At 38.5% G+C, this 72089-nt stretch overlaps 1 protein-coding gene across 2 annotated transcripts; it reads left to right on the top strand.

The window, feature by feature from the left end:
* The first annotated feature begins 19123 nt into the window (after window positions 1–19123).
* On the top strand, window positions 19124–65775 carry F9 (coagulation factor IX). 2 transcript variants are annotated; one of them, XM_066249689.1, is made up of 8 exons: window positions 19124–19244; window positions 33221–33384; window positions 33970–33994; window positions 39944–40057; window positions 48493–48618; window positions 51432–51637; window positions 63041–63155; window positions 63944–65775. In XM_066249689.1, the coding sequence occupies exons 1-8, from the start codon at window positions 19172–19174 to the stop codon at window positions 64489–64491; spliced, it is 1371 nt and encodes a 456-aa protein (XP_066105786.1). In that variant the 5' UTR covers window positions 19124–19171; the 3' UTR covers window positions 64492–65775. The 2 variants fall into 2 exon arrangements, with proteins under 2 accessions (XP_066105786.1, XP_066105787.1); XM_066249690.1 differs by lacking the exon at window positions 48493–48618.
* Window positions 65776–72089: the final 6314 nt, after the last annotated feature.

The raw sequence follows: 72089 nt of genomic DNA, 5'->3' as shown, positions 1-72089 counted from the left end.
TCTGACATCTCAACAGAAACACTTGAGGCCAGAGGGGAATGGCAAGAAATATTCAAAGTGATGCAGAACAAGAACCTACAACCAAGACTACTTTATCCAGCAACACTATCCTTTAAAATTGAAGGAGAAATAAAAAGTATCCCAGACAAAAAAACAACTCAAGGAATTCATTACAACCAAACCAATGCTGCAGGAAATGTTAAGGGGCCTGTTGAAAACAAATCAAAGTGGGAAAAGAATATAGCAAAAAAGGAATACAGCTTTAAAGAATAAAATGGCAATAAACAACTACATATCAATAATAACCATAAAAGTAAATGGATTAAATGATCCAATCAAAAGACTTAGGGTAGCTGCATGGATAAGAAAACAGGACCCATGCATATGCTGTCTACAAGAGACACACCTTAGAACAAAAGATACACATAGATTGAAGGAAAAAGGATGGAAAAAAACATTTCATGCAAATGAAAATAAAAAAAAAGCTGGGGTACCAATACTTATATCAGAGAAACTGGACTTTAAAACAAAGTATATAGTAAGAGATGAAGAAAGCCACTACATAATGATAAAGGGAGTAATCCAACAGGAAGATATAACTATTATAAATATCTATGCACCTAATATAGGAGCACCTAAATATATAAAGCAGACTTTGGTGGATTTAAAGGGCGAGATCAACAGCAATACTATAATAGTAGGGGATTTCAATACTTCACTAACATCACTAGATAGATCCTCAAGAAAGAAAATTAACAAAGAAACAGCAGACTTAAAGGACACACTAGATCAACTGGATTTAATAGATATCTTCAGAACCTTTCACCCTAAAGCAGCAGAATATACATTCTTTTCAAGTGCTCATGGTACATTCTCTAGGACAGACCACATGTTAGGGCACAAAAGTGCTCTCCACAAATTTAAGAAGGTTGAAATCATATCAAGCACTTTCTCCGATCACTACGGCATGAAACTAGAAATGAACCACAACAGAAAAGCTCAAAAATTCTCAAACACATGGAAACTAAATAGCAGGTTGTTAAATAATGAATGGATTAAAAATGAGATCAAGGAAGAAATAAAAAAATTCCTAGAAACGAATGACAATGAGCATACAACAACTCAAAATTTATGGGACAAAGCAAAAGCAGTACTGAGAGGGAAGTTCATAGCACTACAGGCACACTTTCAGAAGCTAGAAAAAGCTCAAATAAACAACTTAACCCTGCATCTAAAAGATCTAGAAAAAGAACAGCAAGTAAAGCCCAAATGTAGTAGAAGGAAGGAAATAATAAAGACAAGAGCAGAAATAAATGACATAGAGGCTAAAGAAACAATACAGAGGATCAATGAAACTAGGAGCTGGTTCTTTGAAAGGTAAACAAGATTGATGAACCTTTAACTAGACTCACCAAGAAAAAGAGACAGAGGACTCAAATAAATAAAATTAGACATGAAAGTGGAGAAATAACAACTGACACAACAGAAATACAAAATATTGTAAGAAAATACTATGAAGACCTGTATGCCAAAAAACTAGACAACCTAGATGAAATGGACAAGTTCCTTGAAACATACAATCTTCCAAAAATCAATCTGGAAGAATCAGAAAACCTAAACAGACTGATTACAACAAATGAGATCGAAACAGTTATCAAAAAACTCCCAACAAAGAAAAGTCCAGGGCCTGATGGCTTCACAATGGAATTCTACCAAATATTCAAAGAAGAACTAACTCCTATCCTTCTCAAACTATTTCAAAAAATTCAAGAGGAAGGAAGACTTCAAAGCTTCTTTTATGAGGCGAGCATAATTCTGATTCTAAAACCAGGCAAAGACAACACAAAGAAAAAAAATTATAGCCCATTATCTCTGATGAATATAGATGCTAAAATCCTCAACAAAATATTAGCAAACTAGATCCAACAATATATGGAACAAATCATACACCATGATCAAGTGGGATTTATTCTTGGGAGGCAAGGCTGGTACAATATTTGTAAATCAATCAATGTGATTCATCACATAAACAAAAAGGAGAAAAACCATATGATAATTTCAATAGATGCAGAAAAAGCACTTGATAAAATCCAGCACCCTTTCATGATCAAAACTCTCAGCAAAGTGGGAATACAGGGAACATACCTCAACATGATAAAAGCCATCTATGAGAAACCCACAGCCAACATCATAGTCAATCAGCAAAAATTAAAAGCAATACCCTTAAGATCAGGAATAAGACAGGGGTGCCCCCTTTCACCACTCTTATTTAACATAGTCCTGGAAGTCCTAGCCACAGCAATCAGACAAGAAGAAGAAATAAAAGGCATTCAAGTTGGAAAAGAATCAGTAAATCTATCATTATTTGGAGATGATATGATATTGTATATAGAAAACCCTAATCTACATCAAAAAACTACTGGACCTGATAAATGAATTCAGCAAAGTGGCAGGATATAAAATCAATACTCAGAAATCAGAGTCATTTTTATATGTTAACAATGAATGGTCAGAAAGAGAAATTAAGGGAACAGTCCCCTTCACAATTACAATCAAAAAAATAAAGTACCGGCCCTGGCCGGTTGTCTCAGTGGTAGAGCGTCGGCCTGGCGTGCGGGGGACTTGGGTTCGATTCCCGGCCAGGGCACATAGGAGAAGCGCCCATTTGCTTCTCCACCCCCACCCCCCTCCTTCCTCTCTGTCTCTCTCTTCCCCTCCCGCAGCCAAGGGTCCATTGGAGCAAAGATGGCCCGGGCGCTGGGGATGGCTCCTTGGCCTCTGCCCCAGGCGCTAGAGTGGCTCTGGTCATGGCAGAGCAACGCCAGAGAGGCAGAGCATCGCCCCCTGGTGGGCAGAGCGTCGCCCCCTGGTGGGCATAGCATTGCCCCCTGGTGAGCGTGCCGGGTGGATCCCGGTCGGGCGCATGCGGGAGTCTGTCTGACTGTCTCTCCCCATTTCCAGCTTCAGAAAAATACAAAAAAAATAAATAAATAAAGTATCTAGGAGTAAACTTAACCAAGGAGAATTAAGACTTGTACTCGGAAAATTACAAAGCATTGATAAAAGAAATGAAGGAAGATACAAACAAGTGGAAGCATATACCGTGTTCATGGTTAGGAAGAATAAACATCATTAAAATGTCTATATTACCCAAAGCAATCTATAATTTCAATGCAATACCAATTAAAATACCAATGACATACTTTAAAGATATAGAACACATATTCCAAATATTTATATGGAACCAAAAAAGAATATGAATAGCCTCAGCAATTTTTAAAAAAAATAAAGTGGGAGGTATCACACTTCCTGATATCAAGTTATACTGCAAGGCCATTGTACTCAAAACAGCATGGTACTGGCATAAGAACAGGCATATAGATCAATGGAACAGAACAGAGAACTAAGAAATAAACCACAGTTCTATGGACAACTGATATTTGACAAAGGAGGTAAGGAAATACAATGGAGTAAAGACAGCCTCTTTAACAAATGGTGTTGGGAAAATTGGACAGCTACCTGCAAAAAAATGAAACTAGATCACCAGCTTACACCACTCACAAAAATAAACTCAAAATGAATAAAAGACTTAAATGTAAGCCTTAAAACTATAGGCATATTAGAAGAAAACATAGGCAGTAAGCACTCTGACATCTCTCGGAGCAATATATTTGCTGATTTATCTCCACAGAGAAGTGAAATAAAAGACAGGACAAACAAATGGGACTATATCAAACTAAAAAGCTTTTGCACAGCTAAAGACAACACAAACAGAATAAAAAGACAAACTATACAATGGGAGAACATATTTGACAATATGTCTGATAAGGGGTCAATAACCAAAATTTATAAAGAACTTGTAAAACTTAATACCGGAAAGACAAACAATCCAATCCAAAAATGGGCAAAAGAAATAAATAGACTCTTCTCCAAAGAGGACATACAGATGGCCAATAGGCTTATGAAAAAATGCTCAACATCACTAATTATTAGAGAAATGCAAATTAAAACCACAATGAGAAATCACCTCACTCCAGTCAGAATGGCGCTCATCAACAAAACAACACAGAATAAGTGCTGGCAAAAATGTGGATAAAAGGGAACCCTCCTGCACTGCTGGTGGGAATGCAGACTGGTGCAGCCACTGTGGAAAACAGTATGGAGATTCCTCAAAAAATTAAAAATTGAACTGCCTTTTGACCCAGCTATCCCACTGTTAGGAATATACCCCAAGAACACCATAGAACGGCTCCAAAAGGAGAAATGCACCCCCATGTTTATGGCAGCATTGTTCACAATAGTGAAGATCTGGATACAGCCCAAGTGTCCGTCACAGGACGATTGGATAAAAAAGCTTTGGTACATATATACTATGGAGTACTACTCAGCCATAAGAAATGATGACATCGGATCATTTACAATAATAGGGATGGATCTTGATAACATTATACAGAGTGAAATAAGTAAATCAGAGAAAAACTAAGAACTATATGAATCCATACATAGATGGGACATAAAAATGAGACTCAGAGACATGAACAAGAATGTAATGACAACAGGGGTGGGGGGAGGGGGATGGAGTGAGGAAGGAGAGAAGGTTTGGGGGAGGGGAGGGGCACAAAGAAAACCAGATAGAAGGTGACAGAAGACAATTTGACTTTGGGGGAGGGGTATACAGCACAATCAAATGTCAAAATAATCTAGAGATGTTTTCTCTCAACATATGTACCCTGATTTATCAATGTCACTGCATTAAATTTAATAAATAAATTTTTTAAAAAAGCAGGAGTGAGGGAAAAAAAGTAAAAAAAAGAAACACATTCAAAATAAAAAATCAAAAACAAAACACAAAATAGTAAATATATAAAAATTAAAGGAAATAAAATTCAAAATTGAAAAAGAGAAAAAAATGAGGAAAAAAAGAAAAATACATTTCGGTTTTGAGAATTTCTGCCAGGTATCCCTGGATTACTATTTTTAGCTCTCTGAATTTCTTGGACTGTCCACTGAGATGTTGCTGTTGCTTTCACAATGATGAAGGTAGGGCTGTATTCATGTTGGTGGGTGAGGTGTGTTGTGGTTGCTTTTTGTCTTTGGTCTTTTGGCTTTTGCTTTATGGCTTCAGCTCTGTGACTTTACGGCTCTAACAATGGCAGTCTCAGGTGCTCCGTCCATATCTCAACTGACATGGGTACTGGACGTGGAGCACATCTCTTCTTCAAGGAAGAGAGTGGCTATGAGAGTTAGCTGTAGGATTTGTCTCTGCCACTTTCCATATCACAATGTGAGGAAGGCAGGATCTGAGAGACTGGAGCTGTACATTAGCTTTCTCTGTCTCTGCTGAGTGTGAGCTGCAGGAAGACTGTGGGAACTCTGGCCGTGTTCCTGCACTCTGGACACTTTTGTTTATCTCATCCTCTGCTCCTCTGTCCTCTCTATCCTTCTGGCAGAAGGAGACCCAGTCACTATGAGTTTACCTCTCTATACCCCTCAGATAAATCCAGAGAGCCCAAGATTCCCTCTTCCCCATAGTCCAGCAGAGGAAAAAGAAATAAAAACAGTCACACCAGGGGTATCTCTTCTCCTCTCCAAAACCCACTGCAATTGCATTTTATCTTCCACTCCTCTTTTCACCCTGTCACACCTTTAGTCCATTTGATGTGTGGATCCCTCAGGTGCACTTGCAAGCCTTGCTGGGGTTCTTTCACTGCATTATAGTTGTTCAGTTTGTTGAAATTTCAAAGAGAGAGATCAGGAGTATCTTTCAGGCCGCCATTACTCTGATCCAAGCTGTTTCAACATTCAATAATCAGTTAATGTAATCCACAGAATCAAAAAGCAAAAGAAAGAAAAAATCTGTGACTATATCAATTGAAACAGAAAAAAGCAGGATAAAATGCAGTACTTACTCATGATTAAAAAACAAATAAATCTGCCTGACCAGGCAGTGACGCATTGGATAGAGTATCAACCTGGGACACAGAGAACCCAGATTTGAAACCCTGAGGTTTCCGGCTTGAGCACAAGCTCATGTAGCTTGAGCACAGTCTCATCACCTTGAGCATGGGGTCGCTGGCTTGAGCCTGGGATCATACACATGACCCCATGGCCACTAGCTCAAGCCAAAAGGTCACTGGCTTGGGCAAGGGGTCACTTGCTCTGCTTTAGCCCCTTGATCAAGGCACATGAAAATGCAATCAGTGAGTAACTAAGTAGCCACAATTAAGAATTGATGCTTCTCATCTCACTTCATTCTTGTCTGTCTGTTCCAATCTGCCCCACTCTCTGACTCTCTCTGTGTCTCTGTCAAAAAAAAAAAAGGTTTTTAAATAAATAAATCTCAGCTACTTAGAAAAGGTGTATTACCTCAACTCAATAGAAAACATCTACAGCCTGACCAGGCAGTGGCGCAGTAGAGTGTCAGACTGGCATGTTGAGTACCTAGGTTTAAATCCCCAAGGTCACCAGTTTGAGCATGGGCTTATCCAGCTTGAGTGTGGGCTCACAAGCTTCAGTGGGAGATCACCGGCTTGAGCATGTGATCCTAGACATGACCCCCTGTGGTCACTGGCTTGAGCCCAAAATTCACTGGCTTAAATCCCAATGTCACTGCCTTTAGTCCAATGTTGCTGGCTTGAGCAACAGGTCACTCAGTCTGCTATAGCCCCCAGTCAAGGCACAATGAACAACTAAGATGTTGCAATAAAGAATTGATGCTTCTCATCTCTCTCCTTTCCAGCCTGTCTGTCCCTGTCTGCCTCTCTCTCTCTCTCTCTCTCTCTCAAAAGAATATATACAAAAATCTTACATCTAAAAACATTTTTATTATAGAAATATTTTTTGAATGCTTTCTGTACAAAGGTTAGAATCAAGAAAGGATTTTTATCTCAACATTGTAATCCAATCTACTATGAGATGTTATAGCAACTGAGCAACTGCATTAAGCAAATATATATATATATATATATGCATACAGATTGAAAATGAAGAAATAACACTATACCTATTTGTAGATAACATGAAATTGTAGTTTTTTCATAGAAAAATCTTAATCAATCTACAAAACAGAAAAAAATTTGAAGGCAGAAGGTGGGTGTGATTATAAAATAGTGGCACAGGGAAGATTGTTGTGGCATAAAATTGTTCTGTATATTGATCTTGGTGGTGGTTACATAAATTTACATGTGATAAAAATCACTTACACATGCATTATACCAATGCCCATTACCTGGTTTTGATATTATACTATATTAAGTAAGATACAAACATGGGGAGTAACTGGGTGAAAGGTATATGGAATCCCTCTGTACTGTTTTGCAGTTTCCTGAGACTCTATAATTACTTCAAAACATATTTAAAAAATAAAGTACCAATATTTTTCTCATTTTAATAAAAATATCAGACCACAGATGTAAGAATCTCATAAAACAAAAAACAAGAATACCTTGGTTCATTGTACTCAAATTGATAAAAATTAATGATCAGAAACAATGCATGCCAAGGGCAATAGGATGACATCTTTAATGTGCTGAAAGGGAAAAAAAAAAGACTATCAACCCACAATCGCATATGCAGCCAAACTACTTTTCAAAAATAAAGATAAATTGGAGACATTTTCAAAAAAACGAAAGCTGATAAAATTCATGATAAGAGACCTACACTATCAGGATTATTAAAGAAATTCTTCAAAGTGATGAAAAATTATAACATTAAAATTTGGTACTATAAAGACTGCTGTCTTAGGGACAACTGCAGATGAACTATTTCAGCAGTTCCTCCTTCTTCAAAGTCTTGTATGTCAACATAGAGCTCCATGTTTTATAGGACATACTCGAGCTCACTCCATGCTCCCTGGAGCTTTAGCACAAGGGAATGCCCTTGTTGATCAAGCTACCCAAAAGAAAATTATTTGGAGCAACTATGACAGATCAAACAATTCAGTCTCATACTATTCATCACCAGAACACTGCAGACCTGTCTAAACAGCCTCAACTTTCTTGGGAAACAGCAGGGCAGATTGGTAAATCCTGTCCAAGGTGTCCTATACTACAATCTGTCCCTTCATTTGGAGTTAACCCTCAAGGAATCCTACCAGGACAACTTTGGCAAATGGAGGTTACTCATATACCTTCATTTGCCAAACAGCCCTATGTCCACGTTACAGTGGATACTTATTCTGGATTTATATACATAGTAACCTCTGCCAGAACAGGAGAGGCTGCTAAGCAGGTTATAGCTCATTGTCTGTATGCATTATTCTATTATTGGATTTCCTAAACTGATTAAAACTGACAATGCTCCTGCATATGTAGCAAAAGCATTTATTGTATTTTGTCAAACCTTTCAAATTATGGGTATTTCTTACAATATTTAAAGTCAAGGTATTACTAAAGCATACCCAGCAAATATTTTAAGGTCAATTAAAAAAATTTAAAAGGGGGAGCCATATCCTGAAACTCCTGCGGGTCTACCATATCATGCTTTTTACTTTAAAAAATTTTAAATTTCTTTTGAATGCGGATGAACAGGAGACGCCAAATCTTCTTCTCCTGCAAACTTCTACCTTCTTTTATTTGATCCAGCTAATAACACTGTTTTGTCTTTTTCCAAATAGCTCCAGATATACATAAAAGGTTTATATAGGCGGATGGGGATCCTCAAACCCCTCAGCGAGATCTTCCGAGCATGGCCTTTAAGGTACCAAGAGGCAGAAAAAACCCAATAGAGATCAGGTGAACTACTAGCTTTTAGGACATGCCCTTAAAGGCTCCAACGCCCCAAAGAAGTCTCATAGGAATCCATCTGGGTCCTGATTCAATAGTGGAAAGGAAGGTCATTGAGCTAAAGCCTGCCAGGCTTACATGCCTTTGCTGTGAGGAAAAAAAGACACTGGAAGGTAGGCTTCCCCCTTGCTTCTCTAAGGGAGGGTTCAGTCTCTTCCAGCCCTGCTCCAGCCACCTATGACCTAACCTTGCCCAGAATGCTGGGGTTTGCCACTGAAGGCTGAAGGTGCCCAGGGCCGTCGGCCCCATCTACGATACTGTGGACGAGCCTAGGGTATTTATTCCAAGAAGCATGTAAACTGATCTCATTTGCACAAGGGCCAATTAACTATGTCTTGCCTGAATAGTCAGGTGTTTTATTCTTCCCTCGAAGATCTCTGTTGTGGGTGTTGATAGTCCTATTTTCTGCTGCTTAGTTTAATATATAGTGTTTCCTTTATTCCTCCTACCTCAATGCCCCACTCATATTTCAGGCTGGGACCTACTCCTAATTTAGAGCTCTCTTTCTCCCTTTTGCCAACTTCTATTGTGAATTTACCTTTGCCACCCAGCTTAGTGTACCCCAAGTTTCTCTTTACCATGCCACAGTTGCAGAGCTCCAGGGAAAAGCACCCTGGTCTCATCTCTCCAGGCAAAGAACAGAGGCTCCATCTCCACACATGCTGCAGATGGCTTTTCCAGTCTACCTGAATCATTACCAGCTAGAAGCAGCGGTCATTGGGACTTGGACGTGAGCTGCAAAGTATAGAATTGTGACAACAATTCCAGTGCCATGCAGACTTTTCCTGGATGTGGACTTTTTCTGGACTCCTGCTCCTTGTGATAGCTCCTAATGAACTGAACTGAGGTTGAGTTGCATTTGCAGGGATTTGGCATGGTGTTGGTGCCAACTTGGACTTGGTGAACATGTTAAGGACAGTATTTTTTTTATAGATTCTTGTTGTATTGGCCAAGATTTTGCTTAAAGGCTTCAATCACAGTATATTGAAGCCTTTAAACAAAGGCATATATATATATATATATATATATATATATATATATATATATATATATATATATATATATATGGAGAGAGAGAGAGAGAGAAGACTGGATAAAGAAGATGTGGCACATATACACTATGGAATACTACTCAGCTATAAGAAATGATGACATCGATTATCTACAACAAAATGGTGGGATCTTGATAACATTATACGGAGTGAAATAAGTAAATCAGAAAAAAAAAAAACAGGAACTGCATGATTCCATACATTGATGGGACATAAAAATGAGACTAAGAGACATGGACAAGAATGTGGTGGTTACCAGGTTGGGGGTTTAGGAGGGAAGGAGGGAGATGGGAAGGGGAAGGGGGAGGGGCACAATGAAAACTAGATAGAAGGTGACGGAGGACAATCTGATTTTGGGTGATGGGTATGCAACATAATTGAATGACAAGATAACCTGGATAGGTTTTCTTTGAATATATGTACCCTGATTTGTTGATGTCACCCCATTAAAATTAATAAAAATTTATGTATAAAAAAATTTGGTTCTACACAAATGAATAAAGAATATCATAATGGCAAATTTTGGGCTAATTATACTTTTTTTTTTTTTTTTTATAATTTTATTTTTTTAATGGGGTGACATCAATAAATCAGGATACATATATTCAAAGATAACAAGTCCAGGTTATCTTGTCGTTCAATTATGTTGCATACCCACCACCCAAAGTCAGATTGTCCTCTGTCACCTTCTATCTTGTTTTCTTTGTGCCCCTCCCACCCCCTATCCCTCTCCCATTCCCCCCTCCCCCCCGTAACCACTACACTCTTATCAATGTCTCTTAGTTTCACTATTATGTCCCACCTACGTATGGAATAATACAGTTCCTGTTTTTTTTCTGATTTACTTATTTCACTTCGTATCATGTTATCAAGATCCCACCATTTTGCTGTAAATGTTCCGATGTCATCATTTCTTATGGCTGAGTAGTATTCCATAGTGTATATGTGCCACATCTTCTTTATCCAGTCATCTATTGATGGGCTTTTTGGTTGTTTCCATGTCCTGGCCACTGTGAACAATGCTGCAATAAACATGGGGCTGCATGTGTCTTTACGTATCAATGTTTCTGAGTTTTGGGGATATATACCCAGTAGAGGGATTGCTGGGTCATAAGGTAGTTCTATTTTCAGTTTTTTGAGGAACCACCATACTTTCTTCCATAATGGTTGTACTACTTTACATTCCCACCAACAGTGGATGAGGGTTCCTTTTTCTCCACAGCCTCTCCAACATTTGCTATTACCTGACTTGCTAATAACAGCTAATCGAACAGGTGTGAGGTGGTATCTCATTGCCGTTTTGATTTGCATTTCTCTAATAGCTAAAGAAGATGAGCATCTTTTCATATATCTGTTGGCCATTTGTATTTCTTCCTGGGAGAAGTGTCTATTCATATCCTCTTCCCATTTTTTTATTGGATTGTTTGTTTGTTTGTTGTTGAGTTTTATGAGTTCTTTGTATATTTTGGATATTAGGCCCTTATCTGAGCTGTTGTTTGAAAATATCATTTCCCATTTAGTTGGCTTTCTGTTTATTTTGTTATCAGTTTCCCTTGCTGAGCAAAAATTTCTTAGTCTGATGTAGTCCCATTCATTAATTTTTGCCTTCACTTCTCTTGCCATTGGAGTCAAATTCATAAAATGCTCTTTAAAACCCAGGTCCATGAGTTGAGTACCTATGTCTTCTTCTATGTACTTAATTGTTTCAGGTCTTATGTTTAGATCTTTGATCCATTTTGAGTTAATTTTTGTACAGGGGGAGAGACTGTAGTCCAGTTTCATTCTTTTGCATGTGGCTTTCCAGTTTTCCCAGCACCATTTATTGAAGAGGCTTTCTTTTCTCCATTGTGTGTTCTTGGCCCCTTTATCAAAAATTATTTGACTATATATATGTGGTTTTATTTCTGGACTTTCTATTCTGTTCCATTGGTCTGAGTGTCTATTTTTCTGCCAATACCATGCTGTTTTGATTGTCGTGGCCCTATAATAGAGTTTGAAGTCAGGTATTGTTATGCCCCCAGCTTCATTCTTTTTCTTTAGGATTGCTTTGGCTATTCGGGGTTTTTTATAGTTCCATATAAATCTGATGATTTTTTGCTCTATTTCTTTAAAAAATGTCATTGGAATTTTGATGGGAATTGCATTAAATTTGTATATTGCTTTGGGTAATATAGCCATCTTGATTATATTTATTCTTCCTAGCCAAGAACAAGGTATATTCTTCCATCTCATTATATCTTTTTCGATTTCCCTTAACAATGGTTTATAGTTTTCATTATATAAGTCCTTTACATTCTTTGTTATGTTTATTCCTAAGTATTTTATTTTTTTTGTTGCAATCGTGAAGGGGATTATTCTTTTGAGTTCCTTCTCAGTTGTTTCATTGTTGGCATATAGAAAGGCTATTGACTTCTGTATGTTAATTTTGTATCCTGCGACCTTACTGTATTGGCTTATTGTTTCTAGTAGTCTTTTTGTGGATTCTTTGGGGTTTTCGATGTATAGGATCATATCATCTGCAAAAAGTGATACCTTTACTTCTTCTTTTCCGATATGGATGCCTTTTATTTCTTTGTCTTGTCTGATTGCTCTGGCTAGAACCTCTAGTACCACATTAAATAGGAGTGGAGAGAGTGGACAACCCTGTCTTGTTCCTGATTTAAGGGGGAAAGCCTTCAGTTTAGTGCCATTTAATATGATGTTAGCTGATGGTTTATCATATATGGCCTTTATCATGTTGAGATATTTTCCTTCTATACCCATTTTGTTGAGAGTCTTAAACATAAAATTGTGTTGTATTTTATCGAAAGCCTTTTCTGCATCTATTGATAAGATCATGTGGTTTTTGTTCTTTGTTTTGTTGATATGGTGTATTACATTAACCGTTTTACGTATGTTGAACCATCCTTGAGATTCTGGGATGAATCCCACTTGATCATGATGTATTATTTTTTTAATATGTTGTTGTATTCGATTTGCTAGTATTTTGTTTAGTATTTTAGCATCTGTATTCATTAGAGATATTGGTCTGTAGTTTTCTTTTTTTGTGCCATCCTTGCCTGGTTTTGGTATGAGGGTTATGTTGGCCTCATAAAATGTGTTTGGAAGTATTGCTTCTTCTTCAATTTTTTGGAAGACTTTGAGTAGAATAGGAACCAAGTCTTCTTTGAATGTTTGATAAAATTCGCTGGTATAGCCGTCAGGGCCTGGACTTTTATTTTTGGGGAGGTTTTTAATGGTTTTTTCTATTTCTTCTCTACTGATAGGTCTGTTTAGGCTTTCTGCTTCTTCTTGACTCAGTCTAGGAAGGTTGTATTGTTCTAGGAATTTATCCATTTCTTCTAGGTTGTTGAATTTAGTGGCATAAAGTTTTTCATAGTATTCTACAATAATTCTTTGTATATCTACGGTGTCCGTGGTGATTTCTCCTCTTTCATTTTGTATTTTGTTTCTATGAGTTCTTTCTCTTTTTTCCTTGGTAAGTCTTGCCAAGGGTTTGTCAATTTTGTTGATCTTTTCAAAGAACCAGCTCCTTGTTCTATTAATTTTTTCTATAGTTTTTCTGTTCTCTAATTCATTTATTTCTGCTCTGATTTTTATTATCTCCTTTCTTCGGCTGGTTTTGGGTTGTCTTTGTTCTTCTTTTTCTAGTTCCTTAAGGTGGGAAGTTAAGTGGTTCACTTGGGCTCTCTCTTGTTTGTTCATATATGCCTGAAGCGATATGAACTTCCCTCTTATCACTGCTTTTGCTGCATCCCATAGATTCTGATATGTCGTATTGTCATTTTCATTAGTCTGTATATATCTTTTGATCTCTGCACTTATTTCTTCTTTGACCCATTCATTTTTTAAAAGTATGTTGTTTAGTTTCCACATTTTTGTGGGATTTTTTTCCTCTTTTTTGCAGTTGAATTCTAGTTTCAAGGCTTTATGATCAGAAAATATGCTTGGTACAACTTCAATTTTTCTGAATTTGCTGATGTTGTTTTTGTGGCCCAACATATGGTCAATTCTTGAGAATGATCCATGTACACTGGAGAAAAATGTATACTCAGTCACTTTGGGATGAAATGTCCTGTAGATGTCTATCATATCCAGGTGCTCTAGTGTTTTGTTTAAGGCCACTATGTCTTTGTTGATTCTCTGTTTGGATGACCGATCTAGAGCCGTCAGCGGTGTATTGAGGTCTCCAAGTATGATTGTATTTTTGTCAGTTTTTGTTTTAAGATCAATAAGTAGCTGTCTTATATATTTTGGTGCTCCTTGGTTTGGTGCATATATATTAAGAATTGTTATGTCTTCTTGATTCAGTGTCCCCTTAGCCATTATGAAATGGCCATTTTTGTCTCTAAGTACTTTTCCTGTCTTGTAGTCAGCATTATCCGATATGAGTATTGCTACACCTGCTTTTTTTTGGATGTTATTTGCTTGGAGTATTGTTTTCCAGCCTTTCACTTTGAATTTGTTTTTATCCTTGTTACTTAGATGAGTTTCCTGTAGGCAGCATACAGTTGGATTTTCTTTTTTAATCCATTCTGCTACTCTGTGCCTTTTTATTGGTGAGTTTAATCCATTTACATTTAGTGTAATTATTGATACTTGTGAGTTCCCTATTGCCATTTTATATCTTGCTTTCTGTTAGTTTTGTGTCTTGTTTGATCCTTCTCTTTCGTTTTTCTATCTTTTGTTTTTATTTGGTTGTATTCCATACATCTTTCCTCTGTTGCTATCTTTTTTATCTCATGTGCTTCTGTGGTGGTTTTTTTCAATGGTGGTTACCTTTGAGTAATGAAAAGGGTCCCTACCTTGTTCATTGTAGTGAACTATTTTGTGAGTACTTTTGCACTCCATCGTCCTTTGCTACTGTTAATCTCCGTCTTCTCCCCCTCTTTCTTTTTGTTGTTGTCACAGTTTAAATTTGGTTTTATTGTGTTCTTCTTGGAGCTTTTACTTGTGGCTCTGTTTTTTTTTGTTCTTTGTATCTGATTGGAGAACCCCCTTTAGTAATTCCTGGAGTGGGGGTTTTCTGATGATAAATTCCCTCATCTTTTCTGTATCTGTGAATGTTTTTATTTCTCCTTCGTATTTGAAGGATAGCTTTGATGGGTATAGTATTCGTGGCTGAAAGTTCCTCTCTTTCAGGACTTTAAATATTGGGGTCCACTCTCTTCTAGCTTGTAGAGTTTCTGCTGAGAAATCTGATGATAATCTAATGGGCCTTCCTTTATATGTTGTATTCTTCTTTTCCCTGGCTGCCTTGAGAATTTTTTCTTTGCTGTTGGTTTGTGTCAATTTCATTATGATATGCCTTGGAGTAGGTTTGTTGGGGTTAAGAAAACTTGGAGTTCTGTTTGCTTCTTGAACTTGAGGCTTTAGTTCTTTCCACAGGCTTGGGAAGTTCTCATCAATTATTTGTTTAAGTATGTTCTCCATTCCATTTTCTCTCTCTTCTCCCTCTGATATACCTATTATTCTTATGTTATTCTTTTTGATGGAGTCAGATAATTCTTGTAGGGCTATCTCATGTTTTTTAATTTTTGAGTCTCTTTCTTCTTCTCTCTGTTGTGCCTCAAGTTGCTTGTCTTCTATTTCACTAATCCTCTCTTCTATCTGACCTGTTCTATTAGCTAAGCTTGTTACTTCGTTTTTCAGCTCGTGAATTGAGTTTTTCATCTCTGTTTGATTTGTTTTTATAGTTTCAATTTCCTTGGACATATATTCTTTGTGTTCATTGAGTTGTTTTCTGATTTCCCTATATTGCCTTTCTGTGTTTTCTTGTATATCTCGGAGGATTTTTAGGATTTCTATCTTGAATTCTCTGTCATTTAGCTCCAAGGTTTCCAATATATTAAATTTTTTCTCCATAGATTTTTCCTCATCTAGCTGTGTTACCTCTCTTTCTTTTGTATCCATGATATTCGATTTTCTCTTCCTTAATGGCATCTGAGGGTGGTTTTGTTGATAGTATTAATGAGATTTAATAAAGAATAAAAAGTTAAAAAAAATAAAAAATAACAAATCGAAAAGAGTTGTTTTTTTAAAAAAATTAATAATGAAATAAAGAAAAATAAAATAAAATAAAAATTTTTAAAAAAGGAAATTATTCCCCCCCTCTTTTTTTCCTCTCCTCTCCTCTCCCCTCTTTCTTGAGAAAATCTTGTGGTGGACTGTGAGTTATAACAAACAATGCCTGTGATGGAGGGCCTGAATTGGGGAAAAGTAATAAAGGGGCAAAAAAGAGAGAAAGAAAAAAAAAAAAAAAAAAAAAGGAAAAAAATAAAAGAAAAAAAAAAGAGCGTATGGACCCACAAAAAGCAAATAAGGAAAAAATTTGGGTCAAGAATAAAATGATTTGCTTTTAGGTGTTGGTTTTCTAAGAGTTATGATGAGAGGAATAAGAGGAAAATGGAAAAATGCGGGGACAAATTAAAAACTTACTATTGTATTTAGTGGAACAAGAACTAGATAATATGGAGAGCCAGGGATGGGAGCACTGCTAGTGAGTTAAAAAGGTGAAGTAAAAACCCCCCAAAATGCCACAAACATAGGTTTGAGTCCCAGATAAGATAATTTGTTTGTTATTGAGGTTTGAATGAGAGGAGATGTAAAGGAGAAAGGAAGAAACTAATATAGAGGGAGAAAAGAAAGAGAGAGAGAGAAAAAAGAGGCAACCACTAAAAGAAGAAAAAAGAAAGGAGAGAGAGAGAGAGAGTTAAGGGTTTTGGAGTGCAACCCTCATAGAGAGAAAGGAAGAGAAGAGAAATGATAATGGGAGATGTAACACTTATGGGTAGTGTAGTTCAAGGAGAGGAGAGAGTAAGACCGGCTAGAGAGTTAATCGGCCAAATTGGAGGAGGAAAAAAAGTATCAAGAATGAAGATAGAGAAACAAACGAACAAATATAATAAAATGGGATAGGTTATAAAGTCTGCAGATTATTCTTGATTTTGAGAGGTTATCTTCTTGCTTTTTCTTTTCTCTCCCTCTTCCTGGTCGGTGACTCTGTACCCCGGGTTCTGCCCCTTTGGCACGCTCAGGTAGAGGTTTGCAGTTGATAAGTCTCTATGGCAATGTCATGTATTGTGCTTTATTCTCGTTGGGAGTCGAGGCTCATTAGCATTTATAGGCTCCGACAGTGAGAGAGTCCGTGTTCCTGGAGCCTTTCTCCTAGTCTTTCCTTCCTCAATTAGTAGCCTGATAGTCCAGGTATGGGGTTGCTGCTGCCTCTGCCTGGATAGTAAGAGGCTCAAATTGCTGGCAACTCCCCACTCTATTTCCACTCAGCACAGGGCTCTGGGTAAGGCTCAGTCAGTCAGAGCTGCTAGCATAATCAGGCGGGCTTTCCGCCCACTCGAAGACCTCTGGCTCTGCCACTCTATCCGGTAACACAAGCGGGCGCCCACTTCCGGGGCGCTTGGAGGAAACTCTCACTCACTGTCTGCAACCAGGATATCTGGCCAGCAGTCTCACGCTCTGAGTGAAACCCCCAACCGCAGGGAAAAGTTGCAGCGTTGGAATTGAGTCTCGCTCTGTCCCCGTGTGCGGCTTTTGCAAGGCGCTGGGGCGGCCCGAGATTCCGCTTTGGCCCACACAAAGGCCCCTGACTCTGCCCCTCTCTGCGATAACACGAGCGCGCACTGCCGAGGCACTCGGAGGAATCGCTCACTCCTTATCTGCGCGCGCAAACCAGGATATGAGGCCGGCCGTGGTTCCCTCTGAATGAAACAGCCTCCAGCACGGAAAATCTCCACCGTTGGGATTAGTTCTCACTCCCTCCCGTGCGTGGCTTTCCCAGGGCGCTGGGGCTGCCCAGAGACTCTGCCCTCAGCCCACAGAAAGGCCTCTGACCCTGCCTCTCCGTGGGGCAACACGGGCACCCACTTCCGCGGCTTAGGAAGAAATCTCTCTTCCACTAACTGCGCACCGACCAGGAGACCGGGTAAAATGGCCGCTCCGCTTGTCTTTCTTTGTTTGGGTTTGGCGCGAGTGTTAGCTTGTATTGCCCGGGTTGCCACAGGATCAGATTTTCCTCGGCTTGGATCTCGGAGCCACAGCCTGGTTCGGCCGTTTTTGCTGCGGGGGCCTGGATCTATTCACCCCCTTTGCCCGCCTCAGTTTCTATATTCACAGTTACCAGAGAAAGCCGCCCTGTTTAGGTTAGTGAGGAAGGCGGAGCATTTCTTACTCCCTTTTTCCTTCGGGGTTTGGTTATATATTTAGCCAATTTTTCACTCAATCATACCTTTGGGTGTATTGCGAAGAATCTGGAAGCTCCAAGTATAGGTTTTTCTGTTTCTGGTTGAAGATCTTGTTGAGTTTTCGGGGAGATTTATCGGTATCGCTTCCTACTCCGCCATTACTCTGACGTCATCTCCATAATTATACTTTTTTTAAAATGTTTATATTATTGATTTTAGAGAGAGAGGAAGGAAGAGAGAGAGGAAAGAGACAGGAACATCGATCTGTTCCTGTATGTGCCCTTTCCGGGGATTGAACCAACAACTTCTGCACTTAGGAACAATGCTCCAACCAACTGAGATATCTGGCCAGGGCAAAACTTTTTCTCATTTTAAAATTTCTTTGAAACATTATTGACTGCTTAAAGCAGAAGTAATAATATAATAAGGGTTTATGACATGTAGACATAAAATGTATCACAACAACAGAACAGTAGGTAAGTGTTGGTATAATGTTATGAGTTTTTCATATTATATGTGAAGTGGCATGCTCTATTAACAATGATATACTATTCATTTATTTTATATACATAATATATATTTCATACACATACATGCATGTATTCTGAGACAGAGTCCATATTATTCACCACATAGATTATATGGTACAACAAAGTTTATAAACTCCTCATTGTGAGAAGAAACATGAAAGACCTACCAGGTGACTCTCAGTATGTAAGTATTTAGACTGTTTTACAGAGGGTGATGAAATGCCTTTGTACTTTCCACTTCTTTCTCTTTAAACTGTATGACAAGAGTACTCCTTGACAAGGATAAAATGGATCCCACTGATGAATTTTGCTGCCACAGCAACTACAGCTATTATATTTCCCCTTATTTTAATGATATGTCACTTCCTTCTTCAACCTTAAATCAGCCACAGGGTCAAAAAGTCCATGGAATAGGAGGTTAAATTAAATAGTGGCTACTGCCTGTTCTCTTCACTTAACCCAATAAGCCATTGCAAATAACCAAAGAGCCACTAAGGGAGATGGACATTGTTTCCCAGAAGTAAATACAGCTCAGCTTGTACTTTGGAACCATTGGTCAATCTTGCTACTTGCACAATTGACTAGCAAAGGTTATACAGTGCCTGAAAATGATCATGGCAGAATCACCAGTCCTCATCACCATCTGCCTTTTAGGATATCTACTCAGTGCTGAATGTACAGGTTTGTTTCTTTTTAAAATATATATTGACTATGCTTGTTTTTATATATAGAAATTTCTGGTATTGTTTTCAGTAAATAATGACTATAGGATTTGACAACAATGTTTAAGATTCTCATAGTCAGCATATGTGTTGGCAACTACTGCTTCTCTGATAGCTGTGTCTTTTTGATTTTTAAAACTAAATGTATTTACAATGCTTATGGTATATTTTTAATGGATGCCATTGGGCTTACAACTTGACAATATAATTCCTCTTAGAAAACAGTCTAAGGAGTACACTCCTTGGTTAAAAAATTAAAAGTGGGAAAATGCTTTATTTGGGAAATAGCAGAATATTGAGAAAAAATTAACTGTTATTTTAACTCACCACTTTGAAATCAAAATGGAAACCAATAAAGCCACAAAGAATGGTTTTATCTGAACAAAAAGTTTGATTTTAAGATATATGGTGTATTTAAATTTTTATAACTATGTAATAGGCATGCTTTTAATTTTTAAAAATCTTTAAAATGACAAGCCTTCAATTTAAAGTTTTAGTTAAAACAAACTTTTCATTAGTATGTTTTTATTTATCACTAACATTTTTTACTGATTAGAAATAAATCATTTTATCTCTGATTCTAAATGTCTCAGAGTGAATACATTGGGAAACTCAATACTTGAGCTCTTAAGAGAGCAAAGCCAGTCCAAGAATTGATGTAAAGAATAGAAATTGGTTAATGCAATGTGCATCATCTGTTTTTTTGTTTTTGTTTTTATTTTTCCCAACTGCAGTGACTTTATGCACTGTCCCCAAAGGAAAGCACACAGGAAAGAAATTACCTCATTTAGACAAACATCATGTTCTCACAGGAAGCATTTATCACACTTATTTGTCAGCCTACTATAATCAAATCTAGTAGCTAACAGTGCCAAGATCGAGGGTGCCAACCCTAAGCATCCCCAGAAAGTAGACTGGCCTCATGGTTCTCACTCCAGACATGATGTCAGACTGAAATGCACAAATAATTATACAAGAATACAAAGGTTAATTCAAATTAGCAAAGTAGGTAGAGTCCAGGAATAAAGAAATTTAGCTAAAAAACTTGCAATGCAATACATAAAGCTAAGCCTTAGCACGTATATCTCTGCAATGAAAGATCAGCAGGACAGAGGATTCAAGCCCTTCCTTCAGGAAAAGTGGTGAGATGATGGAGGTTTTAAGAGTCCTGGGTGCTGCTGATGCCTTGAAAACTTCAGATGTTGGGGAAAAGCACAAATATGAATAAAAAAGAGGAACTTGGATTCCAGAGCTTGGGAAATAATGACTAAAAGATATACACTTGAAAAGAGGTTAGGCATATGATCTTCAAACAATACTGAAGAGAAAAGCAGTGTGATTCTGGAGTCACTGCAGTCAAAGATAATAGGCCCTTGAGGAGAGAGTCACGGGAATTTCCCTAAGAATGGAAAGTATTCATGGAGCATTCTGCTGTTGTTAAATTGTCACTGACTTTTGTTTGTTTGTTTGTTTTACTAAGTGAGAGGAGAGGAATATCACTGACTTCTAAAAGAAGTTTCGATCAACGATTTCACTGAGCTGTTGCATTTTTGTGGCTGCTGCCCTTAGTTTTTACTGCATCAGTGTGGATTTTGAAATCAAAACTTGTTTGTGAAATCAATTCAATTTTGTAAAGTACATGGACCAAAACTGTCTTTCATTTAAGAATGAATGAATGAATAACAAATGAATGAAACAAATGAATTGAAAACAGCTTCAAGCCATATACTTTACAAAATTTGACAAAAATTGAGTATCTGATATGGTGCCAGATACTGTAGCAAGATACTATGGACATGGGGATAAATCAGACCCCCCTATTTGGTCTAAAGGACCATGAGGTCAGGAGAGATATTTCAATATAATATACTAAATGTGTACCAGATGCTAAAGGAGCATAAAAAAATAAATACATTAACTGGGGAAGCACCTGACAGAGAGAAAATATTTTGACCTGGGTCTTAAAAATGAATAGACTAACTCTTCTTAAATGTCTGATCTAGGCCATTCTATGCAAAAAGGATCAGTTAAATGTAAAGATTCAGATCCACAAATAATGTAAGGCCTTTCAATAACTCAGTATGTTTTGAATATTCAATATGACAAATGAGGCAGGATTTCTAGACCAGGGTCAGTTCACCAGATACTGAAAGTTCTAAACTAAGGAATTTGAACAATAGAAAGCAATGTAGTCATCAGAAGTAAAAAAAAACAAATGGCTGATTTTGGATGCTCAGGCTGGCAATATTCTAATAAACTGTTTGAGAAAGGGGTTGCAAGACTAATAGAGACCAGTATTGAGGCTATTGCAATCATCCAGGGAAGGTAGGAGATGCTGAAACTATACATTAGCTGTATAGACAGAGGTGGGAAAATAATTCAGGTAACATTAAGGAAGTGGAAATTATATGACTTAACCATCTGGGTGTGGGAAGCAAACAGGTTAAAGAAAGTGTATAGAGTATGTCTTGGGATTTTTATGCAATTACTGGACACAACCTAGTGCCCAAGAGTTGAAATCCTGGCTCTGACACTTTTGTACATTACCTGAGGCAAATTACTTAACCTCTCTGAATCTCTAGTTTTCTCAGTTACAAAAATGAGATGACAGTACCTATCTCATGGGACTGTCATGAAGAGGAAATTAAATAATAGATGCAAAACATGAGCACAGTTTCCAGCACATCCAGCACATTATCTCTCCTTTGTCACATTGCAATGTACCGTTAGGGCGCTGAAAAGATGACCTGGAATTCAGGTGTATCTGACTAGAGATGAGTATTTTAAAGTCACTGTTGAATAAACTGTAGTGACAACCATGTGCTTGAGGATCCAGGGAGTGAGCACCAATACTGTAGCACTTAGTATAGTGTCATGCACTAGTGAGTGTTCAGAAAGTTGTGTGGAAAGAGTCAAGGCTGGACTAGGGTGAGATAAACAAGGCAAGTAGGGCACCATTGTATTTGCACACATTAAAAGTAAGAGCTTCCTTCAATTTTGTACCATAAATGCCTTGTTTATCTCACCCTAGTCATGGCCTTGGCAAGGATGGATAAAATGAAAAGGGAAAAAAAACTAAAGCTTGGGCCTGGGAAAACTGAACATTTGAGGGTCAGGCAGATTAAGGGGAATTAACTGATTCAAATGGTGAATGAATAACAAGAGTTAGAGAGTTAGAGTGAAGAGAAGACCCAGAAAAAAGTGATTTAATGGAAAAGGTGTCCTGAAAAGGAAAGTTCAATAATTAAAGGCATTTCAAAGTAGTAATAAAATACATAAATGCAAAGTTATCCTTTAGGAGGCTATGTCTGATCCCAAAAAAAGTCATTTCCTTGTATGGATAACAGTAAAGAAGAGCCACAGAAAAGAATATTGAAGAAATAAAGAGAATTGAGACATTTTAAAAAACTTTTATGGGCCCTGGCCGGTTGGCTCAGCGGTAGAGCGACGGCCTGGCGCGTGGGGGACCCGGGTTTGATTCCCGGCCAGGGCACATAGGAGAAGCGCCCATTTGCTTCTCCACCCCCACCCCCTCCTTCCTCTCTGTCTCTCTCTTCCCCTCCTGCAGCCAAGGCTCCATTGGAGCAAAGATAGCCCGGGCGCTGGGGATGGCTCCTTGGCCTCTGCCCCAGGTGCTAGAGTGGCTCTGGTCGAGCGACGCCCTGGAGGGGCAGAGCATCGCCCCCTGGTAGGCATAGCGTCGCCCCTGGTGGGCCTGCCGGGTGGATCCCGGTCGGGCGCATGCGGGAGTCTGTCTGACTGTCTCTCCCTGTTTCCAGCTTCAGAAAAAAAAAATACAAAAAAAATACAAAAAACTTTTATGTAGAAAATTAAATTTAAAGAGGTGACATTGATCAAGTATACACTGGTTTCAGGTAAACATTTCTATAGCATTTGAACTGTTGATTATGTTGTATACCCATCACCCAAAGTCAAAAGTCAAATCATTTTCCATCACCTTACATTTGTCCCTCTTTATTAACTTCCACCAACTCCTCCTGCTTGTCCCCCCTCTCCCTGGTAACCACTTAACTTTTCTCTATGTCTGTGAATCTCAGTTTTATATCCCACCTATGTGTGATATCACATAGTTCTTAGTTATTTTCTGATTTACTAATTTCACTCAGTATAACGTTCTCAAGGTCCATCCATATTGCTATTAATGGCAATAAGTCATTATTTCTTATGGCTGAATAGTATTCAATTGAATATATATACAACTTCTTCTTTACCCAATCCTCTATAAAAGGACACTTTGGTTGTTTCCATGTCTTGATCACTTTGAATAATGCTGCAATGAACGTAGGGGTGTAGGTGTCTTTACGTACCAGTGTTTTTTAGTTTTGGGGGTAAATACCCAGTAGAGGGACTGCTGAGTCTTATCATAGTTCTATTCCTAATTTTGAGGAATGCCTTGGCTGGTTGGATCAGCAGTAGAGTGTCAGCTCAGTTTCTCCACCCCTCCCCTTTCACTTCTCTCTCTCTCTCTCTCTCTCTCTCTCTCTCTCTCTCTCTGGCTTCTCCTCTCCTGCAGCCATGGCTCGAATGAGCAAGGTGGCCCCAGTTGCTGAAGATGACTCAAAGGCCTCACCTCAGGCCCAAAAATAGCTCAGTTGCCAAGCAACTGAGTAGTGGTCACAGATGGGCAGAACATCAACTGAGACAGGAGTTGCTGAATGGATCCTGGTGGAGGCACATGCAGGAGTCTCTATCTCCACTTCACTTGAGAAAAATAAAAAAAAAATTTTGAGGAACCACCATCCTTTCTTCCATACTGGTTGTACTACTTTACATTCCCACCAACAGTGGATGAGGGTTCCTTTTTCTCCACAGCCTCCCCAACACTTGTTATTACCTGTTTTGTTGATAATAGCTAATCTAACAGGTGTGAGGTGGTATCTCATTGTAGTTTTGATTTGCATTTCTCTACTAGCTAATAAAAATGAGTATCTTTTCATATATCTGTTGACCATTTGTATTTCTTCCTGGGAGAAGTGTCTGTTCACATCTTCTCATTTTTATTGAATTGTTTGCTTGTTTGTTGTTGAGTTTTGTGAGTTTTTTGTATATTTTGGATATCAGGCCCTTATCGGAACTGTTGTTTGCAAATATCATCTCCCATTTGGTTGGTGCCCTATTTGTCTTGCTGTCGGTTTCTTTTGCTGTGCAGAAGCTTTTTTGTTTGATGTAGCCCCATTCATTTATTGTTTATTTTATTTCTCTTCATTATTGTCATCTTTACATCCCTTGACTTTGGGGTCAGATTCATAAATTTTTCTCTAAGGCCAAGGTCCATGAGTTTAATTCCTCTGTTTTCTTCTATTTAATTTATTGTTTAAGTTTTTATATTTAGGTATTTGATCCACTTTGCATTAATTTTTGAGCAGGGGATGAATTGTAGTAATGTATCATTCTTTTTATTTTTTGTATTTTTCTGAAGCTGGAAACGGGGAGAGACAGTCAGACAGACTCCCACATGCACCTGACCAGGATCCACCCAGCACGCCCACCAGGGGGCGATGCTCTGCCCCTCTGGGGCGTTGCTCTGTTGCGACCAGAGCCACTCCAGCGCCTGGGGCAGAGGCCAAGGAGCCATCCTCAGTGCCCGGGCCATCTTTGCTCCAATGGAGCCTCGCTGTGGGAGGGGAAGAGAGAGACAGAGAGGAAGGAGAGGGGGAGGGTGGAGAAGCAGATGGGCACCTCTCCTGTGTGCCCTGGCTGGGAATCGAACCCAGGACCTCTGCACACCAGGCCGACGGTCTACCTCTGAGCCAACCGGCCAGGGCTCATTCTTTTGCATGTGACTTTCCAACTTTATCAGCACCACTCATTGACTAGCATTTGTTTCTCCATTGTGTGTTTTTGGTTGCCTTGTCAAAGATTATTTGTCCATATATATGTGGTTTTATTTCTGGGCTTTCAATTCTGTTCCATGGGTCTGTATGTCGTTTTTCTGCCAATACCATGCTGTTTTGATTGTCATGGCTCTATAGTATAACTTGAATTTAAGTAGTGTAATACCACCAGATTCATTCTTTTTTGTCAGGATAGCTTTGGCTATTTGGTTTTTTATAAGGTTTCATACAAACCTGGTGATTTTTTTCTTCTATTTCTTTAAAAAGTGACATATGTATTTTGATGGGGATTGCATTAAAATTGTATATTGCTTTGGGTACTTTGCTCATTTTAACTATGTTGATTCTTCCAATCCATGAACATAGAATATTTTTTCCATTTCATTTTGTCTTCAATTTCTTTCAATAATCCTTTGTAGTTTCCAGTATATAGGTCCTTCACATCCTTTGTTAAGTTTATTCCTAAGTTGTTGTTTTGGGGTTTTTGGGGTTTTTTTTTTTTTGCAATTGTAAAAGGAATTGTTTTCTTTTGTGTTGTTTTAGTTCTTTTTCCAAAGTTTCATTATTGGCGTAAAGGAATGCAATAGAATTTTGTATATTCATTTTGTATCCTGTGACTTTACTGGTACTGTATTTGTTTATTATTTTTAATATTTTTTGGCGAAGTCTTTGTAGTTTTCTATATACAGGATCATGTCACCTTCAAAAATTGATGCCTTTATTTCTCTTTCCCAATACAGATACCTCTTACTTCTTTCTCTTGCCTGATTGCTCTAAGACTACAAGAACTATGTTGAATAAAAATGGAAAGTTGAATAAGAGAATGGAACTATGTTGAATAACAGTGGACAGCCTTGTATTCTTCCTGATTTTAGGGAAAAAGACTTTATATTTTCACCATTTAGTATGATATTAGCTGATGATTTCTTCTGTTTAGCCTTTATTAGGTTGAGGTACTTTCCTTATATACATATTTTATTGAGAGTTATAAACACAAAGCTATGTTGTATCTTATCAAATGCCTTTTCTTCATCTATTGATAAAAGCATATGATTTTTATTTTTTGTTTGGTTGATGTAGTGGTGTATTATGTTGATCGAGCTATGCATGTTTAACCATCTGTGTGCTCCTGGAATGAATCCCATTTAATTGTGATGAATTATGTTTTAAACACTTTGTTGTATTTAATTTGTTAATATTTTCCTTAGAATTTTTGCATCTGTAGTCATTGGAGATATTGTTCTGTAGTTTTCTTTTTTTATGTTATTCTTGCCAAGTTTTGGTATCAAGATTATGTTGGACTCATAAGATCTGTTAGGGAGTATTGCTTCTATTTTATAGAAAATTTTGAGAAGGACAGGAATCAAATCTTCTATGAATGTTTGGTAGAATTCACTAGTGTAGTCGTCTCGTTCTGTACTTTTATATTTGGGGAGGTTTTTTTTATACTTGTTTTTATTTCCAAGCTGCTTATGGGGTCTATTTAGGTTCTTTGCTTGTTTGTGACTCACTCAAAAAATATTGTATAGTTCTAAGAATTTATCCATTTCTTCCAGATTGTTGAATTTGAATTTCATAATATTGTACCAAGATCCCATGTATATCCACAATGTCTGTGGTAATTTCTCCTCTGTCATTTCCTTTTTTTTTTTTTTTTCCTTAGTGAGTCTAGGCAGGTATTTGCCAATTTTATTGATCATTTCAAAGAAACAGCTCTTGGTTTTATTAATTTTTCTATAGTTTTTTTCTTTAGCTCTGCACTAATTTTTACTATTTTTTTTCTTCTGCTGACTTTGGGTTGCCTTTGTTCTTCTATTTTTAGTTCTTTAAGGTGTGATGTTCGGTTGCTTACATGAGGTCTCTCTTTTATTTGATATAAGCCTGTAGTAATATAAACCATCCTCTTATTACTGCTTTCACTGCATCCCAGAATTTTTTTTTTTTTTTTTTTTTTTTTACAGAGACAGAGACAGAGAGAGGGATAGATAGGGACAGACTGACAGGAATGAAGAGATGAGAAGCATCAATCATTAGTTTTTCATTGCGCATTGTGACACCTTAGTTGTTCATTGATTGCTTTCTCATATATGCCTTGACCACAGGCCTTCAGCAGACCCCTTGCTCGAGCCAGCAACCTTGGGTCCAATCTGGTAAGCCTTGCTCAAACCAGATGAGCCGCGCTCAAGCTGGTGACCTCGGGGTCTCGAATCTGGGTCCTCGGCATCCCGATCTGATGCTCTATCCACTGCGCCACCGCCTGGTAAGGCGCATCCCAGAAATTTTGATGTGTTATGTAGTCATTTCTATTTTTCTGTATATACCTTTTGATATCTACTTTTATTTCTTCTCTGGCCCAGTAATTTTTTTTAGAAGCATGTTGTTTAATTTCCACATTTTTATGGATTTATTCACTTACCTTTTGCAGTTGAATTCTAATTTCAAGGTCTTATGATCTGAAAATATGTCTGGTATAATTTCAATCTTCTTAAGTTTATTGTGTTAGTTTTGTGGTCTAACATATGGTCTGTCCTTGAGAATATTCCATGCATACTAGAAATGAACATATATATTATGTCCATTTGCTCTAGTGTGCCATTTATTGCTGATATTTCTTTATTATTTTCCACTTGGATGATCTATATAAAGCTGACAGTAGTGTATTGAGATCCCATGTATAATTGTGTTTTTGTATGTTTCTATATTTAGATCAGTTAGTACATGTCCTATATATTTTGGTGCTCTCTGGTTTGCTGCATATATATTAAGAAATACTATGTCTTCATGATACAGTGTCCCCTTTATCATTATGAAATGTCCATCTTTGTCTCTTGTTACCTTTGTTGTCTTAAAGTCAGCATTGTCAGATATTAGTATGGGTACACCTGCCTTTCTTTGAATATTATTTGCTTGGAGAACTGTTTTCCAACCTTTCATTTTGAGCCTACCTTTGTCCTTGCAGCTTAGATGTGTCTCTAGAATTTAGCATATGATTGGTTTTACTTTTTGATCAAATCTGCTATTCTTTGCCTCTTTATTGGTGAGTAGAATCCATTTACATTTAGGGTAACTATTGACACTTGAAGATTTCTTATAGCCATTTTGTGTTTTGTTTTCTGGCAGCTCTGTGTCACCTTTAGTCATTCTGTTTTGTGTTTATATTAGTTGTTTTTGTTTGATGTATTCCATACTTCTTTCCTCTGTTTCTCCTTTATTTAAGCAATATGTTTCAGTAGTGTTTTTGTGTGGGGAGGTGGTGGTTACCATTAGGTAATTAAAAGAAAATTATTCATATGTACAAGAGTCCTTTGTCTTATGCACTTTATCCTTATTTGCTACTGCAGATCTTTATCCTCTCTACTTTTATATTATTTGTGTCATACATTATCCTTGTATTTATTGTGACCTAGTTGGAGTTTACACTTGTGTTTTGATTTGTTTTTTTCTTTATATCTGGTCAAATAACTCCCTTGAGTATTTCCTGCAGTGGAAGTTTTTTGGTGATAAATTTAATCAGCTTCTGTATGCCTACAAAAGTTTTATTCTTCTTCATATTTAAAGGATAACTTTGATGGCTATAGTATTCTTAGCTGGTAATTCCTCTCTTTTAGTACTTGGAATATTTGGGTCCACTCTGTTCTGGTTTGTAGAGTTCCTGCTGAGAAGTTCAATAATTACCTAATAAGTCTTTCTTTGTGTGTGTGTGACAGAGACAGAGAGAGGGACAGATAGGAACAGACAGGCAGAAAAGGAGAGAGATGAGAATATCAATTCTTCATTGCAGCACTTTAGTTTTTCATTGATTGTTTTCTCATATGTGCCTTGACTGGAGGGCTACAGCAGACTGAGTGACCTCTTGATCAAGCCAGCAACCTTGGTCTCAGGCTGGTGAGCTGTGCACTCAAGATGAGCTTACACTCAAGCCAGTGACCTCAGAGTTTCAAACCTGAGTCCTCTGCATTGCAGTCCAGTGTGCCATCCACTGCACCATCACCTGGTCAAGCTAGCCTTTCTTTATATGTTATGTTCTTTTTTCCTTAACTACTTTGAAAATTCCTTCTTTGTTATTGATTTTTAATAATTTAATACAATGTGCCTTGGAGAAGGTCTCTTTGGTTTGAGGTAACTCAGTGTGTTCTGTTTGTTCCTTAGATTAGAGGCTCTGTATCTTTCCATAGGTTGGAAAGTTCTCAACAATTATTTAAATAGGTTTTCCATTGCCTGCTCCCTCCCTTCTTCTTTTGATATACCCATTATTCTTATATTTCTCTTTCTGAAGGAGTCAGACAATTCTTGTAGATCTCTCTTTTTTTTTAATTGGTGAATCTCTATTCTTCTATATGTAGCTTCTCTAGTTGTTCTCTTTGATGTCACTGATTCTATTCTCTCACTGGCCTATTCTATTAGCTAAACTTGCTACTTCAGTTTTCTGTTCACATATTGATTTCTTCATCTCTGTTTTTAAAGTTTCAATTTCCTTGGTGAAATACTCATTTTGTTATTTTATTTGTTTCTCAAGCTTATTAAATTGTCTGTCATTGTTTTCTGGCATCTCATTGAGTATTTTCAGTACTTCACTTTTGAATTATCCATTGTGCCTGACTTGTGGTGGTTCAATGGATAAAGAATCAACCTGGAACACTGAGCTACCTGGTTCAAAAACCTGGACTTGCCTGGTCAGGGCACATATGAGAAGCTGATGCTTCCTGCTCTTCCCCCTTCTCTTACTCTCTCTCCTCTCTAAAATGAATACATTTAAACGTTTAAAAAAAATTTATTATTAACTTTAAGGTTTACATGTTACTGAATTTGCTTTCTGGTGATTTTTTACTTACTTTCTGAACTATCTCTTGGGTAATCAATATTTTTCAATTTATTCTTTCTTGCTGGCATTTTAGAGTTGTATTGTTAATATATCTAATGAAAAACAACTAAAAAAAAAGAAAAGAGAAAGTGAAAATAAAATAAATATATAGCCTGACCTGTGGTGGCGCAGTGGATAAAGCGTCGACCTGGAAATGCTGAGGTTGCTGGTTTGAAACCCTGGGCTTGCCTGGTCAAGGCACATATGGGAGTTGATGCTTCCAGCTCCTCCCCCTTCTCTCTCTATGTCTCTCTCTCCTCTCTAAAAATGAATAAATAAAATAAAATAATTTTTTAAAAATAAATAAATAAATATATAAAAAATTATAAAATAATGACAAGTAAAAATAAAACCCACAAAAAGCCAAAGAACAGAAACAGAAAAAAACATAGACAAAATACCCACACAAAATAAAATATGTAAAAATTAAATAAAATGAAATTCAAAAGAAAATAAGAAAAATTCAGTTTTGAGAGGTTTTTTGGTTTTCTTCCAGTAGGTGTCACTGTGTTATAAGTTTTAGCTCTGTGAAATTACTGGTATGGCCTCTGCTGAGATGTTGCTGTTGCAATTATATAGGCGGGGCTACAGTCACCTTGGTGGGTAGGGCATGTTGTGAGGACTTTATGACCCTATGGGCTTAAGGCTTTAGTAATGATGATCTCAGCCCTTCTTTCACTCCCCCCCATGTCTCAAAAGATGAGGGAACAGAGAGCACCCCTGCTCTTTATAGGAAAGAGTGGCTCTGGAGGGTTAGCTGTGGGATCTCTCTCTGCCACTCTCCATACCACATGAGGTGAGGGAGGTGGGGTATGGGGGCATGAGAATTGCACTTTGGTTTTCTCTGTCTCTGTGCCAAGTGGGGACTGTGGGAAGACTGCTGGAACTCTGGCTGTGACCCCTAATTCTGCCATGACTTTGGTTTAGCATCTCCCCTTCTGTCCCTCAATTTCACCACTCTTCCCAGCTCTCTGTAGCTCCAGCAAACAAAACCCAGACAGTCTGAGATTCCCTCATTTCCCACCCTAGCAGACAACACCCAGACAGCCCAAGCACCCTCTCTCTCTCTATAGCCCTAGCAGAGGGGAAAAAAACTGTCACTCAGTGCTTCTTTCTGCTCTAGTGCCCCAGTGAATGAAATTCTGGATGGTCTGGGACTCTCTCTTATCCAAATCCAACTACAGCTGTTTCTTATCTTCTGCCCCCTTTTTTCAACCCTTCCAACCTTTAGTCCATTCTGCGCATGGATCTTTCAGGCAAGCCTGCAAGCCCAGCTGGGTTGCTTTGCTGTGTTATAGCTGTTCAATTTTTCCAATTTCAAGGAGAGAAAGCAGAGGCATCTCTCATACCACCATTATGGTGATATCATCCTGTGTTCACTACTTCTTTCATGAGACTTTTTCAAGACATTTTTGAGACCATGTAAGTTTCACATGTTGACTTCCTTAAGCCACCTGCATGAGCAGAAACTAAGCTGGACAGAGAATTCACTGAGCCCCATCAATTTGAAATCCAGTTCTACTTTCCAGGACAGAAAAGAGTAAATGAATAAGTAGGGAAGAAGTGAGATAACTGACATATATCAGCATACATACATTATTATCTCACTGATCCTGTCAACAACACTGTGAGATACATGTTCTTATTATATTACCATATACCCATATTATATTGAACCAAGTTCATCTTCAAAGACTATGTGGCTTGCCTAAGATCTCTGTGTCAACAGGCAGTAGAGTCAAATCCAGGTGTGTCTGATCTGAATCCAAAACTCTGTTTTTCCACTGCATTGTAAATGTATGCAGACATAGATGCTATTGTAGATGTGTCCAGAATCAAGCAAGCATATGAATTGACCAGGAGGGAGGAGTTCCTGGTGGAGGCTAGGAGGCATCGATATGTGATGGTATCCACCTGCACCTTGAGGAAGGTTTCTCACATTGCTCAGCTGCCTCATAAGGGAAGGAAGAGGGCAGATGGCTGCATTTATTTAGTGGTTGGAATAACAGGATATTGCAGCACTGAATAAAGGGTGAAGGGAATTGAGAAAGCTGTCAGGTGAAGAGTTTAAGAGAAGAAGTTTAAGCTAAATTCAGGAAAAAGGTAAAGCCCAAGGGTATTTGCTAAACAAGAGAAAAGCAGGGCTGTCAAGGGATTATAAGGGTCTATAAAATAAAGAGCTGCAATGAAAATGAGAGAATATAGTTTAGTTTATTTCTTTTTAAATCCTTTTTTCAAAGTTAATGAGAAAGCAGTCCCAAAATGCCCTGGAAAGTTCATCTTAGAAGCACCTGTTCCTTTTTCAATAATATCAGATAGTCTCTTGAAGAAAGAAACAATTCCAGCTAAGTTTTGAGTTCTTGTTATTAATTAGATAGATAGATAGATTGATAGATAGATTGATAGATTGATATATATAGATAGATAGATATAGATAGATAGATAGATATAAATATAATATATAATATATCTGTATCTATTTGTATATCTATATAGAGAGACAGAAACAGAAAAAGATTAAGATTTGAGAGTGTGGAAACATGGAGAAAGTAGAAAAATTAAGTTAGAAAAATCAATTCTCTAAAGCTCAGAAGTGACCCCACAGGCTAGGTAGTCATAACTAAAATAGGACCACATCCTGAATCCAAGAGAAATACTTCCACCACTGAAATTCTTACAACACAAGCCAACTGAAGGTGTTGTGAGTCTAAAGGTAAAAATAAATAAAGCTGGGGGTTTTTTGTTTTGTTTTGTTTTAATCTAGTGAGAGACCCTGCGGTTGCATTTGCATTTGGACCACAATTAGGCTTTTGTTCTTCCAAGAGAAATTTGTTGTGAAGTCAATTGGGCAACTGAACAGCCCAGCCAGGGTGACAGATCACCTTACAAGCCTCTGCAATTAACTATTTTCAAATGATAACAAAGTGTGAAGTTTACTGCTTATTTAAGAACTTCCTTCTTCATCCAAAGTAAATTCAAATACAATTGAATATCTGACCTTTTATTACTGGATCTCTGTGACTAAGAGTAAAGTGAATTTTAATTCCTAAATTTCCATGTGTATACAGCACCATGAGAACATCATAGAAATTGACTCTGTGCTCTGAAAAATAGGCTTAGGAATTACTTGGATTAAAAACAAAACCTTCCCTAAGAGATGTATTTAATTTTCATGTTTTCTTTTTCATAAAGCTAAAGAATAGTTCTTTTAAATTTCAGTTTTTCTTGATCATGAAAATGCCACCAAAATTCTGAATCGGCCGAAGAGATATAATTCAGGTAAATTGGAAGAGTTTGTTCGAGGGAACCTTGAGAGAGAATGTATAGAAGAAAAGTGCAGCTTTGAGGAAGCACGAGAAGTTTTTGAAAACACTGAAAAAACTGTGAGTATTTTCACATCATCCCTCAGAGGCTTAGAATAGTACACCTAATAAAACAGAAACTTCTCTTTGTAATTTTAAAATATCTATACATATATGTGTATTATAAATGCTATAAAAGAGAGAGATCAAATCCAAAACATTTTACTTTTTGAGGCAATGTTTTTTTTAATTGTTAATTTGAGGCAGAGAGAGAGACAAGAAGGGAGAGAGAGAGGGAGGAGAGAGAGTAAGAAGCATCAACTCAGTTGTTTCGCTTTACTTTTTCACTTATTACTTCTCGTTATATGCGTTGAACAGAGTGCTCAAGCTGAACCAGTGATCCCTTGCTCAACTTAGTGACCTTGGACTCATGCCAGCGATCTTGGGCTTCAAACCCATGACCTTTGGGCTCAAGCCAGCAACCTTGGTGTCATGTAGATCCCATGCTCAATCTGGCGAGCTCGCACTGAAGCCAGCGACCTCAGGGTTTTGAACCTGGAACCTCAGCATTCCAGGTTGACACTCTATCCACTGCGCCACTACTGGCCAGACCAAATCTACAACATTTTAAATGCCACAATTAACTTCTCCTCTTTTTCTTTGTAGACTGAATTTTGGAAACACTATGTTGGTAAGCAATTTATTTTATCCTCTAGCTTGTATGTGAAACATATGAGAATTATATATTTTTTCTCTGTGTAAATACATGATATATTAAACTCTGTCAAAAGGGCTCAGATAAATAAATTCCACTCTTTTTAATTATTAAGTGAGAGGTGGGGAGACAGAAAGACAGACTCCCGCATGTGCCCCAACAGGGATCCACCCTGTAAGCCATCTACCAGGGCTCTGCCCATCTGGGGCTGCTGCTCTGTTGCTTGGCAACTGAGCTATTTTTGTGCCTGAGGTGAGGTCATGGAACAATCCTCAGTGCCCAGGGTCAAATTTGCTTGAACCATTTGAACCATGGCTATGGCAAGGGGGTAAGAGGGGAGAGAGTTGAAGAAGCAAATGGTTGCTTCTCTTGTGCCCTAACCGGAATCAAACCTGGGACTTCCACACATAGGGCTGACATTCTACCACTAAGCCAAAAGACCAGGGCATGTTACACACTTTTAACAAAGACTGAATGGTAATATACTACAGGTTTATGCCAGCATGGGAAATATCAATTGGCAGATAAGCTTATTCCTCCCTAGGGCTTCCAAAAAACAGTGTTACAGTCCTGGAAGCTGAAAGGAAGAAACAGAGATGATTGCATCTGGGGACTGAATGAAAGTTTGCAATCCCCACTAGAGAACTAGAGAATGTTGATTGACTTAAATGTTTATTGCTTAAAAGTCTTCTTTATGATGGCCTATAAGGCTCTCCACAATTGCCCTGCCCCTTTCTTCCCATTGCTCCTCCAATCTAATCTATTGCTTTCCACCTCACACACTGGACCACAGCTACCCTGGCCTCCCTGATGCTTCTTGTATATTGTAGGAATGTTCCCACTTTAGAGTCTTTGATCTGGCTGTCCCTTTAATGTGGAATGTTCTTCTACTAGGTTTCACTAGGCTCACTACCTCACCTCCTTTGAGTCTTTGCCCAGTGGTGGGATTCAAGTAATTTAACAACTAGTTCTCTGCCCTAATGACCATTTTAAGTATAAAAAAGATATACCCAAAGGTAGTTTATTATTTCATGCATTTAATACTTAAATGAGAAAATACATGACATACACAAAACTAGATTATAAGAAAGAGTTTAAAAATATTAATTAAAATATATTAAATAATACTTGACAAAAAACAATAAAATAGCTATTAAAGATATTTCCATATTGCTTCTTCATTGGCATCCTCACTTGCAATTTTTTCACCTATGTATATAGAATGAACATTACTACAGACACTTAGAATAAGCTGCTGCACAGATGAACATTAAAAAATACTAAGGAATGTAAATTTGTGATTGCCACATTGGGCAGCTGCCCAGGCCCCACCTTAGAGAGAACTCTGATTACAAGTACCATTTTAACAACTGGTTCACAAAACTCAACAAAAAATTAGGTATAGGTTCTCCTGAACCAGTGTGAACCAGCTGAATCCCACCACTGTCCTTGCCCAAATTTCACCATCTCAATGAGGCCTACCTGGATCATCTATTAATACTTTAAACTGTTCTCCATAACTTCTTCACTCTAGGTAGTATATCCTGCTCTTTTATTTTCCATAGCACTTTTCACTATCTGAGGAATCATATATGTTCTTACTTATACTATTTATTATTTATTTTCCCACCTCACTAGATGACAATCTTCATGTTGCTAAGAGTATTCTACTGTTTTGTTTATTGATGTATTCCTAGTACCTTGAACAATATCTCATAAAGGAACACTGAGTACATATTTGTTAAATGAATTTACTAAAAGGAAGAAAAGTCAAAACTTTAATAACAACTGAGTTTTTAAATTAATTTAAAATCAAGCAGCAGGATTTTGAAGCAGTGTAAATTTCACAGGTTGACTTACCTAGGCAGCAAATTCAGTGAGTTTCATCAATTTGACTTCCAGTTTGTTTTGGTTTTTTTTCCCCCAGTTTTTTATTCTGGAGATACCATTGGACTTGTTCATACTCTCATAACTCATAATTCCTCCACTTTTTTTTAAATCATGGAGGAAGAAAAGGTTCCCTTCATTATAATGGCTTTTCCTGCCTTTCCTTGTTTTTGGTAATGAACACTACCATGCCAACTCTTTGAAGGTATTCCCGTACATACAGTCTCACTCTCTATTTCTATTCTATTTAAAACTTTGTACTTTGTGATATATTTTTAAATCACACCAATTTGTAAATTGCCCCAAAAGTATTCCTAGCTGTATTTAAACTCCCATGATTCCTTCAATGTCCACTCCCTGTCTTAACTTTCCACCCCCAGCAGGGATAGGACAGTACCTCTTTTTTTTTTCAGTGAGAGGAAGGGAGATAGACTCTCTCATGCACCTAGACTAGGATCCACCCAGCAACCCCTGTCTAGGGCCAATACTCAAATCAACAGAGCTATTTTTAGCACATGAGACTGACGCTTGGACCAACCCAGCTGCCCTCAGTCCCCAGGGCAATGGTCAAACAAATCGAGCCACTCGCTTCAAGAGGAGACAAGGGATAAAAGGGGGAAAGGGTGAGGTAAAGAAACAGATGGTTGCTTCTCCTGTGTGCCCAAACTGGGAATCAAACCCTGGACATCCATACACCAGGCTGACAATTGATTCACTGAGCCAGCCAGCCAGAGCCAGGTCAGTACCTCTTAAGACCCATATTTTCAAGATGAGCTCCTGCCTTGTAAGTCACAGGCAGTGGTTAATGTATCTCAGGCAATGATACCTGCAAAACATTAAGGAAAATATTCTGTCATCAGTGCTTTGTCTATCAAAAAATAAAACACAAACAAGAAAAAGAAATAATATCTCAATGCCTCTTTTCACTTGCAACTGAGATTCCTAATTATCCCCAAAATATCCTATGCTATTTATACTGTGTGGGTTTCCACATACAACAGGACACAGGCTTGTCACTTGTGCTTCATTCTGTACCATCAACTCATCACAAAGAGAACGTGGGTGAAGAAGGAATATTTTTCAACTATATTAACTAGCATTCGTCAAGTACTTCACAATTTAGCCTGACTAGACAGTGGCAGAATGGATAGAACGTCAACTTGAAATGCAGAGAACCCAGATTCAAAATCCCTACGTCGCCAGTTAGAGTGCAGGCTTATCTGGCTGGAACATGAGTTCACCAGCTTGAGTGAAGGGTTCTGGCTTGAGCGTGGGGTCGTAGATGTGACCCCATGGTCGCTAGCTTGAGGTCACTGGTTTGAGCAAGGTTGCATTGGCTCAGCTGTAACCCACCAGTCAAGGCACATATGAGAAAGCAGTCAATGAACAACTAAGGTACCACAACAAAGAACTCATGCTTCTCAACTATCTCCCTTCCTCTCTTTCTCTCCTTCTCTTTCCCTCTCTCTGTTGCTCTCTCTGTCTCTGTCTCCCTTTAAAAAATTACTTCACAGTTTATAGAGTGTCTGCCACATTTAGTCCTCATACCAGCGCTGAGAGCAAAATATTATTAACTTCATTTCACAAAGAAAGAAAATGAGGCTTAGGGGGATTAAAAGACTTGCCAAAAGTCACCCAGCTAGGGAGTCATGGAGGCCAGAAAAGAACCCAAGTACTCTAATATCCAACCTCTTGCCTTCACTATTACCATTCTCAATCTTCAAATTTAAATGCAGTTATGCATTGGTCTGGCCTGTAGTGGTGCAGTGGATAAAATGTCGAGGTCATTTTATCCACTGTAATGCTGTAATGCTGTAATGCTGAGGTCGCCAGTTCAAAACCCTGGGCTTGCCTGATTAGGACACATATGGGAATTGATGCTTCCTTCTCCTCCCACCCCTCCTCTCTAAAATGAATAAGTAAAATCTTTTTAAAAATGTAATTATTCATTAAACACCAACCTCACAGTCTTAAACAGGAACATATCACTTGGCAAGGTCTGGTCCTTTTTCATCTTTTTTCTTTTTTTTCCTTTTCTGAAGCTGGAAACGGGGAGAGACAGTCAGACAGACTCCTGCATGCGCCGGACCGGGATCCACCCGGCACGCCCACCAGGGGGCAACGCTCTGCCCACCAGGGGGCGATGCTCTGCCCCTCCGGGGCATCGCTCTGTTGCGACCAGAGCCACTCTAGCGCTTGGGGCAGAGGCCAAGGAGCCATCCCCAGCGCCCGGGCCATCTTTGCTCCAATGGAGCCTCGCTGTGGGAGGGGAAGAGAGAGACAGAGAGGAAGGAGAGGGGGAGGGGTGGAGAAGCAGATGGGTGCTTCTCCTGTGTGCCCTGGCCAGGAATCAAACCCGGGACTTCTGCACGCCAGGCTGACGCTCCACCACTGAGCCAACCGGCCAGGGCCCCTTTTTCATCTTTGACCCTACTGTCCGTGGCTTTGCCACAGCCCAAAGTACAAACAGACAAGCAACCAACAGAGGAGGAAATGCTAGATAAAATGACACTTATTTTAAAAATATGTCTCAGCAAATGAGTTGCTGCGTAGCTGGCTATAAGCCCAGACCCTTTCAGTGAAATATCCTAAATAATTAAGATCCACTGGTCTATAACAAAAAGGGCTATTGTAGCTCAATTTTTTGACCAGTTCTGAACATCAATAATAATAAACCAGAGATAACATATTTTGTTTTCATAAAATCAGAACAAATTGAAGTTTTTGTGCTAAACCACATTGAATCAAGGAACAGAGAGGACAAAGTCTAATTTTTATAGCAAGCAGATTTTCCAAAGAGAGACTATTTCTGAGAAAGGCATATTACTCCTTACTCAATGGGACCTGGAAACATGCCACTGACAGAGAACATGATCCACATGTTACTGTTCTACCTAAAGTAGACTGAGATCTACATGCTCTAGATGACAGGAAGTTTGGTTCTAAAACATAACTGATAATTAGAAATTATTTGCCCCCTTTCTCTCATTCTTTCATTCTTATGTCATCTTCATCTCCCACTGTTTTATTTCTCATATGTTGTCTTACTGATTTAGTTTCCATTTTTCTTTCAGGGATATTTACTATCTTCGCTCAAAGTGCATACCAGTCTGCCTTCTGGTTCTAGTCATCTCTGTCTTCTGAAGCTTTCTTAGAATTATAGATGGAGGCAGAACTCTATGAAACCAGACCTAAGGGCTCTTTTCTAATCCTGACACTTACTTCCCATCTTGCCTATTTCTTCCTCCTGTTTTCTTACTGCCAGTATCTTCAAAGGCTTCCCAGAACTCTATAAATGTAGAAACTTTCAGAAGTTACAATGGCAAGACAGCCAATCTATACATAAAAGGAACATTTTCAGAATCTTTTCTTTTTTAATTCTTTGTATTGAAAGTTCTTTCTCTTTATCAAGACCATTTGGGACCTAACTCATAGACAAAATATCTTCAAGCAGTAACAGATGCTTCTGGCATCTTTTCTATTGTTTAGAAGCATTACTGCATATTATACTTAAAAGTTAAATGATAACATAAAGAATAAGGTTCACTTGCTCCATGCCTAGGCCACCAGTTCCTTGAGCAGTGTACCATATGTTATCTTGCTCACCTTGCACTGCAAGACTTGTGATAGAGCAGGCCTTGTGTGACATAAAGATAATAACTGTTGAAGTGATGCTGTTTTTCAGGATTGACTCTGCCATCATTCTGTAAGAAAAGATTGAAAAGTCTTCTCACCCTATGGTGATACAGTAAACTTTTATATTCAAATGTTTTTCTCCCTCTTCCTTTTCCCATTGCATGAACTATGTACATGCTTTCCTCAAGGCAATTTCCTCCAAGAGTGTTAACCAAAGAACCTTTGTCTGGGTTGCTTTTAGAAATGAATGAAGGCAGGGGCATCTCATAAGCATCTGGCTACCAGATCAACAATTCTTCTCTGACCCAAAAATCAGGTTCCCTTCCCCATGAATTTGTGAAAGGAGGACTGAGCATTCTAAATAATTTATCTGCTAATTCAATATTTTGACCTATCTCAAAGATGGAGATCAGTGTGAGTCCAATCCATGCTTAAATGGTGGCATGTGCAAGGATGACATTAATTCCTACGAATGTTGGTGTCAAGTTGGATTTGAAGGAAAAAACTGTGAATTAGGTAAGTAACTAGTTTTGGATTGATTACTAATGATTCATAATTTCCCTTTGAAACCAGATAAAACTTGGAATTACAATATGTATGTAGCATAATTTTCCCTTCAAAACAACATGAGATCTACACATTTAACAAGATTCAAAGTGCACAACATAGTATTGTTAACTACAGGCACTATGTTGTACAGAAGATTTCTAGAACTTATTCATTTTGCATAACTGAAACTATACCCATTTAACAACCACTCCCCATTTTTCATTCTCTGCTTCTATGTGTTTGACTACTTTAGCCACCTCATATAAGTAGAATTGTGCACTATTTGTCTTTTTGCAACTGGCTTACTTCACTTATCATAATATCTTCCAGGTTCATCCATATTGTTGCATATGAAAGGACTTCCCTCTTTTTTAAAAGCTGATTAATATTCCATCATATAAACATACTTCCAAACCTTATAAACATTCATTTTATCTGTAGTCATGGTTTCCAGGATGAGCTCAAAAAACTGTATATATTAATAGCAATAATATGGTACATAAAGACACATGCAGCCCCATGTTCATTGCGGCGTTGTTCACAGTGACCAAGACATGGAAACAACCATAATGCCCTTCAATAGATGATTGGATAAAGAAAATGTGATACATATATAAAATGGAATACTACTCAGCCATAAGAAATGATGACATAATATTATTTATTACAACATGGATGAATATTGATAACATTATACTGAGTAAAAGAAGTAAACAGAAAAAAACTAAGAACTGTATGATTCCATACATAGGTTAGACACAAAATTGAGACTCATGGACATAGATAAGAATGCAGTAGATACCAGGGGAAGGGGAAAGGAGGAGGGGGAAAGGGGTGGAGGAAGGGAGAGGCATAAAGAAAAACAAGTTAAAGGCGACAGAAGATGATTTGACTTTGGGTTGTGGGTATACAACATAACTGAATGTCAAAATGATGTGGAGATGTTTTCTCTAACTCTATGTACTCTAGTTCACCAACGTCACCCCGTTAAAATTAATTGTCTATATAAAATAAAATACTAAAAAGAGAATAATAATATTTGGTAGATAATAGGTAATGATGTTCCATTCACTTATTAATCTTCAACATAACCATGAGTGGTCAGTACCATTATTATTACCCTCTTTCTATGAAGTTGAGGAAACTACAGCTAAAAATCACAGAGGCAAATAAATGATCAAGCCAGGACCTGAACTTTAGATTGTCTGCCTAAAACCTATGCTTCTAACTACTATACACAAAATGCAACAACAACAAAAAAAAAACCCCAAAACCAAAAAACAAACAAACAAAAAAAAAACAACAAAACTGAACCCATAACTAAATTGCTTCAACATAGTCAAGCAACTATAGAATTGAGATATGGCAAAGTCAGTTCCCTCATATAACAGCCACTTCTCCACATATATCAGCCACTTTACATGTTAAATTCATTGACAAAAATCTGAGCTCATACATTGATTACACTGAGTAACAGCAAAATTAGGTTCCGTATGCATTTTCTCATCTCAGAGCTTAAAATATTTTTTTTGAGATTTTGGCAATTGGAGACATAAATCCCCAAAGTCCTTCAACTACTCACTTATTACCTCTGGATGTAAGATTCCTAGTATTGTGATTGTGAAAAGCACACAGTGTTAATGACAAATTCTCTTTCTACTCTGAAACTCCAGAAAAACAGAGATGAAACCTTAAGGAGAGAATTTAACACCACAGTCTATATAACTAAGGGCAAAGAGTAGAAAATTAACGGACTCTATTAAAGCATTAGAGCAATCCACCTGACACATAGATGAGAAAGGCACAAAACAAACTAAAATGCAGCAACTGCACTTGTCTTATTGAGAAAGAAAGGAAAAATCACCTGTTCAGAAATCCTTTCGGTATTATAGAGAAATCCACTGATCATCTTCCTTTGAGATCTAAATATAAAAAACAATAGAAATAGGGAAAGGAAAAGGTGGCAGGGACCGAATATTTTAAAAGACAGAAAAGAGTGAATGCAGGTGGATGAACTGGTATACTTGGCCTGGGTTTTCATTTCCTCAGATTTCCTTGTGAGGGAGCAAACCGATGCCTGAGTTACCTTTCCTGTAGGTATGTTAATTGGTTCAACATCTCTGAGGTGCTGCTTTTATTTGAAAGGTTATCATTTCAAACTCAGATTTACCTAGATAAATTTGATACTGATATTATGGAAATCTACAGAAATCTTTGTAGTAGTTACTCATTTTCAGCTTAAACAATATAACTATTGGAGCTTAGCGAATAAATAACTCAATTACCTCAATTAATCTCAATGAAGAATGAAGGTTACATTGTAGGAAAGTATAATTGAAAATAGTATTTAGTATTAAATATACCTAAATGTCTTTAGTTTAAAAAATAAAGACACTCCAAAAAAAAAAAAAAAGAATAACCAAGAGGAATGTAAATATAAACACAGAAATTTCCTAGCAGATTTTGCTATATGTTTGAGACCATAGTCCACATAACAAAAGTGCTATATCTACAGCTGAACCTATCTCAGTCCTCTCAGGTTCCCCATATTTTTGTTTGGTTGGACTGCCTCCACCACCAAACCTGGCTTCTGGATCATATCGATCTCTCCCAACACCTCTTATCAAGGTTTAGAATAATCCTTCCAACTCAGTTAGTTCAGAAACAAAGTGGTAATTCTCTCAAAAAGTTATTTCAGACACTACAGCAAAGCAATCGTGAAAACATACAACTCTCATTTAAGCTGTTGCTTCAAATTGAACTAAAGACTAATCTCTAAAGCTCCCAGATATCACAGTCTATGGAGTATCTGGATCCCAAGTCTCTCACCTCACTTTGGCTTTGAAAGGGAAGGGAGATTTTCATGGTTCAGATCTTTTTGTTTCCTTTTGCCCTTGTCCAAGAGGCTCCTCTCCAGGGGAGAAGGTAGAAATATTCAGGACATGCTTTCTAGATAGAAGAAGAACAATTAATTGGCTATTGTGTCCCTTTGAATAGAATAAAGATTACTGTATGTTCCCAGCTATACATCATATCAGAATCATTTTCAGATAGATCAAGGTCTGTAAGAACTTAGCCATTACCATTCCTTCTAATAGTACAAGAGACATTTTCCTACAGTAAGATAAGATGGAAAGAAAAAATCACAAGCATTATAAACACTTTTCTCATTTTTCTAACACATCACAGATTCTACTGTCTGATTTGTTATGTATTTCTATGTATGAAGGAAAGAAAATGCCACTAGTTTAGGTGAACAATAGCATGTTCTGTGGTAAATGTGTTAAACAGAACATCTTTTGCCCAAGCTGTATTTTTTACATCTGTGATTATGTCAGGGTAGAAGAATGCAGAACAAAACAAAACTGAATTGCAATTTTGTGGTAGACATCAGGGGAATGAGAAAGAGGAGTCTGTGCCAACATTGAGAGAGAAGAACATGTTATAGGCACTGAGACCAGACTCTGAACCAGAAAGACCCCAAACTCAACAATGACACCTAAGTGCTCAATAAATTATTTTTTAATGAGTCCTATAGTGACTGTTCCTTAGATCCTTAATTATAGACCTTTCCAAAGGATATCATTGTGTTATTAAACTATTTTCAGAATTTTGAGTCTTTTATCTGAGGGCAAAAGATTGCTGAATGGAAAGCAATATTTTCTACTGTATGCACAAATCAGGCTGGAAAACAACAGCAACATACTAGACTATGAAAAGCAAGGAAAAATTAGGAAAGTCATGGAGAGGTCTAATTACTTAGTTAAGGGCACAGAATCAGAATTGGGAGAAACACACTGAATTTATTTATTCCTATTATACAGGCCATAAACCAAACCAAGCTGGAACTACCACCTACCTCTGTTAACTTATCACAATCTTGTATTTACTGAACTCTTTCTACAGGTGATATTTGATTTGGTTGGACACTTTAGTACTGCTTTGTAGCAACACAAATAGTAACTAATCCAATAAAAGAGCCAGAAATGTAGTCACCATGACTGAGGAAAAAGGTCTTAAAAAATAAATTAAAAGGAACAAGTGATATTTTTTTGGATCATGCACTTAATGAATTATTGGTAGCAAAGGTTAAAGCTTAAGCTGGTTTCTTTTTATACCTGGCAACAGTTGATTGGTGATTGGCCTCTCTCATTTCCTGACATGTCAGTAAGGAACATGAGCTAATTATTATCTTAGCCTATAGTAGCCTATGTAAAAAAAAAAAAAAAAAAAATATATATATATATATATATATATATATATATATATATATATACACATACATACATACATTTAGTGAAAAGAGGGGAGTCAGAGGGATGGAGTCCAGCATGTACCCCAGCTGAGGTCCACTGGCAAGCTCACTAGGGGGCAATGCTCTGCCCATTTGGGCATCATTTTTTAGCACCTAATGTGGATGCCCTGGAGCTATGCTTAGTGCCCAAGGCCAGCTGGCTCAATCAAACTAATTGAGCCATGGTTACTGCAGGGAAAGAGAGAGAGAGAGAGAAGGGGAGGGCTGGGGGGAGAAGCAGATAGCAGATGGTTATTTCTCCTGTGTGCCCTGACAGGGAATCAAACCTGAGACCCACATTCTGGGCCGACACTCTACCACTGAGTGAACCAGCCAAGGCAAAACATAATTCAAAAATTTAGATCTGTCACTGAAAATTCCATAATATACTACAAAAACATATAGTCAATCTGTTAGCCTGGATTCCCCCAGGAAAAAAAGAAAACAGAGTCTGTGACACAAGCTGATTTATTAGGGTGTGCAATTCTAAGGAGCCAGAGTAAAAGACAGGGAAGTGAGGCAGTGAGGAAAGGAGAACCAATAATAAGAAGAGTCTTCTCGCCTGACCTGTGGTGGTGCAGTGGGTAAAGCATCACCTTGGAATGCTGAGGTCACTGGTTCAAAACCCTGGGCTTGCCTGGTCAAGGCACATATGGGAGTTGATGCTTTCTGCTCCTGCCCCCCTTCTCTCTCTCTCTCTCTCTCTCTCATCTCTCTCTCTTTCTCTCTCTCTCTCTCCCCATCTCTAAAATGAATAAATAAAAGCTAAAATAAATAAATAAAATGAAATAAATAATTTTTTTTTAAAAAAAAAGAGTCTTCTCGCCCTGGCCGGTTGGCTCAGCGGTAGAGCGTTGGCCTGGCGTGCGGGGGACCGGGGTTCGATTCCCGGCCAGGGCACACAGGAGAAGCGCCCATTTGCTTCTCCACCCCCACCCCCTCCTTCCTCTCTGTCTCTCTCTTCCCCTCCCGCAGCCAAGGCTCCATTGGAGCAAGGATGGCCTGGGCGCTGGGGATGGCTGCTTGGCCTCTGCCCCAGGCGCTAGAGTGGCTCTGGTCGCGACGGAGCGACTCCCCGGAGGGGCAGAGCATCGCCCCCTGGTGGGCAGAGCGTCGACCCTGGTGGGCGTGCCAGGTGGATCCCAGTCGGGCACATGCAGGAGTCTGTCTGACTGTCTCTCCCCGTTTCCAGCTTCAGAAAAATACAAAAAAAAAAAAAAAGTCTTCTCTTCATCTGCAACTGATTGCTTGATCTCCTGGGACTGTTTTCCAGGAAGCTATATTCACTTGCCTCAGAATAGTCCAGGGAAAGAAGTGAAAAAAATTGTTCATCAGCACTTGCATCCCGCTGGTCAAAAGTTCAGCTTATAGGTTGAACACATATCCAGGTTGTATGTGCTGGGACACCCAGAAACATCATGTGGAAGCACGAAGGTAGGAGATGAGAGGCACATGATGGAGATAAGATACAAGGCCTTTAAGGATGCACCTACATGCGGGCAGTGGAAGTTTATGCAGACTGATCACCACAGTGCTGTGAGAAGACACAGGTGAAGCTGAGAGGAACTAAACTGATCCATAGGAGGGGTCTAATACAGTCATTCATTTTTGAGCTTTTCATGTTCTAACTGTACTAACAACTGCACATTTCTATTGAAAGTTCTGCTGCTCTTGAGCATGTAGACAAGGCAGAAGGTGTCTGCTCTTTATTGTGTTCCTGTGCTACTCTAGAGACAGAAATAGTCCCAAGGGCAGAGCCTGATTCTCTTAACTCAGCCATTTCAGCTAGCAAGCCCTGAACCACACTACTTCCTATTACTAAATTGTTATAGGAGAAACAAAGGGATAGCACAGTGATTTTAAAAATATGAAATAAGATGGTAGGAATCATCCCGATATATCAGTAATCATAACTAATGTGAAATGATGTTAATGACTGTTTTCAGTCTGAAGTTAAAAATCAAATGGTATGTTGTTAACAAAAGAAATACCTAAAATATTGCATCAGGAGGCTAAAATAAAAGATATAAAAATAATTTTAGATAAATGATAACAAAAAGAAATGGGCAAAACAATCTTAATAGCAGATAAAACAGAATCCAAGACAAAAACACATACAAGAGACAAAGAAAGATATTATATATTAAGAATGGGTATTGTGTAGGAGAGTAAAGAAAATGTGAACCACTAGAATGCTTATCATTGTCAACACTTAATGTTTTCAGTATCTAGATACCTTATAGGACCCTATTTCATTTTTTTGTGTTGGTATATACACCTCAACCAGTTCCTTTGATAACTTGCATTATATATATATATATATTTTTGTATTTTTCTGAAGCTGGAAACGGGGAGAGACAGTCAGACAGACTCCCGCATGCGCCCGACCGGGATCCACCCGGCACGCCCACCAGGGGCGATGCTCTGCCCACCAGGGGGCGATGCTCTGCCCCTCCGGGACGTCGCTCTGCCGCGACCAGAGCCACTCTAGCGCTTGGGGCAGAGGCCAAGGAGCCATCCCCAACGCCCGGGCCATCTTTGCTCCAATGGAGCCTCGGCTGCGGGAGGGGAAGAGAGAGACAGAGAGGAAGGAGGGGGGCGGGGTGGAGAAGCAAATGGGCACTTCTCCTGTGTGCCCTGGCCAGGAATCGAACCCCGGTCCCCCGCACGCCAGGCCGACGCTCTACCGCTGAGCCAACCGGCCAGGGCATAACTTGCATTATATTAAAACTATAAAATTCTACTCAGCAAAATATACTATGTAGGGCAAAAAGGCCAGTCATAGAGTGGGAGAAGAAATCTGCACCACGTATATCCAATAACTAACTCTCACATACTACTGATGGTAATTTAAACCTGTAGAATTATTTTACAACGCTACTTGGCAGCATCTACCAAACCTGAACATATGATCCAATAACTGCACTCATAAGCATACATCCAGGAAATATGCATGCATATGTTACCAGAAAACATATACAAGAATGTTCATAAGAACATCATACAAAAGAGCCCAAAACCAGAAAAAACTCAAATATTCATCAACAATAAAATGGATGAATAAAGGTAGTAATATTTATACAATTGAAAACTACATAGCATGTAACTAAAGTACTGCTATACAAAAGAAAGAAAAAAAAAACAGGGATAAATCTCACCAACAAAATATAAAAAGAAAGACACAGAAGAGAGCATAGTGTGAGCTTCTGTTTACATAAAATTCATGAACAGACAAAATCATTCACTTTTACAACTTGGAGTAATGGTAACTTTGGAAAGGAGGAAAAGGATAGTGATAGAAAGGAGGCATTAGGAGAGTTCGAGGGTATTGATAATATTCTGTGTGTTCACCTGTTTAGTGTTTAAACCGAAGCATCCACTTTGCGAAAAATTCATACTAAATTTTTGGGTACTTCTCTGAATATGCATTATATTTAATAAACATTTTCATTGTAGTTGATGATTTAGTGAAAGTACAATATCAAACATTCAATTATTGTTTTTCTTCTTCTTCTTTTCCAAGTGAGAGGAAGGGAGATACAGAGACAGACTTCTGCATGTGCTCTGACCAGAATCCACCTGGCAACCCCTGTCTGGGGCTTATGCTCTGCCCATCCGGGGCTATTCTTGCAACCAAGCCACTTCTAGTGCCTGAGGCCTAGACTCCATGGAGCCATTCTTAGTGCCTGGGACCAACACGCTTGAACCACTTGAGCCATGGCTGCAGGAGAAGAGAGAGAGAGAGAGAGAGAGAGAGAGAGAGAAGGGAGAGGGGGGAGGGTAAAAAAGCAGATAGTCACCTCTTGTGTCTGTGATGACCGTAAATCGAACCCAGGACTTCCACACTCTGGGCAAACACTCTACCACTGAGCCAACCGGCCAGGACCCCAAAATTCAGTTTTATGCGAAATCAGATATATTGCTGCCACCATTTTATGCTTTAATATGGATTTTATTTTATCCTTCTACTCTTTGCTCAAGGCTCCCAGGCTTCTCTCTATGCATATCTCCAGCTTATATTTAACCTATACATGAGTCAATAGTTTCATGTACTTTTTAGAACTGCATACTAAATGATGCTATTACTGATGATTTTTCTTTCTTTCAGATACAACATGCAGCATTAAAAATGGCAGATGCAAGCAATTTTGTAAAAACACTGATAACAAGGTGCTTTGTTCCTGTACTTCAGGGTACCAACTTGCAGAAGACCAAAAGTCATGTGAACCAGCAGGTTGAAACACATATTAAATAAGTTTTTGTAAAGCTTGGAAGATATAATCTCCAAATCTATATTTGAATCATTAGCATTTTAATTAGCTTACATAATAAAATTTCCTATTTGTTTCCACTTTCTTTTGAAATCATAGAAAAGAGTACCTGATTTGGAAAATTAATTTTTCCAATTGCATCATTACTTTAGTTAGATATTTTGTACATATCTTTAGTCTGATTCCTTTCTATGTGTCCACTTTTTTTCTCTGACTTTCATGTCATAAAGCAATCACTTTGTGTGATTTCTGTGTATTTGTAATTCATCCAGTCAAATTAATGTAGTAATCCTCTGCCCTGAAAGTTACATAAATAATTGACTGATAAGATTTGAGTACAAGGATGGTGAACGTTAAGGAGGATTCTGTGAAATTATGGCTGGTTTTTTCTGAGAAAGTTATTACCTACCCTTGGTTCTCAGGCTGAGTCCACTCCCTTGGCATCAAAATAGTTCCAACAAACATCTGTTTTAAATTGTGCCAGGCTGCTCAGCACAGCCATCTATTCAGTAGTGGACAGAGTAATGTTTCCCAGTCATGTCAACCATGCAGCTACAATGACAGCTAACTGGTGTATTGAGAACAACATCACTCCACACTCATATTGCTCTTTTCTGAAAATGAAAGCATTGAAGATTTTGATTTAAAAAAAAAGTAGTCCCTGGTCAACTGGTTCAGTGATACAGTGTCGGCCCCATGTGTGGATGTCCTGGGTTCAATTCCAGGTCAGGGCACACAGGAGAAGCAGCCATCTGTTCTCCACCCCTTCCCCTTTTTTCTCCTTCTATATCTCTTCTCCTGCTGCAGCCATGGCTCAATTGGTTCAAGTGCATCAGTCCTGTGTGCTGAGGATGGCTCTGTGGAGCCTCCGCCTCAGGTGCTAAAAACATGGCCCCAAATGGGCAAAGCATATTCCTCAAATGGGGGTTGCCTGGTGGATCCCTGTCGGAGTGCATGTGGGAATCTGTTTCTCTATTTTCTCTCCTCTCACTTGGAAAAAGAATTAAAAAAAAACGTAGGCTCTAAAGAATCAATTATATTTGATAAATGAAGAAAAATTTTGAAGCAATATGCAATTTCTTTTGGATTTACAAAGCCTGAGATCTTATTAAATTTGTACATTTTAGGCCCTGGCTGGTTGGCTCAGTGGTAGAGCATCGGCCTGGCGTGCAGGTGTCCCCGGGTTCAAATCCCAGCCAGGGCACATAGGAGAAGCACCCATCTGCTTCTCCACCTCTCCCCCTCTCCTTCTTCTCTGTCTCTCTCTTCCCTTCCCGCAGCCAAGGCTCCATTGGAGCAAAGTTGGCCCGGGCGCTGAGGGTGGCTCTATGGCCTCTGCCTCAGGCGCTAGAATGGTTCTGGTTGCAACAGAGCAATGCCCCAGATGGGCAGAGCATCGCCCCCTGGTGGGCGTGCTGGGTGGATCCGGTCGGGCGAATGTGGGAGTCTGTCTGACTGCCTCCCCATTTCCAACTTCAGAAAAATACAAAAAAAAATTGGTACATGAACCATTCCTCTGTAACTGTATTGGATACCTATCTCATCATTGTACTCAGTGGAAGAAATTAAAGAAAGGACCAGAAGCCTAGAGTATTCATGCTGTAACTAAACTAAAGAGTATTTAATTATTCATAGGCCCGCCTCCCTATTGTACTCAGTTCTTCACATACATTGCTTCAAATCCAGCATACCTTGAAATGAGAATATATATATATATATATATATATATATATATATATATATATATAATGTTCCAGTGTATACAGATGGCATAGTAAATAAATCCTTATAAACCCTACTACGTTATAAGAGAGAAAATAATTGAGAACCACCTCCAACTATTAAGCGTTATATCTTAATATAACCTTAGCTGTAGCAGAATAAGTAGGCTAAACCTAAAATAAACATTTCTATCTTTCGATAATAATGATCTCCTTTCTCTAATCTTTGATAATTTATGTTTCTACATAAATATTTTGAACTAATTTTCTTTTTCCCAACCACATGTTATCTTCATGATACTTGTCTCAGCTGGTTGCTATAAAAATGTCTGTTATAAGAAATGTGGCTAGTAAGAAAATGAGAATTGAAAATTAAATGTGAGGTGACTTTGCTTGATTACAAATTTCCATTCTGTGTTACCGCAGTGCATCAGTAAACAATTTCTTCTCTTTAGAAAATAAACCAACCCAAGGTAAGTAGGTAACCAGTTCTCAGGAAGATATGGCTATGATAATCATATTAATAATTTATTTGGTTAATACTTGACAGTCAGGTAATTTATTCACAATGAGCTCCCCCAACATATATATGTAAAAGTCCACTGTAGAATCTAGAAGGCATTCTAGTTTCCAAAGGAAATCCTGTTAACAATAAGTAGCAGGAGTCCCATTTACCTAATTCTAAAGTTAAAGGTATATGCCACCATTCAAGGGACAGTACTTGGGAATAAGACTTTTTAGAGAAAAAAACCTAAACAGAAAGTCATTAGACTTTATAAAAGTCTTACAAACTTTGATTCCAGAACTCCTATCCTATTTCTGTAAAGATGATGGATTCCTGAATCAAATGTTCTTTTCATAAAGGGTTTAAAAACTTTCAATGAAAACAATGAAATTAGCCTTTTAGTTCGAGACTATATTCATTGTTCAGATTTTTAAAAAAATATCGATAGGCCTGATTCTCAGAAGTGTCAAGGATAGGCCTCATTTTTAATCTTTGTAATACATATTCTGCTTGCCAAAGAGAAATATTCTATTTTTTCCCATTTTTCTAGTGCCGTTTCCATGTGGGAGAGTTTCTGTCTCACATATTCCTGGGATGTTCACCCGTGCTGAGACTATTTTTTCCAATATGGACTATGAAAATTCTACTGAAGATGAAACTGTTTTGGATAACATCACTCAAAGCACTCAACCATTTAGCAACCTCACTCGAATTGTTGGTGGAGAAAGTGCCAAACCAGGTCAATTCCCTTGGCAGGTACTCTATATTGATTATGTGTCCAAACTGGCATTCAGAATGCAAATGGCAGGCCAGGTGGGAGACAGAGGATAGGATACTATGTGGAACTATTAGGTTGAGACTTTGGCAAGTCTCAGCAATAAGTAATAAGCCCCTATAGGTGTGGAGCTGGTAAAAGAGAAGTCGAGAGACAGCTGTTATACAAGGTCAAGAGGAGTTTGGCATCAAGGAAATATCATAGCAGGGTTCCAGACAAGTAATAGGGAGGGCTGGAAATGAGGTCATAGGTACTACTTTAGCTTCAGGCCCTGTGAGAACTGGTGAAAGTCAGAAAATCTCTAGATCCAGAAATACTGTATTATTTTGAATAGATTTTAAAAAGGTCTCAAGTAGGAAGAATTAAGACAAGAAACAGGTTCTTGGAGCCAGTGTATGAGATAAGGAGGGGGGATAGGTCCAAAGCGGTATTTCTCAAAGTGTGGTAGCATCAGATTCACCTGGGGAATTGTTAGGAATGCAAATTCTCATGCTATACCTTAGACTTAGAGTCTAAGGCTTAGGCCTATCAAATCAGAATCTCTGAGGGTGGGGCCCAGCAATTTTTGTGCTACAAGCCCTTCAGGTAATTCTAATGCACACTACAATTTGAAATCCACTGGTCCAAAGGAAACAATCTTGTTATATTAGCTAACGTACAAAACCTCAAATAGAGAATTCATGATACCTAATCATACTATAGGTGTGATCCTCAGGCATTCAACAAGATAATCACTTGTGCACATTTTTGAGGCAACAACCAAGAGGTATATCTGTAGCAAAACCTGGTTATAACTGGCTATAGCTAAAGCCTAAGTGATTCCTACGGAGATAAGGAGTAGGCCTCATAGGCAAGGAGTCAGGCTAGTTCTTATATAAAGTTGTGCTGTTCAATAAGGTAACTACAAGCCACATGTGCCTATTTAGATATAACTACAATTAAATTAAATTTAAAATTCATTTTCTTGGTTACACCTGCCACATTTCAAGTGCACAACAGTCACATGTGGCTAGTGGCTAGCCTACTAGAAAGTGACAGAACATTTCCATCATCACAGAAAGGTCTACTGGGGAATGCTTATAATAGTTGAATTTATCATAGAATTTCTTAGTGTCCAAAATTATGTGATTTTGTAGTAATCTCCAGGATGTTTCACTAAACCTCTCTATTGAGGTTTGGATATTTGCCATCAGAGACCAAGAACTTTAAAGACTTTTCATTCATCAACAAGTAACAATTTAAGCCAGGATCAAGTAAATATCCCCAGGTTTAACACTACTGTAATTTTCTGAAACTGGCTACATATCTGTCCAGGATTCTTCAGATTGCCTTCCATTTTCTAGTACAATAGGGGTAAGATATTGAACCTATCCCTGGAAGGTAAGGATTTGGCACACACATTGTGGAGAGTAGCACTGAAGGATTGTAGACCATCACAATGAAAACTTTATATTTTCCTTCCCATTACCTTTGCTTTTTTGTTGTTCTTGATGTTTTAGATACAGAAAGGAACAGAGGAAGGAAAGAAGGGAGAAAAGAAGAGAAGGATAAAGAAAGAGAGGGAGAGAGGAAGAGAGGAAAGAAGAGAGAGAAAAACCAATTTGTTTTTCCACCCATCTATGTATTCATTGGTTGATTCTTTTTTTTCTTGTGATAGAGACAAAAAGAGAGACAGAGAGAAGGACAGATAGGGACAGACAGGCAGGAAGAGAGAGAGATGAAAAGCATCAATTCTTTGTTGTGGTACCTAAGTTGTTCATTGATTACTTTCTCATATGTGCTTTGACTGGGGGTTACAGCAGAGCGAGTGACCCTTTGCTCTAGCCAGCAAACTTGGGCTTCAAGCCAGTGACCTTTAGGTAGAAGTCAACAACCATATCATATGGCCGTGTCTATGATCCCACGCTCAAGCCAGCAACCCTGTGCTCAAGCTGGTAAGCCTGCGCTCAAGCCAAAACAGCCGTCACTCAAGCCAGCGACCTCAGGGTTTCAAACCTGGATCCTCTGAGTCTCAGTTTGATGCTCTATCCAATGCACCACTGCCTGGTCAAGCTTACTGATTGATTTTTGTATGTGTCCTTACCTTGGCATACTGGATTACTGCTCTAACCAAATGAGCTACCCAGCCAGGGCCTTACCTTTACTTCTAAAAATATTTTGGACTTGATCTTATAGACAATAAAATACACTGTATGTCCTTTATGCCTACTCTGTCCCCTACTTAAGCATCCTATCAATGTGGCTTCCTATACCCATTATGACCCCTCCCTTCATTTACACACATCATTACTTTCATTCATGACTCCATATAAGACTGACCTTTGTCCTCTCCATCAACCTCTCCTTAAACAACCCCTCTTGTGTCAGCCACTTTAATTATGCTTTATTCTATTTAACATATATGTATCTAATTCTAATTTTACTATTTGTGTTATTATGTAGATTCATTCATTCCATATCCAACTTTTATCAGTATTATGCTTAAAATAAAAAATCCTACTTTGTAATTATTATCTTCCTTGGACTTGTGAGACATAAAACAGTGCTTAAAGTGGAAGATCCAGTCACCCAGGGTGTTTCATTAACTAAGAAGATGACTTCCGTTAAAAAAATTTTTTTAATCCCAGAATTAATGCATTGTGGGCTTAGCATTATTCCCTTGTCATCTAGAAAGGAAATGGCAAATATATTTAAATGAAAGCTAAAAAATGAGGCTTTATAAAATCTCAACTGAGTCACAGAATCTCTGTTCCCTATACATCCCCTTTAAGTCACATGTCTGCCAATATTTTAACAATGCAAGTCTTTCTTAATAGAAATTTACTCTAGTAAGCTATTTTTTTTCTAAGTTGAAGAAACTATTAGATGATGGTTATAGTTTTACTGTGAGAGAATATAAATAATAGATATCATTTCAAATCTGTCATGTTCTCCTCACTGCACACTTATAGTTAGTGTACCTGTTGACTCTTTCCTATCCAGCCAAACTAAGGTCATTTGGAATGTTCAAGTTCACTCATCCACATGTGTGAGCACATGTGCACACACATGTTCACTCCTTATTTCACCCATATGAAGATAACTGACTGGAATACTAGATATTAGGTTTTAGTTTTTTAGTTTTTTCCCAAAGCTGAGGAGATGAGATACTTTCTGGGATTTGAGAAAGACCCAGTCATGCATACGTCTGCATTGTTTCCACCCTCATCAAAGAACTGTCCACACCTACCTCCACCCAGTTTTTCATGAAAGGTTACTTGTTTTCAAAAATATGAGATAAGTATACAAAAGTCATCTTTAGACAAAAAATTAAACAGAAATAAAACAAACCAGAATGTCTCATTTGGTGAAGGGCCAGATCCCCCCATTCATGGTTAATCTGCAGAGTAGAAATACTTGATTTGATTGCAGACAACACTGCAACACACCTGCTGCAGCCAAGACAACAAAAGAAAGCAAGCAACAGCAGGGGTTTCAAAGGCCAACACAGTCTATGACAATAAAACCGAAAATACTATTTAGCAATGTCTCCAAGAAAAGAATGATTTAAAATGCCAATGCTTCAGAAAAGGGGGTATAAAGTGACCATTTAGATAAAAAAATCTCACAAAAAACATGGGGAGTTGACTTTCATTTGCAGTAATAACCAGTTTGTTAAAGAAAAGGTTTAAGTGAGTTGTTTGCAAGAGCTAAAGTGTCATGAGGGGACGGAAAGAAAACATTATTTTGTGGATTTACAGGTGAAAGTTACAGGCTGGTAGGCAGCTTCTGGCCGCAGTTATGAAAGCCCTTTACAACCACAGGGTCTATTATGTGGGGTAGGCAGCTTTGAAAGAAAACACTGCTTGAAAAAATGTTTGTCTAATTGTTGACTTGAAGAGCTATTCTGTCACTGGGAACAGCAGCAGCTGGATAACGCCATAGGGAGAATGTTGGGGCATTGATTCACTTGGAGGGAGATTAGAATAAGCTAAGGGACAGCTTTGAGATCTTAAGGACATATGTGCACCTTCCATGTGGTCTGTCCACCATTGCATTCATTCTTACCTTATTCTAGGCCTTTCATCTTCAGGGTTGGAAGTGAGCCCTCCACAGCTGGGATCGCCAAAGGCGCTTTCCAGAACCCTCTCTGGTTCCTGCCAGCAAGGCCCCAACCCTACTCCAGCCTCAAATGTGCTGGCCTGCTTGCTTGACCTTGAATCCACATTACCATGACAGAAGGCTTGAGAGAGAAGCGGAGGGAGGTACAGGCCAGTTTTCTTCATTTTCCCGCCAGGTGCCCTGCAGTGGGCTCAGTGCCACTTGAGAACTTGGGGAAAGGAAGCAAGGACTCTGCAGAGACACCTTAGGAGGGAAAAGAGGAAGCCAAATGTTTAAGTGCACTATATAGGAACAGAAAAGCTATTTCCTCGTGTCAGTATATCTGTAGACTCCATAGCAGAGTGGGAACTAAAATGACTCAAATTACATACAGCTACATAAGGAAGAAATAGAGGTAAATTAAGGTCGGTTGAGGCCCTGGACGCAGAAAAAAATATTGGCCACTTAAAAAAAAGAGAGAGAGTGAAAATCAAAATACATATTAATGATATTTTAAATAAATAAAAATATTATGTACTATTAATGTTAAAATTTCACATATAAAACCAAACTTGGTGTCATTAGAAAAAAGTGTAAAGTTGGAGTTTTGCAGGGCCCTTCAGAAGTAGAGGCCCAGGGTGCACACCCATGTGCCCACCGTTAAATCTACCTCTAGGAATCAATGAAAAGTTTTGACCATTAGTGAAGAAAGGGAAATAGAGCCCTGCTCAGTTGCTGGTTTGATCCCCAGTACAGGAACGTACAGGAACAGATCCATGTTTCTGTTGCTGTCTCTCTCTCTAAAATCAATAAATATTTTTTAAAAAGGAAATTGCAATGCCTCTACTACAAGACACCTTCATCAACAATTTAAAGGGGAGAGATTTCAGGAAGCCAGGAGGTGTTGAGGCTTTCCAAAGCTTCAACTTGTTTTTGGTTTGAGCCTACCAGCTGATAATTCCGAACATGTGCAAACTTACACCAAGCATTCCTCCTACTTCTTCTGCTTTGGTTTAGGCCCTGCATGGGAAGTACCATTTTTTTTTCTGTTTTATCATGGGAGGAATACAGTGGAAGCCAGGTCTATAACCTTTCCTTATCCTTTATATTAGATTGTATCATATGCACTTGCCAATATTTAAACATTTTTTTTATTCATTTTAGAGAGGAGAGGGAGAGACAGAGAGGGAGAAGGGGGAGGAGCAGTAAGCATCAACTCCATATGTACCTTGACCAGGCAAGCCCAGGGTTTCAAACCGGTGACCTCAGCATTTCCAGGTCGACGCTTTATCCACTGCGCCACCACAGGTCAGGCCAATATTTAAACATTGTAACAGACAAAATATGTCTGTCTATTCTTCATTCCGTCATTGGCCTAAACAATCTTAAAATATTTTAACATTTTCCCCAGTCTGGGCTTTCCTCATCTCTGGCCTGAACCTATCCTTAAAGGTACCTAAGCTCTTGACCTGTACAGCAAACTACACAGACTCAATTCCTTCCGTTCTATTAGGACACACACCCATGACAAACAACACATCAAGTTACCATATGTATAAACCAGAATTTTTTTCATTTTGTGGTTGTCGGGTATTGGAAGGAAAATGTTATATGAAGATCCTAAGACTATATTGCCCTGGCTAGATAACTTGATTGTTTGGTCCTGAAAGCACAGAGATTTGCCAATTCAATACCCAGTCAAGGCACATACAAGAACAAACCAATGTTCCTGTCTCTCTCTTGCTTTTTCCCTTCCTCCCAATAAATTCAATAAAATAAAAATAAATAAATAAATAAATAAATAAATAAATAAACCATATAAATGTCTTCACTGGGAAAAGGCAACCCTCTATTTTTCCTAGCTTAGATGATAAAGTTCCAGTTAAGAGAAATAAAAAGATAACAAATGTAATTTCACCTGTCTCAGAAAACTATTTTGGACAGAACATTAGACTATTATTCTCTAAGATGGTTTGATAAAATCTATTTCAATGACTAGTCTAGTTAACCAATCATTAAAAACCAAAAGTGAACATTGTCTCTTTTGCCCAGAAAAAGTAGAGCCTAGGACTGGGTGAATCACATCTGTGGACATAACATCATGCAGAAATGGTTTTGCATTTTATATAAGAGAGATTGAGTTTGCAAACAGAAAATATTATTGTAAAATTGGAATTTGCTAGGTAGGAAGAACAGAGGTTTACTGGAATCACAGGGAATGGCCAGATTCAAGTTAAAGGTTTAGGAAGTGAATAACAAGACAACAGTTATTACTTTGTGTTGACATCGTCAATGAAGAGTATTAGAACAGATATGTAAATGTGTATTTTTGTAGATGCATATGGGTGTATTTCATGCATATCTGTTTGTGCCTGAAAGGGAATAAACAGCTTCCTATTAGGACATGAGAAACATGAAAATGATTGATAGGTCAGAACTCAGATGCCTGGCTCAGATCATATGCCTTCTTCACATTTTCCCATCATTCTCTGAAGAGACATCTTACAATAACTTGTCTTTGGCCAAACAGATAGCTCATTACCAAATAGCTAATATTTAGATAACTATTATCCTGACATATTCAAGCAAACATTCCAAAACCAAGTCATTATAGTATCTTTAAGCACAAACATATTTTAGAGTTTTTCTTGGCAAAGATATTTGCTAAAATTTCTAATACTAATCAGGGATTGGTAAAAAAAAAAATTCCCTTTCAGGCTTAACACATTTTTGACCGCTCATAAGTTAACTTGTGTTTTCATGCCCAAACGTTGTTGACCACTCAGGAGTTAAGTCATGTTTGCACTTACATTAGCTATTTCAATTTTTGAAAGTCAAAGTAATATAGGATTATTGTATTTGTGACTCTTCGTCCTTGAAGTAGCTAGGGGATAGATATCTGCTGATTCAAATGAGTGCAGCTCAGAACCTAACACTTCTTCTGGCACTTCCAAAAGAGCTCCTTACATTGATTCACCTTTTATGCTTTCATGGCAACTAGAAGACCACATTTTAGAAAAAATAATCACTGGTATAAAAAAAAATCCAACTACAATGTGTAAAGTGTGTGTTTAAAAAGGAAAGTGCAGTGAAATCAGATATTTTTGCAAAACATGTTGCATACCATTACATGTAGGTGATTGTTATACAGTATACCACACCAAAAAATTACTAAAATATATAATATGTATAAAATATAATATGTAGCAGATATGTACAAAGTTTCATTTAAATTCATTATATATAAATAAAGTATACTAAAATTTAGATTGTTTCATTTTCATACTCAATTACAAAAAAATAGCCAGTGACATGAGATAAATTCTGCATAAAATTGCCAGTCAATGTGCTAAGGCCTTGGCCGGTTGGCTCAGTGGTAGAGTGTCGGCCTGGCATGTGGGGGACCCGGGTTCGATTCCCAGCCAGGGCACATAGGAGAAGCGCCCATTTGCTTCTCCACCCCCCCCTACTTCCTCTCTGTCTCTCTCTTCCCCTCCCGCAGCCAAGGCTCCATTGGAGCAAAGATGGCCCGGGTGCTGGGGATGGCTCCTTGGCCTCTGCCTCAGGCGCTAGAGTGGCTCTGGTCGCGGCAGAGCAACGCCCCAGAGGGCAGAGCATCGCCCCCTGGTGGGCAGAGCGTTGCCCCTGGTGGGTGTGCCGGGTGGATCCCGGTCGGGCGCATGCGGAAGTCTGTCTGACTGTCTCTCCCTGTTTCCAGCTTCAGAAAAAAAAAATAAAAGAACAATGTGTTAAAAGAATACAACCATATTTTCCGGCCAACCACCAGAAAGCAGTAGCTCTACGCAACAGGTCTTTGGCAGGAGTCAGACTTGCTACAGCATATTCTCTGTGCCCATGGGTTGTGGATATCCTTTACTGTACCCTAACCATCCACTTAAACTGAAATATAACTAATTCAAATCTAATACAGAGGAGAAACACTATTTTATCATTTCTTCTGAATTCTTAACACCAGGTACTTGAATACAAATATTCAGTTGTAACCATTAAGACCAATATAGAACAGTGTAGCACAAATTTGCTTGGTGGTGAATATAACTTGGGTCAGGGCCAGCTGCATGAGCTTGTGACCAGTGCACCTACACAGGACCCTGCATTTATAAGGGTTCTACATTTGAAGTTCAACACTTTGTGTTTTATAATTCAAGTTTAATGAGACAGTAGGATATAATGGGTTAGGAGCCTCAAATCACTGCAGTCTCACTTCTCAGTACTCCAAGGGGATGGATTCTTGACCTCCTTTCTCATGTTCTTTTGTGCCTTGGCCAGCTCTACTCTCTCTCCTCATACTTGCCCAGCCCCCAATTCATGGAACATTGGCATACTCCCCCTCCCCATCTCCAATAGCTAACACTGTCATCCTCTTCCTGCAGTCATAGGGAACATCGAGGTTGGGTGCACCTACCCTATGCCATCTTGGGATGGGCATGGTCATATGGCATCTTGAGAACAAATGTGTCAAAGAACATGGAAAGGTGAATGGTGGGGGCAGGCCTCTTGCCCACCTTCATTCCAGGTACAGAGCATATCCTGCCGTGGAAGTGGCAATCCATTAGGAATCCCCTTTTTGCAGTAGTTTCCTGCAGTGGTCCAGTGGGAAGGGAATACTGACTTACTCATCACTGATGGGGCACAGGACATCAGTTTCGTGGAAGGAGAGTACATGTGTTTGCATGCTAAATTGCAGAGTGCAACCCCAGGACATCTGTAATTATCTGCCTTCCCAGTAAATATCCCCCATTTCTAAGGGGGTATAACATTAAATAGTAAATTTAAAACACCCTAATAGGTTGCCAGAGATCAGAGAATAAAAGGAATTTCTTTTTTGTATTTTAGTGTCTTCAATTCCATTTTTCACTGGCTTTTAAACAGGGGGTCTTGAATTTTCATTATGCACTGATCCTCACATAATATATAGACAGATATGCCAGAGTAAGCACTTTTAAAACATAAAGGTCACCAATCCTTGGGAATTATGAAACAGAATTTTTCAAATCTAATTATGCATAAGAATATTCCAGAGATCCTTATTTTCTCTCATCCCCTCACCAAAAGATTCTGATTAACTTTGGGTGGGCCTCAAAATCTGCATTTAACAAGCATCCCAGATGATTCTTTTGCAATTGGAGAAATACTGGGTGCTTAGAAGCATAGATTCTGAAACCAGGCAGCTAGAGTTTGCATCTTAACTTTGCCACTAAACTTAGCAGAATTAACATGCATATCTAAACCTCAGTTAGCTCATTATCAATGGAAATATTAATATCATTCCCATATGTCTTGAATAGTAAATGTACATAAAACACTTAGCACAATGATTATTCCATAGTAAGCAATCAATTATGTTCCCCCCAAAATTAAGAATATTGTTAAGTCCCAGTAGTGAACACCCTGGAGTTTATTATATAGTATGAGTTTTCCTATATTTTTACAACGTTTCAAAATAAAAAAGCGACAGCTAGAATGAGAAGGGAAGCTTGAGCAAGGAAAAGAGGGTCAGAAGCTTGCAATGAGTCAGCCCCATGGGTCTCCAGGCAAGAGGCTTGCTTGTGCTTCAGTGTCTAGGACTTAGTAGATTTTGAGTAAACTAAATTCAGGAGAAAAAGAATCTTGACTAGAACGTATCTCTAAGATTTTCACACAGTCATACTGGGAAGTTGCTGCGGACTAGCGCAGCTCCAAATAACGGTGTGGAATTAAGGAAACACACTTTGTCAAAACAAAAACGATGGAACCAGGAGGACTCCTCAAACTGCCTGAAAGTATCTGAGTGCCTCATAGCCCCAGTTCCCTTTATTATATAGACATATGCAAATCAAAGACCCTGATACAAAGTTGCACATCAAAGGCTAAGACAGGAACTCTCGGAAGCAAAAACAGGATACATTAGTGAAATTTACAAACATCTGAAACAAACAAAGAGTCAGAGGAAAGGCATGTATATTGCTTCCAGCAACCCAAGGAAGCAAGTGGAGTGGGTGCAAATACTCAGCATCAAAGCCAAATATGGAGATGGAGGGGGAAGAACTTAACCTTTTGCTAAACCTCGAATCTATAATGTTTTTTTGCCATTAACGGTCCACAACAGGAAGTGACCATTCCCTTCCCCTAGTTTAAGAAAGAGCTTATTCCTGGGGCTATGTGGACTTCAGTAAAAGGGCATCTATCTATTCAGAAATAATCAGTGCCCACAAAAGGATTACCAAATGTTGAGTGTGCCCTCTAGTGTTCACCTGCTCAGCTTTCTTCCAGAAGAGTTGTATCAAGGCCCTCGCTTACTTTGGAAGTGAAAGTCTTCAAGTTAATCTACTCAATGAGGTGGTGAAAATATTTACTGTCAACACTGATTATGCAATGAATTTGTAGATGAAAGACCAGAGTGGCCTCTTATCTAATAATTTCCAGGCTCAAAGCAGCACTGACACACCATTGTCCACTATGCCCTAAAACAACGTACAGCTACATAGACCTTGTAGAACAAATGCATGCATATTGTTGTTCTTCATTGCCTGGATGGCTATAAAAATAGCCCTTATAGAGGTCTTAGGTCTCACATCATAATATACTAGTATCGAAAGGGACAAGAGCTTCAGTGATTACTTACTCCAGAAGTCAACTCAGTGCATTGCTGAATGTAAAATTTGTGCCATCAGGGAATCTGACTCACCTAGAAATGGAATCTGAGGGCCCCAGATCTCCAAAAGAACCAGTTCCCTCATATTTGCCTCATCCATAGATCCCCCTGGCTCTCACCACACATTCTCTTCAACACAGTTACAGAAATGGCTTTTTTGATTGTGCTCTAGAAACACTAATTAATCTGCAATGTGGACATTTTCCAGAAACACTCCAGTCCTGCCAGCACCTAGAAGCCATTTTTTTTTGCCCACTCTTATAAATAACACACATATTTATTTTGTTCTGAATCAAATATATTATAGGGGGCTGGATTAAAGAAGGTAACAGGTTTAAGCAAAAATCTTATATATCAACACATAACCCATATATACAACAACAGAGTAGCAATACCTGAAGGAAAGGGAGAGTGTAGGTGCGGAGCACACTTTCAAAATGTGTGTCTCTATGGGAAACAGGGCAGGGGGAAATGGAGACAGGAAGAGACTTTCTTTAGGGTGGAGGATGCAGTGTGTAGATGGTGTTATATTTTGTGTTCACCAAACCTGTATAGTTTAGTGAACCATGCCATTCCACTAAATTTAAAAAGAAATAAAATAATTAAAAACATATATTATGTAATAATATTGACAATTTTGTTTCCACAGGTCCTTCTGACTGATAAAATTGATGCATTCTGTGGAGGTTCCATCATTAATGAAAAATGGGTCATAACTGCAGCCCACTGTATCAAACCTGGTGTTAAAATTACTGTTGTTGCAGGTAAATAAACAAAAAAAAGATAGTAGTCTGCAGCATCATTAGATCTTCTGTAAGACTAGCATATCATATTTTACCAAGGTCTAATAAGATCGTTGTTAAATAAGTTGGGTTAGTGGTAGAGGGGGCCTTATTTTCATAACCCAAATATTTATCCTCCAAGCTCCCCAAGATTCTTTCTGTGTACATTTGTTAGCATGCACTTCAATGGGCAACACTTTTTTATTGATGTCTCCATTTTCCTGCTAGACTAAGCCTTTCCAAATGCTGTTTATTATCACTGATCTTTATAACTCTGGTGCCTGGCAAAAGCTGTAGCCAGCCCTCAGCTAACATTTGAGTGAATGATTAAATGAAGGTATTATCTTCACTCAAAAAACAGGTCAAAATATTTGAAATTGGGAGAGTCTAGAATAATTTATGACAAGTAGATTCATTATCACCTGTGAATGATGTTAAGACTTGTAACAGAAAAGGTGAACAGAACCATCTTTATAATGTGTTCTGTATTGCTTCTTGATCTGAAGAGTATGCACTGACCCTTATTACATTTTACCCAAATCATACCAATGTAAGATTGAAATCTTTGACACTTGGCTGTCATTTAATTCAGTAATGTCGAGTGGACGCTTTGAAAATCTGTTTCTGTATGTGAAAGACAATTTGTGACTCAAGAAAAATTTATTTCCAGTAGGTGAAATGCTAGTTAAGTACATGATGCTAGGTGAACACTTGGAAAATGTGTGTCTCTATGGGAAAGATATGACTAAAAAAATAACTGTTTCCAATAGGTGAACATAACACTGAGAAGGAAGAACATACAGAGCAAAAGCGGAATGTGGTTCGTGCTATTCCTCACCATAGCTACAACGCAACTATTAACAAGTATAGACATGATATTGCCCTTCTGGAATTGGATAAACCCTTAGTCCTAAACAGCTATGTTACACCTATTTGCATTGCTGACAAGGAATACACAGACATCTTCCTCAAATTTGGGTCTGGCTATGTGAGTGGCTGGGGAAGAGTCTTCAACAGAGGGAGATCAGCTTTAACTCTTCAGTACCTTAAAGTTCCACTTGTTGACCGAGCTACATGCCTTCGTTCCACAAAGTTCACCATCCATAATAACATGTTTTGTGCTGGCTTCCATGAGGGAGGTAGAGATTCATGCCAAGGAGATAGTGGGGGACCCCATGTTACTGAAGTGGAAGGCATTAGTTTCTTAACTGGAATTATTAGCTGGGGTGAAGAATGTGCAATGAAAGGAAAATATGGAGTATATACCAAGGTATCCCAATACGTCAACTGGATTAAGAAAAAAACAAATCTCACTTAAAGAAAAACATATTTTCAAGGCTAAAACAAAGCTCATTTAAAGAAAAATGTATTTCCAAGGTTGACATATTTGGGATTGAAAATGAACAAGATCTTTTACTAACTAATCACTTTCTCATCTCATCAGATTTGAATATATACAAAAATATTGCTTTTTTTCTTTATGGAAAAAAGTCTGTCTAGAATTGATATTTTACTAGCATTAGTAAATTAGAAAGTATTGCAATATAATCACTTGAGAAATATATTATGGTAAGAATTTGTGGCCATGACAAAATTGTGAACTTAACTTCATCCTGCCCATCAGGCATTATATTTCTCAACTGAGGCAACTCTCTGATTCTCCTTCTCTAGAATCTTTCCTTATTTCATATCTTTCCAAACTCTTCCACAAAAACATCAGCATGTGTTAGACAGGCATTCAGGATATTTGGTCTAGTTCATCACAAGTGCAGCACCACATTCATAAAGGAAGAACACGAGTAGCTGACAAGTTAAAACTCATCAGAAACGCCACTTCTTTTTATGTACCCTTAATTCTGTATCCTTTATGTTTTCCAACATCTAATCTCTAGATCAGCTTTTTTCCTCTTTCACCTTTTCCATACACATAGAGGAGGGAAGGGGAGCATCAGACTGTTTTACTGGTATAGACAATTATATATGTCTATCATACCCAGACTTGCCTTCAGTTTAGACTTGGACTTGCTTATTTGAGTACAGGGATGAAGTAAGGTCTAAATAACTTCAGGGAAAAGGTCCTTTCAGAGAGTCACATTATTCAAATATATACATAATGGAAGGAATGAGTTATCAGAATAGTTCCATAAGACTTGTAATTGTGTTATGACACACTGACTAGAAATGGTTCTATAAAGGCAACTGATATAGCATTGTAAGTAAGAAATCTGAAGAAAATGTTAACAGAAAGAGAACAGTTTGCAATCTAAAACTAGTAGAGTCTGCAAGAATTTATCAGTGTGTGTCCACTACTGACCAGACCTAAGTAAGCAGTTGCCCAGATGAGAGAACATGAACATCATGTCTCCCTAACTAGTGTATCTCCACAGTGGAGAAGAGTGCACCAGGTTCACAGGCATGAGTCATTCCAATGAGTCAACCAACTCCTCCTTCTCTGGTTTCATGCCCACCAGGCAACTCTTTTATTTAATTAGGCCGTTTATATTAAACTTTCTAGAGGATTGCTGACCAACTAACACATGCACTTTAGTTGGTTAGACAAAATAATTTCTTTTATGAATTAATAAACTAGTACTCTGGCTCATACCTTGGCTCTTTGAATTCAGTTGATGTGAATTGGTCATCCCAACCAGGCCTTGTTATTGCTGATTTCTTTCAACTTATTTCAGTTAACAGTTTAGTCTTTCAAACATAACTATCAATAAATATAGTTTTCATTTCCTCAGAAAGTGTTTCTTGTTGAATCATTCCAAGAAAGGGTTCCAAACACTATATTCGGGAAAACAGCTAGAGGAATGTGTCCAAGAGCAATACAACACATCAGAGAGTTATACTTTTATCACTCAGTTTTTCATATGAGGCAGTGTAGATCCACCTGGGACAGATCTGCATTTAAATAGCTGCAAATATGTTCTTGCATAAGTCACTCCACATTTTGGGGCTTCAATTTTTACATGCGTAAAATGAGGTAGTTTGACAGAATACTCTCCAAAAACCCTTGTTGACTTTGATAGTTTTTTATTATATTTCGTTATCTAAAAAAAATTCATGGAGTCTGACCAGGTGGTAGCACAGTGGATAGACCATCGGACTGGGTCATGGATGACCCAGATTCGAAACCTCAAGGTTGCTGGCTTGAGTGTGGGTTCATCTAGCTTGAGCATGGGCTCCACAGCTTGAGCAAAGGGTCACTGGCTTGAGCCTGGGATCATAGACATGACTCCATGGTTGCTGACCTGATTCCAAAGGTCACTGGATTGTAGCCCAAGGTCACTGGCTTGAGCCTAAGGTCACTGGCTTGAGCAAGGGGTCACTTGCTCTTCTATAGCCCCCAGGTCAAGGCACATATAAGAAAGCAATCAATGAACAACTAAGGCGCCATAACAAAGAATTGATGCTTCTCATCTCTCTGCCTTCCTATCTGTCCCTATCTGTCCCTTTCTCTGACTGTCTTTGTCATAAGTTTAAAAAAATTCAAGAAGGGATTACTGTGTGCCAAACACCAATAGTATTCATTAACCACATTTATGTATTTTATGAGTTAACTAAAATAATGCACATGAATTCCTTTATCAGCACCTACTACTTTGCTACACAGTATGAACTTGTTCATACCCTTGTTCCAGGGTATGAACAAGTCTTGTGTTGAGTGTAATGAAAAGAGACCGTATTTAAATAATGAGTGAGATTGAGTATTCATAAAAATAAACAAAAAAAAATCATCTCTGCTATTGGCTAAAATAGGGAAAGGGAGAGGAGACATTATAACTATCTGCCTTAGGTTTCAGGAGGATACTAACAAGCATGAATATATGTTACTTCAAATTTGAATGACTAAAAATCTGTAGACTCAGTGCTCTGCAATCAATAAAAGTGAGCCACTCTGGCTTTGCTGCCATTGAGACCTCCCCTTACAAAGACAGCAGTGGGGGTATGGCCTTATACCTTCTGGGATTGGTCTTCCCTGTGGCAGAGGAGCTCCTGGGCCCATAAATCTCTAAGGCACATTTATGCTTTTACCCTTGAGCTCAAAAATGACTGAATTGATCACTGCCGCCATTAAACATGTGGGCCCTTTAAACTCACCTAAGAGCCAGCGGCTTTAGAACCAGGCCCTCATTAGATTATACCTAGGGCATTTGTAGTTGGCATATAAAAATCATTAGAACTTTCAAAATCGCTGTAGCTACTTTACCTAAAGGGACTGAAACATGCTGCTGCAGTACTGGAAATGACAGATTAAAACAGAACTCTTGATGAGTGAAGAAAAGTGTGTTAATTCAGTGCAGTCATTTTAATTTGCTGTTAAAGTATAACTGTTTTGGTTCTTTTTTTAATATTAGTTGCTTCATGATGACAAGAACTATATACAGTCCAATTTTCTTTCCCAAGGGAAAAATAATAGTTTTTCTCTCCTACTCTCCTGAACCATGACAAACCAGTTAATAAAATTGCTTCATTATAATTTTGCAACAACTTCTGAATACAATCTAACAACATCAAATCTAAGAATGTCAGAGCTGCAAAGGCTCTTAGACACTATTCAAACCACTCTGCCCATTTAACAGATGAGCAAATTGAGGCCAAGACCAGGCCCAAAGTAACAGTGGTACAGCTGAGATTAGGACTCAGGTTCTCCAGTCCATACTATGAAAGCATAGTGCTTTTGATTAGAGTGCTTTCAATCAGAACATTATCTATATTTTTAGAACTGGCAAATTATATATTAGTGACAATCCTTTCAGCAATCTTGGGATTGCCTGGAATTTTTACTGGTGATGCTTGACAACAGGTGATTAAATCAAGAAGACCAACAGCCTGAAAAGTCAAGTGTCAGTCAAATAACAGACTGGAGCTTCAGTTTTTTTTTTTTTGTTTTTTTTTTTTTTGTATTTTTCTGAAGCTGGAAATGGGGAGAGACAGTCAGACAGACTCCCACATGCGCCCGACTGGGATCCACCTGGCACGCCCACCAGAGGCAACGCTCTGCCCACCACGGTGCGATGCTCTGCCCCTCTGGGGCGTCACTCTGCCACGACCAGAGCCACTCTAGCGCCTGGGGCGGAGGCCAAGGAGCCATCCCCAGCGCCATCTTTGCTCCAATGGAGCCTTGGCTGCGGGAGGGGAAGAGAGAGACAGAGAGGGAGGAGGGGGTGGGGATGGAGAAGCAAATGGACCCCTCTCCTATGTGCCCTGGCCGGGAATCGAACCCGGGTCCCCCGCACTCCAGGCCGACGCTCTACCGCTGAGCCAACCGGCCAGGGCCTGGAGCGTCAGTTCTTGACTGACAGCAGACACTAAGTACACATGGAATTAACCTCTGCTACTGGTGTCTGGCCTTCTAGATCTGACATTTAACTTCTAGAGAAAAATCATCAGTGTCATCTGGCACAGAGTCATTCCAGCAACATTTCAACTTGCTTCATTGCAACTCTGCTGAGTAAAACATATGTGGGATACCGAGACAGCAGGCTACTCCAGAAGCTATCGCTTGATGGTTAAAGGAAGGCTTCAAAGGCCCACAGAAGCTCAGATTCTGACAGTACAGTGCAGGGCAGATGTGGGTGACAGCGAAACAGACTTCAGTGATTGACAGGCCTTTCTGAGCAAAGCACTCAGGAATCAGGGCTCCTTTTGAATCTAAAGCTTATGGCATCTCAAAATGTCATCATTAAAGCCACAAAAATCAGTGTGTTCTGCAAACTACAAAGGCTGCTTGAAGGAGACACAGCAATCAAAGGTGTGTCACTCCTACTCTTTTCAACTAGTCTAAGTACACAAATCACTCTACTCATTTTATTTAATTGTACTTTCAAGGCAGACTTTTATCATCCTGTCTTCAGGTTTATGGCTTGCCTTGAGATTTCCAGAGTTCATCTCAACTTCTATGGATAAAGGTATCAGGAGGAAAACTGCAGGCAGACCCTTTCTTATACATATAAAGAGGCAACAACTTCTGGAACAAGACCACAGCTTCAAAGGATAAGAGTATTTCAAACTTCTAGACAGATCATTTCACTCTGGTGAAGAGTTATCCTCTTGGTTGAGAGAAGAATGGAAATAGGAACAGAGATGTTTCTGATTCCAAAGACTTTCTTCCAAAAATTTGCTTTATTCATTTTATGAATTTGACTCCACAGGCAAGAGAAGTGAAGGCAAAAATTAATGAATGGGACTACATCAGACTAAGAAGTTTTTGCTCAGCAAGAGAAACTGATAACAAAATAAACAGAAAGCCAACTAAATGGGAAATGATATTTTCAAACAACAGCTCAGATAAGGGCTTAATATCCAAAATATACAAAGAACTCATAAAACTCAACAACAAACAAACAAACAATCCAATAAAAAAATGGGAAGAGGATATGAATAGACACTTCTCCCAGGAAGAAATACAAATGGCCAACAGATATATGAAAAGATGCTCTTCTTTAGCTATTAGAGAAATGCAAATCAAAACGGCAATGAGATACCACCTCACACCTGTTCGATTAGCTGTTATTAGCAAGTCAGGTAATAGCAAATGTTGGAGAGGCTGTGGAGAAAAAGGAACCCTCATCCACTGTTGGTGGGAATGTAAAGTAGTACAACCATTATGGAAGAAAGTATGGTGGTTCCTCAAAAAACTGAAAATAGAACTACCTTATGACCCAGCAATTCCTCTACTGGGTATATATCCCCAAAACTCAGAAACATTGATACGTAAAGACACATGCAGCCCCATGTTTATTGCAGCATTGTTCACAGTGGCCAGGACATGGAAACAACCAAAAAGCCCATCAATAGATGACTGGATAAAGAAGATGTGGCACATATACACTATGGAATACTACTCAGCCATAAGAAATGATGGGATCTTGATAACATGATACGAAGCGAAATAAATCAGAAAAAAACAGAAACTGTATTATTCCATACGTAGGTGGGACATAATAGTGAAACTAAGAGACATTGATAAGAGTGTGGTGGTTACGGGGGGGAGGGGGAATGGGAGAGGGAAAGGGGGAGGGGGAGGGGCACAGAGAGAACAAGATAGAGGGTGACGGAGGACAATCTGACTTTGGGTGGTGGGTATGCAACATAATTGAATGACAAGATAACCTGGACTTGTTATCTTTGAATATATGTATCCTGATTTATTGATGTCACCCCATTAAAAAAATTATAAAAAAAAAATTTGCTTTATTTGAACATTAAATATGAGATTATAATCTATAAAAAGTTGCCAACATAGGATATCTCTTGGATACTGTCATTCCTAAACATTCAGAAATCCCATAGTCTGTAGCATCTCCAGATCAATAACCAATAAGTGTCTTAAGTGCTGACCTCGTAAAGAAAAGAGGTCTCAGTCCTGAACGGATGGCTTAGTGGTAGAGCATCCCAGGTTTGATTTCCGGTCAGGGCACACAGGAGAAGTGCCCATCTGTTTCTTTACCCCTCCCACTCTCCCTTCTCTCTCTCTCTATTTCTCCCCATCCCAGAGCCATGGCTCGATTGTTTTGAGAAGCGAGTTGGCTCTGGGCACTGAATATGGCTCTGTGGAGCCTCTGCCTCAGGTGTTAAAAATAGCTTGGTTGCAGAGCTACAGAGCAATGGCCCTAGATGGGCAGAGAATTGCCCCATAGGGGCCTTACCAGGTGGATCCCGGTTGGGACATATGTGGGAGTCTATATAACTGCCTCCCCTCCTCTCACTTAATAAAAAAAGAAAAAGAAAAAGAGGCCTCATGATTTACATATTATATGCTTTAGTAAAGATCTATATATAAAAATCTATTTCCTTCATGGAAAAGATTAGAAAAATAATCCTATATTTTCATGATAATCAAACTCAGTTCTAAAAGTGAAAAGCCAAATATAGAATACAACAAGTCTCTGATAAACTCAGTGTATGCTTGTTAATGAAACAATGTATAAATGAAATGGGAAAAAATGCTATTACTGACATCAGTGCAAAAGTCTTCTAAAATAAGAATAAGATAGTCCTCCTGAACACATAAGGCAGGGGACAGGAATGTTTTTGGCTCAGGGAGCCATGAATGCCACATATTTTAAAATGTAATTCTGTGAGAGCCATACAACGACACGTGTATGTTACGCATTATCCAATAAAAATTTGGTGTTGTCCCGGAGGACAGCTGTGATTGGCTCCAACCACCCGCAACCATGAACATGAGTGGTAGGAAATTGATTGTAATATGTGAGAATGTTTTATATTTTTAATATTTTTTTATTAAAGATTTGTCTGCGAGCCAGATGCGGCCATCAAAAGAGCCACATCTGGCTCGTGAGCCATAGGTTCCCAACCCCTGACATAAGGAAATATGCCATAGGAGGGGAGGCAGAAAAATATATAGAAAGAGACATCCATTCATTTCTGTCCAAGTATATAGAAAGGAGTAATCACTAATTTCCAGGAAAAGTAAAAAACATTAGCCTAGAAGGATATGGTTATAGTCCTGGCCTTTTCCTCTCCCAAAGCTGTATTCTCCAAAGCTGTATTCTCTCGTCTATGCTTTGTATCTTAATTTTGGTCAATGTTTTGTTATTATACCTTTTTTGTTGAGTCAGCTACTGGGGTTCATTTGGATTTTGAAGTTTTAAATCTAAATCAAATTTTCATTCCTGGCCACAAGGATTTAATTTTTTTAACATACCTCCATATTTTTCACTGTCCATACTCTCTTCTATATATTGTTTCTAGAGTTCTAGATGATCATACTTAAGATCAGAATCTCTGTTTCCTTAATTTAGAAGATATAAAGTTGGGTAACATATGTGCTAAAATGATAGCTACACATTACTTAATAGTGGGTTATAATTCAGAAATCTTAGCACACTCTGAAAAGGAGTTTTACTGAACATTTAGTATGGGCCTAGATAGCACTATGATAGA

This window comes from Saccopteryx bilineata, chromosome X (genome assembly GCF_036850765.1).
Source record: "Saccopteryx bilineata isolate mSacBil1 chromosome X, mSacBil1_pri_phased_curated, whole genome shotgun sequence".
NCBI classification, from domain to species: Eukaryota; Metazoa; Chordata; class Mammalia; order Chiroptera; family Emballonuridae; genus Saccopteryx; species Saccopteryx bilineata.
The sequence above is the reverse complement of the archived record's forward strand: the minus strand, read 5'-3'. Positions and strand labels throughout refer to the sequence as shown.

What these genes read in the sequence shown, in the direction of transcription:
- F9 (XM_066249689.1), top strand. Translation starts at nt 19,172, where the DNA reads ATGATCATGGCAGAATCACCAGTCCTCATCACCATCTGCCTTTTAGGA. An exon ending in TTGAAAACACTGAAAAAACT is followed by an intron (nt 33,385 to 33,969) that starts GTGAGTATTTTC and finishes TTTTCTTTGTAG; the next exon opens with ACTGAATTTTGGAAACACTA. An exon ending in AGGAAAAAACTGTGAATTAG is followed by an intron (nt 40,058 to 48,492) that starts GTAAGTAACTAG and finishes TCTTTCTTTCAG; the next exon opens with ATACAACATGCAGCATTAAA.